The 69,632-nt window shown below is 39.9% G+C and overlaps 3 pseudogenes; all 3 read right to left on the bottom strand.

The window, feature by feature from the left end:
• Window positions 1-29,667: 29,667 nt before the first annotated feature.
• LOC112301855 (poly(rC)-binding protein 2 pseudogene) lies at window positions 29,668-43,368 on the bottom strand (annotated as a pseudogene).
• A 1,467-nt stretch (window positions 43,369-44,835) lies between these two features.
• Window positions 44,836-45,460, bottom strand: LOC112302333 (large ribosomal subunit protein uL11 pseudogene; annotated as a pseudogene).
• Window positions 45,461-58,279: 12,819 nt separating this feature from the next.
• LOC128781262 (protein SYS1 homolog) lies at window positions 58,280-59,800 on the bottom strand (annotated as a pseudogene).
• Between the last annotated feature and the right edge of the window lie 9,832 nt (window positions 59,801-69,632).

Here is a 69,632-nt window from a genome sequence, read left to right as displayed (position 1 = left end):
ATTGGGAATATGTAGGTTGGAAGTAAGGCTAGTTAAATGTGATTTTGAAATGCTTTCTAGATTATGAAGTTTCATGGGGATTGGGAATATTTTTGCTGTGGGAACGCATAACAAACATGATTGTTAATAGATTCTGAAGTATTTCAGGATGTTTGAAATTTCTTTAAGCAGTTCAGGTGATACCCTCCAATTTTCTCTCTTCTCTACACAATGCAGAATTACTCCTTAATGCAGCCTCTACTTAGATTTTAAATTCTAAATTCATGGAATATACATTGAGGTTTCAAGGATGAGAATGAGGATTGTGCGGCTGGTCGACACACAAAGCTGGGTGGTAAGGTGACAAAGCAGGGCTGAGGTTTTTGTCTTATTTGTTTTTGTTTTTATTAATAGCTTTGTTGAGATATAATTCACATATCATACAATTAACTCATTTACAGTGTGTAATTGAAAGGTTTTCAGTATTAAGCATAGAGTTGTGCCACGATCAACACAATCAATTTTATATTTTGATCACCTCAAAAAAGAAACCCCATTCTCATCAGTAGTCACTTCCCATCCCCAGCCCAGACTGGCTCCTGGCAACCACTTGCTTCCCTGGCAAGAACTACTTTTAGTCTCTGTAGATTTGCCTATTCTGGTCATTCATATAAACAAAATTTTACAATGTGTGGTCTTTTATGACTGACTTTTTACACTTAGCATAAGGTTTCCAAGTTGCATGTGGTAGTACTTCATTCCTTTTTATAGCTAAATGATATTCCAAGTGTGAATATACCATATTTTGTTTATACATTCATTAGTAGATGGACGTTTGGGTTGTTTCCACTTGTTGGCTATCAGGAACAATGCTGCTGTAAACATTTTTGCCCACAGCTTTATGGAAATATGTTTTCATTTATCTTGGGTATATAGCTAGGATTTGAATTGCCAGGTCATATGGTAATTTTGTGTTTAATCCTTTGAAGAACCACCAGACTGTTTTCCAAATCTACTACCCCAGTTTTCATTTCTACCAGAAGCATATGAGGATTCCAATTCTTCACATTGTCACCAACAGTTGTTGTCTCTTTGATCATAGCCATCCTAGCAGTTGCTAAGTTGCATCTTATAGGTTTCTTTAACTTTTATATTATTTTTAATTGTAGTTGACATACTCTTTGTGGTTTTGATTTGCATTTTTCTTTATGACTAATTGTTTTGAAGATCTTTTTTTGTGTACATATTGGCCATTTTTCTGTGTTCTTTTGAGATACATCTATTCATATCCTGGGCCCACTTTTAAATCAGGTTGTTTTTTTGTTGTTGAGTTGCAAGAGTGCCTTATATTTTCTAGATACATTTTCAGATATATGATTGGCAAAATTTTTCTTCCATTCCATGGGTTCTTTTCACTTTTTTAAGGGCTGAGTTTTAAAGGCTGCAGGAGATATTCTTCTTGCCCTGGCTGGTGTGGCTCAGTGGATTATGTGCCAGCCTGCAAACCAAAGGGTCGCCAGTTTGATTTCCAGTCAGGGCACATGCCTGGGTTGTGGGCCAGGTCATCAGTTGGGGATGCAGAAGAGGCAACCACACATTAATGTTTCTCTCCTTCTTTCTCTCTCCCTTCCCCTTTGTCTAAAAATAAACAAATACAATCTTTTTTAAAAAAAGATATTCTGTTAAAATAAAAAAATAAAGGCTACAGGAGTTGAGGTTTTGTTTATGAGCTAGGTGTCCAAATGTGGAGAGCAGGACTCAACTAAGATGGCATCAGTCCTGTCGACTAAGAAGCCATGTTTAGCCCTGGCTGGTGTGGCTCTGTGGATTGAGTGACAGCCTGTGAACCAAGGTGTCGCCTGTTTGATTCCCATTCAGGGCACATGCCTAGGTTGTGGGCCAGGTGCCCAGTGTGGGGCGTGTGAGAGGCAACCACACATTTGTGTTTCTCTCCCTTTCTTTCTCCTTTCCTCTCTCTCTAATAATAAATAAAAATCTTTTAAAAATAAAATAAAAGAAGCCATGTTTAGAACATGTGTGATAGAGCAATGACACAGAGGGATGACGCAACCCCTCAAGCCCATGCAACACAACATGGTAGACAACATGACTATCTGAACCGTAACACCACCCTCTCAGAGTATGCGCAATAGAGACACAGACAACCTGTACTTATCTGAAGGGTAACACTACCCTCTCAGAGCATGAGCAGTAGAGCAACATAACCAACACGTGCTTATCAAGATGGCAAAAAATAGCATGTGTTAATCAAAGGCTGACACTGCATCATACAAGAGTATGAATGCAAAAGCCTGTGAACTGATGGCTGAGACAGCCAAGAGGATCTGAGACTGTGGAGAGACACTCCCCTGTTCTGATAGACCCCGCTCTACCTCACTCTGAAGCCACTGTAGACTATGCCTTGCAAGATGCTGACTGGCTGTCTCCTGGTCCCAGACTTAATCTGAACTCTTGGGACTAAGGTTTGTTATCTCCTAACTCTCTTGTGTGATGGTACTGCTATTGTTTCTGAGTGGTTATTATTGTTATTGGGTTATTATAGAGTTGGATTGAATCTGCACTAATAAATGCTGTGTGAATAGCATAGTTACCTGCGTTCACTCACTTTTATTCCTCAGTGCTTGTGTTGCCTATAGGGCTGGTGGCTCTATAGGCGCCTCCAGTCTGTGACAAAGGCTGGAGACTGGCTTATAAGAAAGACTATAGAGTTGATACTCGTGAGGTTAGAGTATTGCTGGTGACAAGAAGATAACCCCTAAGTGGATTTTCATGAGGGGGATAGCTCAAGGTTAAGGGCAAGAATTCCTCAACCTTAACTTTCCATAATGAAAGGCACTTAGGAGCACTTGAGAACACTTTTGTTTCAACTCAGAACAACTCCATCCTTGTCCTGTGAGAATTGTTTATACAAATAACAAATAACACACACCCTGTTGCTCGCAGACCCCACCCATGGCTGCTCTTTACTGGTCACAGTCATCCTGTTTCTACATTCCTCTCTTGCTGTTTACAAAAATAATTTTCCCCAGATCAGACCTTATTACCTGTTTTTTTTCTTTACATTTTTAAATATATTTATTGATTATGCTATTACAGTTGTCCCATTTCCCCCCCACACTCCACTCCATCCTGCCCACCCCCTCCTTCCCAAATTCCCCCCCTATAGTTCATGTCCATGGGTCATACTTATAAGTTCTTTGGCTTCTACATTTCCTACGCAATTCTTACCCTCCCCCTGTCTATTTTCCACCTATCATCTATGCTACTTATTCTCTGTACCTTCCCCCCCCTCCCCCTCCCACTCCCCTATTGACAACCCTCCATGTGATCTCCATCTCTATGGTTCTGTTCCTGTTCTAGTTGTTTGCCTAGTTTACTCTTGTTTTTGTTTTAGGTGTGGTCATTAATAACTGTGAGTTTGCTGTCATTTTTACTGTTCCTATTTTTGATCTTCTTTTTCTTAGGTAACTCCCTTTAACATTTCACATAATAAGGGCTTGGTGATGATGAACTTCTTTAACTTGACCTTATCTGAGAAGCACTTTATCTTCCCTTCCATTCTAAATGATAGCTTTGCTGGATACAGTAATCTTGGATGTAGGTCCTTGCGTTTAATCTTGGGTAATGTAATTATGATGTGCCTCGGTGTGTTCCTCCTTGGGTCCAGCTTCTTTGGGACTCTCTGAGCTTCCTGGACTTCCTGGAAGTCTATTTCCTTTGCCAGATGAGGGAAGTTCTCCTTCATTATTTGTTCAAATAAGTTTTCAATTTTTTGTTCTTCCTCTTCTCCTTCTGGCACCCCTATAATTCGGATGTTGGAACGTTTCAAGGTGTCCTGGAGGTTCCTAAGCCTCTCCTCATTTTTCCAAGTTCTTGTTTCTTCCTTCTTTTCTGGTTGGATGTTTCTTTCTTCCTTCTGGTCCACACTGTTGATTTGAGTCCCAGTTTCCTTCGCATCACTATTGGTTCCCTGTACATTTTCCTTTGTTCCTCTTAGCATAGGCTTCATTTTTTCATCTGGTTTTCGAACAGATTCAACCAATTCTATGAGCATTTTGATAACCAGTGTTTTGAACTGTGCATCCAATAGGTTGGCTACCTCTTCCTCGCTTAGTTGTATTTTTTCTGGAGCTTTGAAGTGTTCTGTCATTTGGGCCATTTTTTTTGTTTGTTTGTCTTGGCGCATCTGTTACTTTAAGGGGCGGAGCCTTAGGTGTTCACCGGGGCGGGGTAAGGCTGGTTGCTGTGCTGTGATGCTGTACGTGGGGGAGGGGCCCAGAGGGAGCAATGGCGCCCACTACACTCTCCTCCAGACCTCAATCTTGCACTCCACTACCCACAATCAAACCGGGCCCCTCTGGTGCTGGTTCCCGAGTGGGTGGGCTTGTGCACACTCCAGGCCCCTGTGGGTCTCTCCAACTACCTCTCCTGCGAGGCTGGGAGTCTCTCCCGCTGCCGCCCCAACCCCCATTGGCGTTTTCAGTCAGAGGTTTGAGGCTTTATTTCCCGAGCTGGAGCCCTGGGTTGCTCGGTCTGCTTCACTCCCCGCCGTTTGTCCGGTTTATCTGTGTGCGAATGTGGGGCCGCAGTGTCTGCTAGTGGTCAGACTGCCTGCCCCGTTCATCCCATACTCTGCCAGTCTCGGTCCGTGAGTCCTCTCCACCCTGGTTGACCATCTCTGCCCCTCCTACCGGTCTGGATGAATGTTTATTTTTTATTTCCTTGGTGTCGGACTTCCTTGCCGTTCGATTTTCTGTCAGTTCTGGTTGTGCGAGGAGGTGCAGTGTGTCTACCTACGCCGCCATCTTGGTTCTCCTTATTACCTGTTTTGACCAAGACAAAAATGTTTCACTACCAAGAACCTTTGACTACAGGACACAGAGCTGCTTCATTTAGCAAAGAAGCTACCTTTCATTCTATTCACTTACCTGTTTGGAAAGATGATAGTGTCTTAATTGATCCTAATTTTTTCTGTCTAAATAAAGTGGAGCTAAAAGTCTATGTGATTCTTTCCTGGGCCATCTGGCTTCTTACAGTCAACCCCCTGTACATTAATTAGGAGGAAGTCAAAGGTTAACTCCAAAAATTGAAAGTCCAAAATTAGGTTTGGCTTTTTTTCTAGGAAAAAAATCATGCATCACTCACTCTATAAATGTTTATTGTATTCCAGGTATATGGAAAACACTGTGTTGATGTCCTCAAGTAGATCTTGCCCTCAGGGAGCTCCTGAAATCAGTTTGTCCAGTGCTTCCTTCCTGTGTGTGTACCAACTGATGGCTGGAGAAAAACAATCCGAAGGAATGCTAGAAAAGGGAAGCCCAGCAGCATAATAAAACTCTGGAAAATAAATCAGAAAATAGAAAATTTGTTAAGTGGATAGTCAAGAGTGGAGATAGTTTTCACAAACCTTTGAATGAAAAGTTTGTAACACTTAAGATATTAAGAAGATACTTCTTCTTAGACATGTAATTTTAGGCTTAGCAAAGACATAGTTATAAAGATGTAACTACACTGACCAGCTATACTTATAAAGCCAGAAAATATCCATTTATGGTCCAATAAAATCTTAATGGAAAAACTAAATATTAATGCAGAAAACTGCAAATTATTTTTACTTATAACTCATCTTATATTGCTTTCTAAAAGATTTCCTAATTTTTTTTAAATCCTCATCTGAGATTATGCTTATTGACTTTATAGAGAGAGGAAGGGAGAAAGAGAGAAACAGTGATACACTCCCAGACTAGAGATCAAACCTGCAACCTAAGTATGTGCCCTGACTGGGGATTGAACCCACAGCCTTTTTGGTAAATAGGACAACACTTCAACCAAATAAGCCACCTGGTCAGGGATATGGATTTTTTCTGAAAATCCTAACCCGAGGATATATTTCTTGATCGTAGAGAGAAAAGCAGACAGAGAGAGAGGGGGGGAAAATCCATCAGTTGCCTCCAGTACATGCCCTGAGATTGAATCCACAACCTAGGTATGTGCCCTCACTAGGAATCAAACCTGTAACCTTCTGGTGTACAGAATGGTGCTCCAATCAACTGAGCCACCCACCCAGGGCTTTTAATATATACTTTTTTGCAAAATCACCAAAGCTAATGTTTAAGCATTCACAATGTGTTGTTTTCAAACAATCAGCTTTTTTTCATTATTTTTATTATGTTTTATTGATTATGCTATTACAGTTGTCCCAATTTTCCCTTTTGTCCTCCTCCTCCCAGCACCCCTCTCTCCCTCAGGCAATCTCCACACAATTGTTCATATCCATGGGTCATTCATATGTAAATTCCTTGACTACTCCATTTCTTATACTGTATTTTACATCCCCATGGCTATTGTTACTTTCTATTTGTACTTCTTAATCTCCTCACCTCTTCACCCATTCCCCCACATACTCCTGCCATCTGGCAATCATCAAAAAGCTCTCTGTATGTGTCTCTGTTCTTCTTGTTTGCTTGGCTTGTTTTTTAGATTCAATTATTGATGGATATGTATTTCTGCCATTTTATTGTTTATAGTTTGTTTTATTTTATTTATTTATTTTTAGAAAGAGGGGAAAGGAGGGAGAAAAAGAGGGAGAGAAGTATGAATGTGTGGTTGCCTCTCATGTGGCCCCCACTGGGGACATGGCCCACAACCCAGGCATGTGCCCTGACTGGAAATCGAACCAGTGACCCTTTGGTTCATAGGATGGCACTCAATTCACTGAGCTACGCCAGCCAGGGCTATTGTTTATAGTTTTGATCTTCCTTTTCTTAAATAAATCTCTTTAACATTTCATATAATAATGGTTTGGTCCTGGCTAGTGTGGTTCAGTGAATTGAGTGCCCACCTGCAAACCAAAGGATCACCGGTTCATTTCCCAGTCACAGCAGAGTCTAGGTTGTGGGCCAAGAGGCAACCCATCAATGTTTCTCTCACACACTGGTGTTTCTCCATCTTTCTTTCTCCCTTCTACTCTCTCTAAAAATAAATCAATAAAAATTTTTTTTAAATAATGGTTTTGTGATGATGAATTCCTTCAGTTTTTTCTTCTCTGGGAAGCTCTTTATTGGCCCTTCAATTCTAAATGATATCTTTGCTGGGTAGAGCAGTCTTGGCTGTAGATTCCTGCTTTTCATGACTTTATTTCTTGCTAGTCCCATCCAGCCTGAACTTTCCTTTGAGAAATCAGCTGACAGTCTTATGGGAACTCCTCTGTAGTAATTTTAATTATGATGTGTCTTGGATGTGTCTTGGAGTGTGCCTCTTTGCATCCATTTTGTTTGGGACTCTCTGTGCTTCCTAAACTTGTATGTCTATTTCCTTCACCAAATTAGTGAAGTTTTCTTTCATTACTTTTTCAAATAGATTTCCAACTTCTTGCTCTTTCTCTCTCCTTCTGTCACCCCTATGATGCATATGTTGGAGTGCCCGAAGTTTTCCCAGAGGCTGCTTATACCACCCTTGCTCTTTTTTATTCTTGTTTTCTTCTTGTTGTTCTGATTGTTCTTTGCTTCTTTGTGTGTCAAATCATGGATCTGATTCTCAACTTTAGTCACTCTACTGTTGTTTCCCTGTAAATTGTTCTTTATTTCAATTAGTGTATCCTTCATTTCTGACTGAATCTTTTTTATGCTGCTGAGATCCTCCCTAAATTCCTTGAGCATCCTTATGAACAGTGTCTTGAACTCTGCATCTATTAGATTGCTTATCTCAACTTCATTTAGCTCTTTTTCTGGAGTTTTGATCTGTTCTTTTATTTGGGCCATGTTTCTTTGTCTCCTTGTTTTGTCAGCTTCTCTGTGTTTGTTTCTATGTATTAGGTAGAGTTGCTATGACTCCCTGTATTGGTAGTGTGGTCTAATGTAGTAAGTATTCTGTAGGGTCCAGTGGCACAGCCTAAGCTTTCACCCAAGCTGGGTACTTGAGGTGGGCCCTTCGTGTGGGCTGAGTACACCTTCCTCTTGTAGTTGCCTTGGTTTCTGTTGGCAGGTCTATGTGAGGGATTTACCCAGGCCAGTCAGTTGCAAGGATTGGCTGTGACCACTGACCACCAACCTCACTCCTCTGTGGAGGATCAGTTGTGCAGGGGCAGGGTGATGGTGCTATGATGTGGTCTATAGCTGTCAACTGAGTTCACTGGCTCTGGGGTATCCTGGGTGGTGTAGGCCAATGTCAGCCCCCACATGTGTTTTGCCTGGGATCACCCTACCTCAGTTATAAAGCAATCTGAGATGGCTGGTACTTGTTCTGGCTTTGGAGATTCCCAGGGGAAGCCACACTGTGAATCTAGGCTGGCTGCTGCTAGTGCCATGCCTGGGTCCACTAATCAAGAGATATGGAGGCTAAGGGCTCACTGAGGCCAGCTGTTCCTTGTTTGAAAGGATTTAGGAAGTCGAGAAGCATGAGCCAAGACCAGCCATTCATAGGGAAAAGCTACTGTTAACAACTGTAAGTTGGGCAAGACGGAGCCTCCGGGCATCACCAGGTTGATGGAGTCTCAGATATGGCACACCCCTGCCAGCTCTGTGGCTCTGCCTGCCTTTCAGTCTGGGAGAAAGCTGTCCCCCACCTCTTACCTTGATGCTAGACTCTCCAGTTCCTCCCTGTATGCCACTAGTGCCTTTCAAGCTGCTATCCCAGTGCTGGAGCTTAGAGGGAGTGAGTCTAGTAAGTTCATGTAAGGGTTCTTTAAAAGGATCTGACTGGGATTCCAGAAGTTTCTTCCATTGACTCAATCACTGCTGGTTTTTATAGCCAGCAGCTATGGGGACTTATCTTCCTAGCACTGATACCCTGGGCTGGGGGACCTGGTGTGGGACTGGTACTTCTCACTCCCAAATACCCCTCCTGAATTTTTATCTACCACACACGGACATGGGACCAGTCTGTCTGGCATCTCCACCCCTCCCACCAGTCTGAATGGATGTGGTTTCTTTAATTCTGTAGTAGTTGGAGTTCCATTCACCTCGATTTCTGCTGGTTCCAAGTCATGGTTTTTCTATAATTTAGTTGTAATTTTGATGTGGTTGTGCAAGGAGATGAGCCATGTTTATCTTATGCCACCATCTTGATGAGAAGTCCCCTATCATTTTCCTCAAAACAATCAGATTTTACATTCATTGCTTTTTCCCTGTTTTCTATTTCACTGAATTCTCCTCTATTTTTTTTACTATTTCTTTTCTTTGCTTGCTTTAGACATAAATTGCTTTTCTTTCTCTAGTTTCTTGATATGGAAGCTTAGATTATTGATTGTAGTACTTCTTTCCTAAAATAAATGTTTAATATTGTAAATTTTCTGCTAAACACTGTTTTGCTGTACTGCACAAATTTTGATAAGTTGTTTTTCACTTTCATTTAGTTCAAAGTATTTTTACACTTTTCTTGTAACTTCTTCTTTAACCAATATGTTATTTAGCTTTGTTTAATCTCCAAATATTTTGGGAATTCCAGCTTTCTTTTTGTTGCTGATTTCTATTGATTTTATTGTGGTCTAAGAACATACTTTATCTGATTTCTTTTTTTTTTTTTAATTCTGTCAAGTTGGTTTTTTGGCCCAGAATGTGAGTTATCTTGGTGAGTGTTCCATGTGAGTTTGAGAAGAATGTGTGTTCCGCTGTTTTTGGATGAAATATTCTATAAAAGTCAGACCAAGTTGACTGATGGTGCTGTTCAGGTCAACTATAACTTTACTTATTTTCTGCCTTCTGGATCTATTCATTACTAAAGAGGCGGGTTGAAGTCTTTAAAAATAATAGTGGGTTTTCTTTTTCTCCTCACATTTCCATCAGTTTCATCTCACATATTTTGACACACTGTTGTTAGGTGCATAGATGTTGAACACTGTTATGTCTTCTTGAAGAATTGACCCCTTATAACTACATGATGTCCCTCCTTATCTCTGATAATTTTTCTTTCTCTGATCTCTGCTTTGTCTGAAATTAATATAGCTACTCCAGTTTTTAAAAATTTAATGTTAGCGTGGTATATCTTTTGTCATCCCTTTATTTTAACCTATGTCTTTATATTTAACATGGTTTTCTTTTGGACAACATAGAGTTAGGTCTTGTTTTTGAGATCCAGTATGACAATATCTGGTTTTTAATTGGTATATTAGATAGTTCACATTTAAATTGAATATTGATATAGTAGAATTAATACTATTTTTTTCAATTTGTTGTACTTGTTCTTCATTCCTTTTTCTTCCCTTTTTCAGCCTTCTGTGGTTCTAATTAAGCATTGTATATGATTTTTTTTATTTGCTAATTTTCCTAAAATTTACAATACACATGTGTAATTAATCTAAGTCCACTTTCAAATGACACTATACTGCTTCATGGGTAGTGAAGGTACTTCATGGATAGTACAGATACTGTAAAATACTGTTTTCCCAATATATTTATATTGTCCCTTTTAACATTGCCTTTATTCATTTCACTTTCTTTTTTATAAAGGCTTAAAATTTTTTTATTTATTGATTTGAGAGAGAGAGAGGAAAGAGAAGAGAGAGAGAGACAGAAACATTGATTTGTTGTTCTACTTATTTACACACTCAGTTGATTCTTGTATGTGCCCTGACCAGTAACTGAACCCACAACCTCGGAATATGAGGATGATGCTCTAACCAACTGAGCTACCTGGCCAGAACCATTTCACTTTTCCATATGCTATAATCACCCAATCTACTGTTACTATTATTATTTTAAATGGAGTTATTTATTAGATTAAGAATAAGAAACATAAAAGATTATACTTCATGTTTATTTATTCCTTCTCCAATGCTCTTTCTTTCTTTATGTACATTCAGGTTTCTGACCTGTGTATTTTTTCTTCTTTCTAAATAACTTCTTTTAACATTTCTTGTAAGACAAGTCTGCTGGTGATGAATTCTGTTTGTTTGTTTGTTTGTTTGTTTTGCCTAAGAAAGTCTTTATTTAACCTTCACTTTTGCTGGATGATTTCACTGCACATAAAATTCTAAGGTGGTAGATTTTTCTTCAACATGTGAAATATTTCATTCTACCTTCTTCTTACTTTCATTAATTCTGATGAGAAGGCCAATGTAATTATTATTCTTGTTCCTCTATAGGTAAGGTTTTCTTGTTCTGTGGCTTCTTTCATGATTTTCTCTTTGTCCTTGGTTTTCTGAAGTTTGAAAATGAGAAGCTTAGGTGTAGCTTTTATGTTATTTATTCTGTTTGGTGTTCTCTGCTTGGTTTCCTGAGACTGTAGTTTGGTGTCAGTCATTAATTTTGGGAGAGTCTTGGCCATTTTAACTTCAAATATTTCTTCTGCTCTGTTCTCTCTTTCTTCTCCTGGTATTCTAATTATATATATGTTACATATTTTGAAATTGTCCCACAATTCTTAGATATTCTATTCTGGGTTTTATTGTTTTGTCTTTTTCATTATTTTTTCTTTGCATTTCAGTTTGGGAAATTTCTATTAACTATCTCCAAGCTCACTGATTCTTTTTTTGATTGCATCCAGGTGATTGATGACCCCATCAAAGGCAGTCTTCATTTTTATTACAGTGGGGTTTTTTGATTTCTAGCATTTCTTTTTTATTCTTTCTTAATGTTTTCATCTCTCTGCTTACATTAACTGTCTGTTCTTGCATGTTATGTACTTTTTCCATTAGAACCTTTAACAGTAACTGTAGTTATTTTTTTAAATCCTCACCTGAAGATATGTTTTTATTGGTTTTAGAGAGACTGGGAAGGGGAAAGAGAGAAAGAGAGAGAGAGAGACATCAATGTGAGAGAGAAACATTGATTGGCTGCCGCCCACATGCATCCTGACCACGAATCGAACCCACAACCTAGATATGTGCCTACCCTGTCTGGGGATCAAACCCGCAACCTTTTGGTGCCAAGGACAACCAACCAACTAAGTCAGTCAACCAGAGCAATCATAGTTATTTTAAATTCCAAACTCTGTGCCATATCTGAATCTGGTTCTGATGCTTTCTTTTGCCTCTTCAGACTGTTTTTTTATTTTTTATTTTTTTTTTGCCTTAAAAGTTAGTATGTCTTATAAATTTTTGTTGAAAGCCAGACATCATGTATCAGGTAAAGGAACTAAGATAAGTAGGTGTTCAGTGGGAGGTTTTATGTTAATCTGGCTAGGAATCGGTGTGTGTTTCACATTTTCAGTAGCTATAGGCTTCAGAGGATTTCATTCCTTCTAGCGTTCTTCTTTTTGTCTCTCCTGTCTTCATGATTCCCTGAAAACTCCTTAAATAGAAACTACATCTTGCAGATCTTTCAGCTGAAATTCACACTGTAGCTCTCTTGATGTGGTAAGGGGTTGGGGAAATGTTCTATAATCCTGTGGTTAAATCTCAGTCTTTCAGTGTGCCTGTGTCCTTGAGCTGTGATTTTCACATGTGTTTTTCAGCACTTTTTCCCCTTAGATGAGCAAGGAAGGCTAGAGAGGGCTTGATTTAGGTAATCTCCCCACCCCGTGTCCCATCAGATAAGGCTCTGGTAAAGTATTTTTCCCTTGCTGTACAGGCCTTTGTTATGGAGAACACTCTGGGTATACTTCAGAAGAGTTACTTTTCCTCTCCCCCTGCCAGCAACCCAAGTGTTTCTTCTTGGCTCTTCATAAGAAAATCCTAGCGAGCTTCCTGGATGTTCAGACTATAATGTCTGAGGAGGCCTCACTCTAACGCTGGTCCATACCTAGCCTCTAGCAATTCATCAAAGTTACCATTTTAATTTTCCTGCTAGTTCATGGCTCCAGCAGCTTGTGCTTCATTTTAGGTGATCTAGCCTGTGATTCTCTGTGTTCTGTCTCTCCAGATTCTGAGGTGACACTTTTTCTTGCAGCCTAATTCCTCTCATGGCTCCAAGAATAGTCATTAAAGTGATCGATTTTCAGTTCAGCTTTTTGTGCGTAAAGACATGAGTGATAACTTCCAAAATGTTTACATATCAGAAGTGAACTGAAAGTCCCCCAGTATGTAGTTGTTCAAGTTAGACATATGTTATGTATAATTAGTCCCTCATACTCAGAATAAATTTTATGATGCTAGTGCTTCTTGATCACCATTGCACGCTCCTCACCCACACATCTTTTAATGAGGCATGATGGAAAGCAAGCTGAAAGACAGAGAAGATCACTCCTTAAAATAAAGGCAAAAATAAAGATCTTCTCAGAAATGTGGATATCCAAAAAGTCTGTCTCCCTATCTGATAAATTTTTTGATGAGATTTTCCAGCAAAATCAAAATAAATCCAAAAAGGAAGATGGCATGGCAGTAGCAGTTGGAAATTAAAGTACAATAAAATACAGTTAATGATAGAAATAAAAGATGATATATTAGAAATTGATATTTGGAAGATTCTCCTTTGATTACCAAAATGTTAATTACATAGTGTTATATTTTTCTTTTTTATTCATTCCAGTATACTGTTTGTCTCTATAAGGATGACACTTGCATGTTTACAGGGGAATGGGTGAGAAGAGGGGAGAAAAGGGTACAGAGAATAAGTAGCAAAAATGGTAGGTAGAAAATAGACAGGAGGAGGGCAAGAATAGTATAGGAAATGTAGAAGCCAAAGAACTTATACTTATGACCCACGGACATGAACTAAAGGGGGGGAATGTGGGTGGGAGGTGGTGTGCAGGGCAGAGGGGAATAAAGGGGGGGAAATGGGACAACTATAATAGCATAATCAATAAAATATATATAAAAAGTATTAAGTGGGTACTATATTAAATTTTTGTGATTCTATTAAAAGCATAGGCAAAAGATCTTTAACTCATTTCCCAGTATTTTTAGCAAGTTTTCAATTAACTTATATCATTATTTTCCTAATTTCCAAATAAAATATCACTAATAAGTAGAAAAATCTGTACTAAATTTTATAATTTCTACCTTATGAAGACTTAACAAATGTTTTTAAACTCCAATATTTTAGTAGCTATACTTTCAGATATACTTCTGGTTTAATATGGCAGACTGAGCACATGCATCTATCTTCTTTCTCTCCCAAGGTCTCACTGAATTGTAGAATTATACGGGAGAGTGAGCCGGTGGGATCACGTTGAAAGAGAAGAAGAAGAAGAGGAAATTGCACTTAGCCCAACACACCATATGTAATAAAGGAAATCCTGGCAATTAGCAAGCTTGAAGTCAATGAATATAAAGATGAGGTGGTGAACACACAGTACAATATACAGATGATGTATTATAGAATTATACACCTGACACCTATATGATTTTATTAACCAATGTCACCTCAACAAATTCAATACAAAAATACAAAAAGCAGGGCTGGCCAGGAAGCCATCTTCAGGGTAACTCATTAAATAAGCATGCTCGAAATTGCAGGGGCAGTTGGTCTCCTCCCCAACTGTGCTCCGTCGTTTGTTTGTTCAACAAATATTTGTTGAACACTTTCTAAAGCATTAGGCCCTGTTCCAAGTACTTTTGCTCTTTGTATAAAACCAGTGAACAGCTCTCTAAAGAATGTGGGGAGGTGGCCTAAGGAGGACACCCGTGAAGTGTTCTTCATGCTTGGGTGGAAGAGAGCAGAGCCGGAGCTGACTTCAGAACTCCGTGGAAATCAAGATGTGGGTGGGGAGGAGGGAAAACCTGCTCTGCCTGGAAGAGAAACACACTAAACCCGCTCCATCCAAAGTACAGCCCTTTTTAATTTGGAGACTGTGGGATTCCCCAGCCTGCCTGCTGGCTCCTCACCCACACATCTTTTAATGAGGCATGCTGGAAGGCAAGCTGAAAGACAGAGATCACTCCTTAAAAAACCTACACCCATTGCAACCTAGACTAATTAATGGAGGCCTTTGTTACTGCATCTCAGTGAATGTCAGAGATCACTGGATAGGAGGAAAGGCAGCAGCAGCATGAAGAAGGGACCAAGCTGAACAAACTGAATAACAGACCCCATATGAGACACAGATTACTCTAGAAACAAAAGAATTTGACGCTGTCCTAATTCGTATGCAGCAGTACCCCCTTGTCCTTTCCTTGGTTTCAGTTACTCATGGTCAGTCATCATGGTTTAATGATCCAGGACCACACAAAGCAGATGATCCTCCTGATACATAGTCAGAAAGTCAGTAGGAGCCTAATGTTACACCACGATGCCCATGTCATTCATGTCACAACATCTCATCACATAGGCATTTTATCATCCCTCATCATCACAAAAAGAAGTGTGGATACAATACAATATTTTGAGAGAGACCACATTCACATAACTTTTATTGCAGTAATTGTTATAATTGCCCTATTTTGTTTTAGATATTGTTATTAATCTCTTACTCTGCTTATTATATAAATTAAATTTTATCATAGGTATGTATGTTTCAGGCGTCTACCAAGGGTCTTGGAATATATCCCCCAAGGAGAAGGCGGGACAACTGTCGTCAGAGGACAGTGCATCTGTCAAACAAAAAGTCTGCAGTGAAAGATTAATTGGACAACTGAAAGGGCAATTGCCAACAAAATGTAATAGAGTAGAGAATGATAAAGTGGATTAGCTGAAGGCTGACTAATTGGGAGGACAAAGCCGAGGAAGCCTCTCTGAACAGAAATCAAAAAGATGGTAGGTAGAGTATCATCAACATAAAGAAGGAGAGAATGAAGAGTGGGGAAATACGTAATAGAAAATCTCCTCTAACAAGAAAAATACGACTCTTTCAGTACCAAGCAGGACTAATTAGAAAGGTTCATACATTCTGACAAAATTTCAGAAATCCAAAAGTCTTCCAGAGACGGCAGTGAAAATCCAGGGCACTTGCAGAGTATTCCTATCGGACGGACTTCCAGTTCCCATCACCAAACACTGGCACACACTGGGGCAGTGTCTGCAAAGCTTGAGAAGAGAAGCGTTAGAACCTAAAATTCTATACTTACTAGGGCATAAATCAAATACGAGGGCAAAATAAAGATCTTCTTGGAAATATGGATATCCAAAAAGTCTGTCTCGCTACCTGATAAATTTTTTGATGAGATTTTCCAGCAAAATCAAAATAAATCTGAAAAGGAAGATGGCACAGAAGTAGTAGTTGGAAATTAAAGTACAATAAAACACAGCTAATGATAGTAGAAATAAAAGATGATATATTAGAAATTGATATTTGGAAGATTCTCCTTTGATTACCAAAATTACAGTGTTATATTTTTCTTTTTCATTTGTTCCAGTACACTGTTTGTCTCTATAGTGACGACGCTCCATGTTTACAGGTTTTATGACACTACTTCTGTGCTTTTCCTCTTTTAGGACTGACTCACTCAATCAACAAATGTTTACTGAGCACCTACCTGTTGGCCAGGGACTGCTCTTGGCACTGGGAATGTTGAGTGAACACAACAAAACTCCCCACACGGACTCACTTTCTGGTGAGGAAACACACAGTAAATGCTTAAATATAGAATGTTAAATCATGATAAGTGCTATGAATTAAATACAGTAAGAGAATAGAGTGAAAGGAGTAGAGGGGAAGGGTTGCCCTTTTTTTAAAGATTTTGTTTATTTATTTTTAGAGAGAGGGGAAGGGAGGGAGAAAGAGAGGGAGAGAAACATCCATCGATGTACAGGAACCCACAACCCAGGCAAGTGCCCTTGACTGGGAATTGAACTGGCAACCTTTTGCTTTGCAGGACAATACCCAATAAACTGAGCCACACTGGCAGCAAAGGTTGCTCTTTTAGATTAGTTGGTCAGGAAAGACACCTTTGAGGAGGTGGCATCTGACCTGAGATCCGAATCATGTGAGAGACTGAGCCATTGAGAGCAAATGAAAAGGCACTGAGGCAAAACATACGTGGCTTGCCCTAGAAAAGAGGAAATTTAACTTTAGATTTAAGTAGATAAACATTGTATTAATATTATGTCTTGACAAAGGAAGATAATGCTATAGCAAAAAATGGAAATAGATAAAAAATAAATGCATTAATTTACTGAGTTTTCATAGATGGAAGTTGATAGATGTAATCTGACATTTATATTTTAAGAAATAGATGACCTCACATAATATTTACAGACTAGGAGAAATAGAAATACCCTCGTAAAAGCCAACTAGAACCACTGGGAGGTAAATGGGCAGAGGCAGGAGGATGTATTATAATATAACTCATTTATAAAAAAAATCAGGCTAGCCCTGACCGGTGTGGCTCAGTTGGTCGGGTGTCATCCCACCAAGCAAAAAGTCACTGGTTTGATTCCCGGTCAGATCACGTGCCTGGGTTGTGGGTTCGGTTCCAGTTGGGGTGGGCCCATGTAAGAGGCAGCCAATTGATATTTCTCTCTCACATCAGTGTTTCTCTCCCTCTCTTTCTCAAATAAAATATTTTTGAAAATAGTCTAAAGTTGGTAAGTCAGAATAAAAAAATGAAAGGGTTTTATTTCATGCTATAACGGTAATGAACTAAAGAATTAAAACCAGAAACTATGAACAGAGACTGTCTCTGTATGTGGACCTGGGAGTGAAGGAGAGGCTTTCATTTTTCATTTTCTACCCTTCAGCAGTACTTCAGTTCTTTTTCCCTTTTTTTTTAACTTGCATGCATAACTATAATTTCAAAATAGTTGTAAAATAACATAGAAACTGTTCCAAAAGCATTTAAAGTAACTTATAAAAATACAAACAATCATGATAATAGTAATAATGAGATGAAATTGTGAAGGAGGGAAGATTATCACAGAAAGTTTGAAGTCCAAATTTAATTTAGACACAAAAAATTAGATGTTGTGATATCCATATGACATGTGATAAGTTGGTCACATATATATATATATATATATATATACATATATATATATATACACACACACACACACATATATGTATATATATATATGACATGGGAAAATGAAGACGGTAACCAACATTTGAAACACAGGCTGTCTACTTTTTTTAATTGGTCAACATTTTGTGTGTGGTTTATAAATTCTAAAAGGTGACAACTGCTACACTGTAAAGATCAGAATCTTTTGTTGACGTTTAAGTTATTATATCCGCCAGCAGAGGGAGACATGGCTATAGCTCTAAGCAGCTATACTTTCTCAACCAGCAAGACTACACCATTTCCCAGGTAAGGTAATGAAACCCAGACAAGCAAGTTGACTTGAGCCAGAGGGAGCACAGCTCCGGTCTCCCACTCCTAGTTCAGTGTTCTTTCCTCTACACCTGGGTTCTCAAAGAGGGCAGTACTGCCCTCTCAGAGATTTGAACATGTGTAAGGATGTTGTCATTTCTCACAGTGATTAGACTGCATGTTAATGCACGGAGACCAGGGACATTCAGGCCAAATGAAGTCTTGTTCTTCACCCCACACAATTTTCAAATGTCCTCTCAGATGTGGGTACAAAACCCATTCATATATGTGAGCCCAGAAAAAAAAAGGTTATTATACAAATAAACACAAGTATTTTTACATGTTTTTAATATACTCTGAGTTTTCCAAGAATATAATTATCATGTATATGAAAGGAAGATTTGATTGCTACATTCTGAACTTCAGCAAGAATTTTTCACCATTTCAGAAAACCATATCACTGATGTCAACACCATGCTGGATGTTCAACTCACCACACAACACACCTGTATTACTCTTGTGTTTGTAGCTGTCCCATGTACTGTGATTCTACGTTAAGGTGCAAGTATCTGATTATTTCATTAAGCCTTCTTGTATAGCCACATCTGGCTAGTCCTTTATCTCTGCTTTATAATACTTGGAGCATTATCTTGATCCTATATGAAATTATATTTGAGGAGAAATTAAATAATCAATGAATTTCATTTATGGGTAGAATAATAAAGCAGACATAATGCAATATTTGTAATAATAACCAAGTTTAACTTTTGACAATAATCATCAAGTAGATTTACAGGTTCAATGTAGTCCCTATCAAAATTCTGATTTCCTTTTTTGTAGAATGATAAGTTGTTCCTAAAATGCCTATAGAAATGTAAAGAACCCCAAATAGCCAAAACAATATTGAAAAATTAAAATCAAAGTTGGAGGACTCATACTTCCTGATTTCAAAACCTACTACAAAACTACAGTAAAATACCACACAAACAAGTGTGGTATTGGAGTAAGGACACACATTTATTTTTTTTTTAACTTTTTAAAAAGATTTTCTTTATTTGTTTTTAGAGAGAGGTGAAGAGAAGGAGAATGAGAGGGAGAGGATTATCAATGTGTGGTTGCCTCTCACATGCCCTGTACCAGGGACCTGGCCTGCAACCCAGGCATGTGCCCTGACTGGGAATCGAACTGGCAACCCCTTGATTCGAACCCGTGCTCAATACACTGAGCTACACCAGCCAGGGCAAGGACACACATTTAGATCAATGGAATGAAATTGAGAATCCAGAAATAAATCCATACATCTACGATCAATTGATTTGGGGCAGTGTTCCAAGCTCACTTAATGAGGAAATGAGGATATTTTTAACACGTGGTGCTGAGACAACTCAGTGTTGACGATCCTCTTCTCAACCTAACTCAGGCTGCTCTGAGCCGCAAAGCCTCAACTTTCAGTGTCCATTTTTGTTGGGCCTGCATTGCCCAGTTTTAACAGGAATCTTTTAATTCAACCTAGAAAGAGCCCCCACACACTCCATCAAATTCCTTATTCTCTATCATTCCACAGGTAATATCTTATCATCCTGGACTGGCTTTAGCAAGAATCTCCTCCTTTCCCCTGCAGTTTCCTTTTTGTAATTTTCTTCTCATTTTTTAAAATATATTTTCATTTTTCAAGTACAGTTGACATGCAATATTATATTAGTTTCAGGGGTACAGTACAGTTAGACTTTTATATAACTTACAAAGTGATATTATCACCCCAGTAAGTCTAGTACCCATCTGGCACCATACATAGTTATTATAATATTATTGACTATATTCACTATGCTACACTTTCCATCCCATGATTACTCTGTAACTACCAATCTGTACTTCTTAATCCCTTCATCTTTCTCACCCAGCCTTCCAAACCCCCTACCATTTGGCAACTATCACTCTGTTGTCTGCATCTACATTCATTTATTTGATTTTTTAGATTCCACATGTAAGAAATTATATTGATATTTGTCTTTCTCTGCCTGATGTGTTTCACTCAGCATAATACCCTCTAGGTTCATCCATGTTGTTACAGATGGCAAGATTTCATTCTTTTTTTTTTCATTGTTCTACTTATTTATGCATTCATTTGTTGATTCTTGTACGTGCCCTGACCAGGGGTCAAACCCGCAACCTTGGCATATCAAAATGATTCTCTAACAAGGTGAGATACCTGGCCAGGGTGATTTCATTCTTTTTTATGGCTGAGTAAAATTCCATTGTGTGTGTATATATATATATATATCTTCTTTATCTATTTATCTATTGATGAACACTTAGGTTGCTTCTATATCTTGGCTATTGTCAGTAAAGCTGCTATGAACATATGGATGCATATGTCTTTATAATTAGTATTTGGGTTTCTTTGGATTTTTTATAGTTTTATTTATTTATTTAATATATTTTATTGATTATGTTATTACTGTTGTCCCATTTTTTTTCTCCTCTTTATTCCCCTCTGCCCTGCACACTCCTCCCACCTGCACCCTCCCACTTTAGTTCATGCCCATGAGACATATATGTAAGTTCTTTAGCTTCTCCATTTCCCATACTATTCTTAACCTCCCCCTGTTGATTTTTTTTTTTTATTTTATTTATTTATTTTTAGACAGAGGACAAGGGAGGGAGAAGGAGAGGGAGAGAAACATCAATGCACTGCTGCCTCTTGTATGCCCCATACCAGGGAACCTGGCCTGCAACCCAGGCATGTGCCCTGACTGGGAATCGAACCAGCAACCCTTTGGTTAGCAGGCCGGTGCTCAATCCACTGAGCCACACTAGCCAGAGTGCCCCATCTATTTTGAACCTACCATTTATGCTTCTTATTCCCTGTACATTTCCCCCCATTCTCTCTCCTCCGCCTCCCAGCTTATAACCCTCCATGTGATCTCCATTTCTGTGATTCAGTTCCTGTTCTAGTTGTTTGCTTAGGTTGTTTTAGTTTTTAGGTTCAGTTGTTCATAGTTGTGAGTTTGTTGTCATTTTACTGTTCATAATTTTTATCTTCTTCTTTTTCTTAGATAGGTCCCTTTAACATTTCGTATAATAAGGGCTGGGTGATGATGAATTCCTTTAACTTGACATTATCTGGTAAACTCTTTATCTGCCCTCCCATTCTAAATGATAGCTTTGCTGGATAGAGCAATCTTGCATGTAGGTCCTTGCCTTTTATGACTTGGAACACTTCTTTCCAGCCCCTTCTTGTCTGTAAGGTTTCTTTGGAGAAATCAGCTGATAATATTATGGAACTCCTTTGTAGGTAACTGTATCCTTATCTTGTGCTGCTTTTAAGATTCTCTCCTTATCTTTAATCTTGGCTAATGTAATGATGATGTGCCTTGGTGTGTTCCTCCTTTGGTCCAACTTCTTTGGGACTCTCTGAGCTTCCTAGACTTCCTGAAAGTCTATCTCCTTTGCCAGATTGGGGAAGTTGTCCTTTATTATGTTTTCAAATAAGTTCTCAATTTCTTGTTCCTCCTATTCTCCCTCTGGTAACCCTATGATTCAGATGTTGTAACATTTAAAGTTGTTCTGGAGGTTTCTCAGCCTCTCCTTATTTTTTTGAATTCTTCTTTCTTCAGTTTGTTCTGGTTGAATGTTAATTTCTTCCTTCTGGTCCAAATAATTGATTTGAGTCCCAGTTTCCTTCCCTTCACTGCTGGTTCCCTGTACATTTTCCTTTATTTCACTTTGCATAACCTTCACTTCTTCCTCTATTTTGCGACCATACCCAACCATTTCTGTGAGCACCCTGATTACCAGTGTTTTGAACCCTGCATCTGATAGGTTGGCTATCTGTTCATTGCTTAGCTCTATTTTTGGAGCTTAAATATTTTCTTTCACTTGGGCTATATTGTTTTGCTCAGTGTGCCTGTTGTAGCAAGGGGCAGAGCCTTAGGTATTCACCAGGGCGGGGCAACCCACATTGCTGTGTTGTGGGGCTGTCTGTGGGGGAGGGGTCTGAGAGGGAAGAATGCTGCTCGTTAGGCTTTCTGCTGGCTTTCAGTCACTTCCCTCGCTACCCACAAGCAAATTGGGCCCTTCTGGTGCTTATTCCTGGATTGGTGGGGTTTTGTACGTTCTAGGATCCTGTGGGTCTCTCCAATGAACTCTCATGTGACGCTCAGAGTTTCTCCTGCTGCCTCCACAGGTTTTTTCAGTCAGATGTTTTGAGGCTTTATTTCCCCACACTAGAAACCTGGTTGCATGGTCTGTCCTCACTGCCCAGTTGTTCCTTCCGGTTTATCTGCATGCAAATTTGGAACCACCGGGCCCACCAATCACCACCTCATCTCATCTGGTCTGACAACCGTCACCTTGTTTCATGTCTTCTCTGCCACGGCTGTCCATCTCCATCCCTCCTACAGGTCTGGATGAATGTTTCTTCTTTAACTCCTTGGCTGTTGGACTTCCATACAGGTTGATTTTCTGGCAGTTGTGGTTATTTTTTTGTTTTTAAATATGTTCTTGTCCTTCCTTTGGTTGTGCGAGGAGGCAAAGTATAACTACGTATGCCTCCATCTTGGCTGGAAGTCCTTTTGGGTTTCTTTGGATAAATAGCCAGAAGTGAAGTTACTGGGTCCTTATTTGTCTGTTGTTATAGCATTTGTTTTAATGTGTATTTTGTCTGGTATAAGTATTGCTGCAACAGCTTTTTGGGGTTTTTTGGTTGCCATTTTCATGAAATATCTTTTCTATCCCTTTACTTTCAATCTGTGTGTGTCTTTAGATACGAAGTGAGTCTCTAGTAAGCAACATGTGTAAGGGTCTTCTTGTTTTCTTATCCATTCAGCCACCCTTTGTGTTTTGACTAAAGCATTTAATTCATTTCCATTTAAAGTTATTGTTGATAGATATGTATTTATGGCTATTTTATTATTCACATTTTTTATCTTCCTCTTAGAAATCCCTTGAACATTTCCTCTTATACTTATTTGATGGTGATAAGCTCTTTTAGCTTTTTCTTGTATGGGAAGCTCTTAATATGTTCTTCAATTCTAAATGATAGCTGTGCTTGGTAGAGTAATCTTGGTTGTACATCCTTGCATTTCATTACTTTGAACATTTTTTGTTAGTCCCTTCTGGCTTGCAAAGTTTCTGTTGAGAAAACAGCTTAGAGTCATATAGGAGCTCTCTTGTAGGTGACTAACTGCTTTCCTATGGCTGCTTTTAAGATTTTCTCTTTGTCTTTAACCTTTTGCACTTTGTGATGTGTCTTGGTGTGGGCCTCTTTGGGTTCATCTTGTTTGGGACTCTCTGTACTTCCTAGACTTGTATGTCTATTTTCTTCACCAGTTTAGGAAAGTTTCAGGTCATTATTTCTTCATATAGGTTTTCAATTCCTTGCTCTCTCTCTTCTCCTTCTAGTTCTCCTATGATGTGAATGCTGGTATGCTTGATGTTATCCCAGAAGCCCCTTAAAGTATTAGCATTTTTTGGGGGGGGGGGGAATCTTTTGTTGTTGTTGTTCTGATTGGGTGTTTTCTTCAACCTATCTTCTAAATTGCTGATTTGATCTTCTGCTTCATCTAAGATACTGTTGATTCCCTCTAATGTTTTCTTCACTTCAGTTATTGTATTATTAATTTCTGACTGTTTTTTTAAATGTTTCTATCCCCATTTTAATGTTTCCTATCTCTGTATTGAACTTCTCATTGAAATCATTGAGCACCTTATAACCAGTGTTTTGAACTCTGCATTTGGTAGATTGCTTGTCTCCATTTTGTTTAGTTGTTTTTCTGGGGGTTTGTTTTTTTCTTTCATTTGGGACAGGTTTCTTTGTCTCCTCATTTTGGCTGCCTTCCTGTGTTTGTTTCTATGTATTAGGCAGAGCTGCTACATCTCCCAGGCTCGGTAGAGTGGCCATATGTAGTAGGTGTCCCTGGTCACCTGAGCTGAGTGCTCCAAGTTTGTCCTTTGTGTGGGTTGTGTGTGCTTCATGTTGCAGTTGAGCCTTGATTACTCTTTGCACATAAACAGGAGGTATTAAACCCCAGATTGATTGGTTGTAAATACTGGCCCTGACAATAGGGGAGAAGCTATTGTGCAGGGGCTGACCCTATGCAGCAGAATTTACTTTAGCAGGGTTCTGGTACATGCTGAGTTTGCCCTTTGGGTGAGTAGTTTGTGGAGGTGGTTGGATGGCACTCTGGTGTGGTACGAAGCTGGCTACCAGGTATTGGTTTGGGGGCCTCTTGCAAGGGGCTTCCGTGTAGGCCAAGGTCAACTACTGCTTGTGCCCTTACCCCGGGCCACTTGCTATAAGCTACAAAGTGATCTGTAGATGGTTGCCACTTGTCCTGGACTTGGAGGTGCCTGGAGGAGGCTAAGCTGTGAACTGAGGCCAGTTGCCACTAGTTCTAGGCTTGAGGCTTCTTAACAAGAGGTATGGGTATGCAGATGCCAGATGATGCTTATTTGAGGTTTGCGAACCTTTGAGGGATTTTACAAAAATCCATAGCATGAGCTAAGACAGTCCATTTGCATGCAAAAGCCCCTGGAAGCAGCTTGGGTAAGTCTGATAATCAGGTTGGGTAGGATCTCAGGGAATCACCAGGGTGGGGCAAATGATGTTAGCTAGACTGATAGAGAATTAGATTTGGTGCCTCCCTGCACAAGCAGGCTGGGTAAACTTGTGATCCACAAGGGAACAATGGCCTCTGACAGCACTTCTGTCTGGAAAAAACTGCCCCTCCAGTCCTTGCCCTGAAGCCAGAAAATTCAGTTCCTCCCCAGTGTATTTCCCTGGTGTTTTTTGAGCTGGATCCCCAGTGCGAGAGCTCACAGCCAGTGACTCCATTAGCCAGTAAGTCTCTGCTTGGACCCTTTAAAAGGAATGTGTGGGACTCCAGAAGTCCTCCATCTCGCCAAACCCCAATCTCCACTGGTTTTTACAGCCAGAAGTTATGGGGACTTCTCTTCCCTGTGGGACCTCTCACTCCTCAGGGAGAACCTCTGCAGCTGAGATCTCTCTACTGATTTTTAAGTACCGCACATGGGTGTAGGGCCAGACCAGTCTGAGTTTCACCCCTCTTATCAGCCTTGATGTGCCTTCTTCTTTATATCCTTATTTATAGAACATCTGTTCAGATAGACTTTAGGTGGTTGTTTTACTTTAGTTGTAATTTTGATGTGGTCATGGGAGGAGGTAAGCACAATGTTTACCTACTTCACCATCTTAACCAGAAGCTTTCTTTTAGTAATTTTCTATCTCCTGACTCCCTCCTTCCTGCTCCTTGGTTATAAATCCCCAACTATTCCATATTGTATTTAGAGTTGAGTTCAATCTCTTTCTCCTATTGCAAAACCTTATTGCAGTAGTCTTTTGGATGAAGTCTTTATTATTGTCTTTAACAAGTATCAGGATAATTTTTTCTTTGACAATATTCTCATGCAAAAGCCCAAAGTTGGACCCCTACCTCATACCTATACAAAAATTCACTCAAAATGGATTAAATATATAAATGTAAGAGTTGAAATTGTAAAACTCTTAGAAGAGAGCATAGGTGTACATCTTTATTATCTTGGATTAAGCAACAGTTTCTTAGATATGACACTAAAAGCATAAGAATAAAAGAAAAAGTAGACAAATTGGACTTCATCAAAAATGTAAAACATTTGTGCATCATACCAAGACTACCAAGTGTCCTTTCTTGGACACTACCAAGAAAGTGAAAAGACAACTCACAGAATGCAAGAAAAATATTTGCAAATCACATATCTGATAAAAGTTTAGTACCCAGAACATAAAAATAACTCTTACAACTCAACAATAGAAGACAAACAGCCTAATTTAAAAATGGGCAAAGGGTTTGAACAGACATTTTTCCAAAGAAGAAGTACAAATTGCCAATTTGCACAGGAAAAGATGCTCAACATGATTAGCAATCAGGAAAAATCAAAGCAAAAGCACAATGTGATACCACTTCATACCCTCTAGGATAGCTATCATTAAAAATATATAATAATAATAATGATGATGTGGCCCTGACCAGTGTGGCTCAGTGGTTTGGGTGTCCTCCTGCAAAGCAAAAAGTTACTGGTTCTATTCCTGGTCAGGGCACATCCTACCCTTGCTTCCATCACTGGAACATATGAAAGGTGGCCGATCAATGTTTCTCTCTCACATCGCTGTTGCTCTCCCTCTCTTTATCCCCCCATTCCTTCTCTCTAAAAATAAATAAATGAAATCTTAAAAATAATAATAACAACGTACTGGCACAGATGTGAAGAAATTGGAACACTCATACTTTGCTGGAGGTGGGGAAATGTAAAATGGTACAACTTCTGTGGAAAACAGTTTGGCAATTCCTCAAAGACTTAAACACAAGGTCAACAATGAACTCAACAATTCCACTCCTAGTTATACACCTAAGAGAAATGAAAACATATGTTCACACAAACAGACATAAATGTCAACAGAAGCATTATTTAAACAACCCAAACGTGGAACCAATCTAAATGTCTATCAACTCATGAATGAATAAATATAATGTAATATATTATACATGAAATATTATCCAGCCATAAAAAGGAGTGAAGTACTGTACATGCTACAATATGGATAAACCTTGAACACATAATGCTAAGTCAGAGAAGCCAAACACAAAGGCCTCATATTGTACTATTCCATTTAAATGAAATGTCCAGAATAGGTAAATCCATAGAGGCAGAAAGTACATTGGTGGTTGGCAGAAACGAGTGAAGTGAAAATTGGAAGTTATAGGGTTTCTTTTTGGGGTGATAGAAATGTTCTGCAATTAAATGGCAGTGATAGTTGCACAAGATTTTGAATATAATAAAAACCACTGAATTGTTCACTTCAAAATGGTAAGAATGGTAAATTTTATTTTGTGTGAATTTTATCTTAAATTAGAAAATAATAATCCCATTACATATTATACTTTCATAGTAACAACTATATTTTCCAAGACCAAAATAATTAGAAGAATGGCATAGTTTACATTTTTTCAAGTCTCTTTGATGTCTGAGCTAATAGAAAATAGCTGCATTCTCATATCTGCTTTTTAGTCCATCTTCTAACTTTTTTTTTGAAAAATTACTGATATTAGAGAACTAGAATATGGTAGAGACTTCTGGCCAAGATTGAGGTGTAGGTAGACACACTGTGCCTCCTCTCACAACCAAAAGAAGGACAACAACAAATTTAAAAACAAAAAACAACCAGAACTGACAGATAATAGAACTGTATGGAAGTCTGACAACTAAGGAGTTAAAGAAGAAACATTCATCTAGACTGGTGGGAGGGGCGGAGATGGGCAGCTGTGTGGAGAGGACTCATGGCAAGGCAGCAGCTGGTGGACCAGGTGAGGCAGTGGCTTGTGGACTGGGCGGTACCACATTTATGTGCAAATAAACTGGGAGGAACAACTAGGGAGCAAGACAGACTGCACAACCCAGGCTTCCAGTATGGGGAAATAAAGACTCAAAGCCTCTGACTGAAAACTCCTGTTGGGGTTGAGGTGGCAGAAGGAGAAACTTCTGGCCTCACAGGAGAGTTCATTGGAGAGACCCACAGGGTCCTAGAACGTACACAAACCCACCCACCCAGGAATCAGCACCAGAAGGGCCCAATTTGCTTGTGGGTAGCAAGGGAAGTGACTGAAAACCTGCAGAAAGCAGAGCAAGCAGCACTGTTCCCTCTTGGACCCCTCCCCCACACACAGCATCACAACACAGCAATGTGGGTTGCCCCGCCCTGGTGAACACCTAAGGCTCCACCCCTTACTACAAAACAGGCATGCTGAGACCAAAAAAAAAAAAAAGGCCCAAATGAAAGAACAGTTCAAAGCTCCAGAAAAAATACAACTAAGCAACAAAGAGATAGCCAAACTATCGGATGCACAGTTCAAAACACTTGTTATTAAGATGCTCCAGGAACTCACTGGGTACTTCAACAGCATAAAAAAGACCCAGGCAGCAATGAAGTTTGCATTATGTGAAATACAGAAAAATCTACAGGGAACCAATAGTAACAGGAAGGAAACCAGGACTCAAATCAATGGTTTGGAGGAGAAGGAAGAAAGAACATTCAACCAGAACAGAATGAAGAAACAAGAATTCAAGAATATGAGGAGAGGATTAGGAACCTCCAAGACATCTTAAAATGTTCCAACATCCAAATGATAGGGGTGCCAGGAGAAGAGGAAGAGCAAGAAATTGAAAACTTACTTGAAAACATAATGAAGGATGACTTCCCCAATCTGGCAAAGGAAATAGACTTTCAGGAAGTTCAGGAAGCTCAGAGAGTCCCAAAGAAGTTGGACCAAAGGAGGAACACACCAGGGCACATCATCATTACATTAGCCAAGATTAAAGAGAAGGAGGGAATCTTAAGAGCAGCAAGAGAAAAGGAGACAGTTACCTACAAAGGAGTTCCCATAAGACTATCAGCTGCTTTCTCACAAGAGACCTTACAGGCAAGAAGGGGCTGGAAAGAAGTATTCCAAGTCATGAAAGGCAAAGACCTACATGCAAGATTACTCTAACCAGCAAAGCTATCATTTAGAATGAAAGGGCAGATAATGTGCTTCCCAGATAAGGTCAAGTTAAAGGAGTTCATCATCACCAAGCCCTTATTATATGAAATGTTAAAGGGACTTATCTAAGAAAAAGGAGATAAAAAATATAAACAGTAAAAATGACAGCAAACTCACAGTTATTAACAACCACACCTAAAACAAAAACAAAAACTAAGCAAACAACTAGAACAGGAACAGAATCACAGAAATGGAGATCACATGGAGGGTTCTCAGCAGGGGAATGGGTGGGGACAGAGCAGGAAAGGGTACAGAGAATAAATAGATAAATGGTAGGTAGAAGATAGACAGGGGGAGGTTAAGAATAGGATAGAAAATGGAGAAGCAAAAGAACTTATATGTATGACCCACGGAACTAAGGGGGGGCAGGAATGCAGGTGGGAGGGGGTGTGTAGCACAGAGGGGAATAAAGGGGGGAAAATGGGACAACTGTAGTGGCATAATTAATATATTAAAAAATAAGAGAAATAACCCAAAATGTATTAATATTCTACTTTTATATTTACATGACAAAGAAAAAAATTCATGAGCTGAAAAAGAAATCCCAACAGGGAAAAGCTTATAAAAATACATATGGATCTCAGCATTAACAGCTGAACAGATAAATTAAAATGGTTTAATTAAAAAATCACAACTGAGCTGTCACTGGTGTGGCTCAGTGAGTTGGGTGTGGTCCTGCAAACTGAAAGGTCACCCATTAGATTTCTGGTCAGGGCACATGCCTGGGTTACTGGCCAGACCTCTGGTTGGGGGCAAGCAAGAAGCAACTGATTGATGTTTCTATCATCCGATATTTCCCTGTCACATCAATGTTTCTCTCCCTCCTCCTCTCTCTAAAAATAAATAAAGTCTCTTTCAAAGTAATCATGAGTGGGTGATAAAGTGTGTATAAACTTAACATTTAATAACTGTATATAACCTGGAATTGCTGACTGTTCAGAAACTACACAGCTGGATCATGGGTGGTGGTGAATAGCAGAAAGGGATTAGGGATGAATCTGCATTGTTCTAGCTGCTCCCATGCCACCTTTCCCCTGAAGAATGCCTGACATTGACTAGGTAGTGAGTCAGGCTAATGCAGGCAGCAGATCCAGTGATGGTAGCCTGCCTATCAGTACATCCCTTCCAGTGGGTTGCAATTTTGATCTGCGACCCAGACATCTGATGGATCTCATTGATTGTGGTGCCTTGACATGGATTATGCAGCCAATCAAATCATTTGGAATGGTGAGTTCATGAGAAGTAGTCTGAGCTGATGCATCCAAACTCCAATAGCTTTTCACCTCTAGAGAACTGGATTCAATGCCACTGAATCTGGTGTTGCCATGCATCATGAGAAAATGAGACTGTTGTATCGCCAACTGGTGCAGTTTGGTCAAATCTGGTTGTGGAATAGCATACTGTCCTTGAATGGTATAGGCCTTTAGAGGTGGTCCTTTCAGATCAGGGTTGAGGCACAGGGACAGGGTGGTACAGGGAAAGCTCACACTGTCATTGCCTGTGCTGCATCTGTCCTGACCACCTGCAAAGATGACCAGAGAACTGGTGGCTTGGCCCAGTATAGGATGGTCATACAATAGTGATGGCCCACTCAGTTGATGTGTGGAGCACATCACTACCACCTGGACCTGAGCCCCTGTACTCGCTATGTACCTGGCAACCACCTTTGTCAATGAAAGAGCCACACTGACTAGCAGGGACCACGAGCCTCAGAGTGACTGGGGATCTTCTGGCAGTTGCACTATTGGTTATAGAACTGCTGAGGTCCTTTTCATTTGTCAGTGACCATAGCAAAGGCTTGAAAGATGGCATTAGAGGGTCCAGTCAAGGTGATGATTCTTTCAGGACAATTCCCTTAAGAGATGTTGCACCACTTTACTTGGGCATCTTCTTAAATGACTCTCCTTTCTTTCTGATGATACCGCCAACTTCTTTTCCATGCATAAGTAGCCAGATGGTGAGAATGATGTTTAATCCACCTTCAATCACACTGGTGTCTTTGAGGAGCAGTGTTCTGGGGAGCTGGACTTAGAGTGGTTAAGTCTTTGGTTACTGGTTGAGGGGGGAGGGATGAAAGCCAAAAGCTACATGCGGGTGGGGTCGGGAGGAGGGGATGGGGTGAGGGTGGGGCAAACAATAGGAGCAGGAAGGGAGGCGAGGGAGCCCCGTGGGTTGGTGGAGGAAGGGGAAGGTGGAAGAGGAGGAGGATGCAGGAGAGGGCTCTCTACCCCTCACCATGGGGTGGGTGGCTGGAGAGGGCATAGGCTGCAGCTCTTCCCACTGCTGCCTTTGTTGGCGTGGGCTCATATCTACTTTTGCATTCAATCTATTGCTGTATGCTGTTTTTTTAATTTATATTTTATTTTTTAATTTATTTTTAAAGTGTATTTTATTGATTATGCTGTTACAGTCATCCCAATCTTTTTCCTTTTACCTCCTTTGTACGGTACCTCCCTTCCCTCCAGCAATGCCCTCTTCACCCTTCCCTGCCTTAGTTCATGTCCATGGATCACATGTATGTTTTGGCTTCTCCCTTTCCTATATGATTCTTAACATTGCCCTATTTTGTTCCTACCAATTATGCTTCTTGATCCATACAGGATTTCCCCCTCTCTCCCCCTTCCCTTCCCTAGCTGTTAATCCTCCAAATGATCCCCATAACTATGACTCTGTACTTGTTCTGTTTTTTTGCTTAGTTTGGTTTTTTTGTTGTGTTTTGTTTTTATTTCTTAGATTCAGTTGTTGATAGTTGTGAATTTGTTGTCATTTGAATGTTCATAGTTTTGCCCTTCTCCCTTTTCATAAATAAGTCCCTTTATATTTAATGTAATAATGGCTTGGTGATGATGAACTCCTTGAGTTTAACCTTGTCAGGAAGCACTTTATCTGTCCTTCCATTCTAAATGATAGCTGGGTAGAGTAATATAGGCTGTAGGTCCCTGCTTTTCATGACTTTGAATACTTCTTTCCAGCCCCTTCTTGCCTGCAAGGTTTCTTTTGAGAAATCAGTTGATAGTCCTATGGGAACTCCATTATAGGTAACTCTCCACTTTTCTCTTGCTGCTTTCAAGATTCTCTGTTTATCTTTAACCTTTGGCATTTTAATTATGATGTGTCTTGGTGTGGTCCTCTTTGGGTCCAACTTGATTGGGACTCTCTGTGCTTCCTGGACTTGCATATCTATTTCCTTCATCAAATTAGGGAAGTTTTCTTTCATTTTTTTTCAAATAGATTTCCAATTTCTTCTCTTTCTGTTCTCCTCTGGCACCCCTATGATGTGAATGTTGGACCTCTTGCAGTTGTCCAAGAGGCTGTTTATACTACCCTCGTTGTTGTTTTCTTTTTCTTTTTTTCTTCTGTTCCAATTGGTTGTTTTTTGCTTCCTTATGTTCCTAATCATTGATTTGATTCTTGGCTTCATCCACTCTACTGTTGTTTCCCTTTAAATTGTTCTTTATTTCAATTAGTGTATGCTTCATTCTCACTAGATCTTTTTTATGCTGCTGAGGTCCTCACTAAGTTACTTGAGCATCCTTATAACCAATGTTTTGAACTCTGCATCTGAGACATTGCTTATCTCCATTTCATTTAGTTCTTTTTCTGGAATTTTGATCTGTTCTTTCATTTGGACCATGTTTCTTTGTCTCCTCATTTTGGCAACCTCCCTGTTTGTTTCTATGTGTTAGGCAGAGCTGCTTTGATTCTGTGTCTTGGTAGTGTGCCCTAATTTACTAAATGTCCTGTAGGGTTCAGTGGCACAGCCTCCCCTATCACTTAAACTAGGTATTCATGGTGCACTCTTCATGTGGGCTGAGTACGCCCTCCTACTTGTACCAGTTGCCAAACAACAGTCTTGGTTGCTTTGGGTAGATCAATGGGAATGATGTACCCAGGCCAGTCAGCTGCAACAATTGGCTGTGACCACTGACCACCAACCTCCACCCACCTTGGAGGATCACCTGTGCAGGGGCAGGATGGTTGTCCTCCGATGTGGTCTGTAACTGTCAACTGGGTACACTGGCCCTAGGGTTTCCCAGGTGGTGCAGACCAAGGTCATCCCCCACCTGTGTTTTGCCTGTGAGTTATAAAACAATCTGAGATGGCTGCTAATTGTGCTGGGCTTGGAGATCCCCAGTCAGGCCAAGCTGTGAAACTAATCAGGCTGCTCCTAGTGCCTGGCCTGGAGCTCACTGAGCCCGGCTATTGCTTGTTTAACAGGATTTAGGAAGTTGTGAAGCATGAGCCAAGACCAGCCATTCATATGAAAGAGCAACTTGGGTGGGCCCATAGATGGGTGAGGTGGAGTATCTGTGGACCTCCAAGGCAGGTCAAGCAGTATTAGACAGGTTGATGGAGTCTTAATAATGGCATCAGCCTGCCGGCTCTGTGGTTCTGTGGGGGGATGGCTCAGAAAAGGTACAATGGCATCTGCTCACCTTGATGCCAGACATTTCAGCCTCTCCCAGAATGCCACTGGTGCCTTTCAAGATGATGGAGTTCAGAGGGAGTGAGTCTGAGTAGGTGAGTCCATTTGTGGATTTTTCAAGAGGAACTGCTCGGGGCTGTACAAGTTTCCTCCACCAACTCAGTCCCTGCTGTTTTTTCCAGACAGAAGTTGTGGGAACTTATATGACTGGCATTGGAACCCTGGGTGGGTGGCCTGGTGTGGGGCTGGGACTCCTCACTCCTGAGATTTCCCTCCTGAATTTTTATCCACCACATGTGGGTGAGACCAGCTGGTTCCACGTCTGTACCTCTCCTACTGGTCTCGATGGTTGTGGTTTCTTTAGTTCTGTAGTTGTCAGACTTCCATTGGACTCAATTTCTGATGGTTCTGAGAGATAGTTGTTCTGCTTTAGTTGTAATTTTGATGTGGTTGTGTAAAGATGCAAGCCATGTTTGCTTAAGCTGTCATCTTAACTGGTAGCCCCACTGTATGCTGTTTCATTTGAAGATTAGAAAAACTATCTGGCCTTAAATAAATGTGGTTGGAAAATAGAACTTCACCTATTAGAATATATAAAACTGTATTTTTTTAAAAATACTGCTCTTTTAGAATAGATTATTTTTATCTACATGAATGTATTTAAATTTTTTTCATTTATTGATTTTTTTTTGAGAGAGAGAAACGAACATTGACTTGTCGTTCCACTTATTTATGCATTCATCGGTTGATTCTTGTATGTGCCCTTACTGAAACTGAACCCCTAACCCTGGCATATCAGAACAATGCTCTAATCAACTGAGCTACCTAGCCAGGGCCTATACGCATGTATGTTTAAAAGTCAAGGTTGCTCATGTACTCACATGTACTCACACCAACTAAAAATCTTTCTTTGACCTCTGTCAAAAAAGCCTAGTCTTTTTTAGTGTTGTTTTGTTGTTTTCTTAAGGAGGCAATTCCTCTGGTTCACTATCTTTTTTTCCCCCTATCCTTCCACAGCCCGTCCCTTTGGCACATATTGCCTTATTGTCTGTATCCATGGGTCTGTTTCTGTTTTGTTTACTTACTAGTTTTGTTTTTTAATATATAAGTGAATACATATAAGTGAAATTTGACTATGTAAAATGTAAAAGACTGAACATAGAAAATGTTGGTGAAAATGTGGAGCTTCATAGCTCTCATACTCTTTCTGGAGAGACTGTGAATTGGTACAACCACTTTGGAAAACAAGTTGGTAATCTATTTTTATTTATTGATTTTTTTGAGACAGGGAGGAAGGGAGAGAGAGAGAAAGATGGATTTGGTCAATTCTTGCATGTGCCCTGATGAGTGATCAAACCTATAACCTTGCTATATAGGATCATGCTCTAACCAATTGAGCTATATAGCCAGGGCTGTGATAGTGTTTTAAAAGTTGAACCCATACCTACCGTATAACCCAGTGATTGTACCATGTATTTACCAACGAGAAATACTATTACACGTACATATAAAGTCTTTTACATAGCTATACAAAACAGCTTTATTTGTAATAGCCCCAAACTGGAAACAACCCAAGTATCCATCTAGAAGTGAATCAATATAAAAATTATGAATACATCCTTACAGTGTAATTCTATTGTGCAATAAAAAGGAATCTCAAAAACAACAAGAGCTAGCAAGGTTGTGGAAACAAGGGAATCCTAGTACACTGTTGGTGGGAATGCAAACTGGTGCAGCTACTGTGGAAAACTATGAAATTTCCTCAGAAAACTAAAAACAGAATTGCCTTTTGATCCAGCAATTCCATTGCCAGGATTATATTTTAAGAATCCTGAAACACCAATCCAAAAGAACCTATGCACCCCACTGTTCATAGCAGCACAATTTACAATAGCCAAGTACTGGAAACAGCCTAAGTGCCCATCAGTAAATGAGTGGATCAAAAAACTGTGGTGCATTTACACAATGGAATACTATGCAGCAGAAAGAAAGAAGGAACTCCTATCCTTCGTGACAGCATGGATGGAACTGGAGAGTATTATGCTAAGTAAAATAAGCCAGGCAGTGAAAGACAAATACCATATGATCTCACCTATAAGTGGAACCTAACCAACAGAACAAACAAGCTAGTAAAATAGAACCAGAAATATGGAAATAAAGAACAGACTGACAGTGACCAGAGGGGAGTGGGGAGTTAGATAACAGGGAAAGAAAGGGAAGGGTCAAGAAACATGTATAAAGGACCCTTCGACAAGGACAAGGGGAGGGGAGAATTGAATGTAGGAGAGTTGGGGAGCGCAGTTGAGCAGAAGAGAGGGGAATGGGGGGAAATGGGAACAACTGTAATTGAACAACAGTAAAAAAGTTTTTTAAAAAGGGAATCTCAAAATAATTATGCTGAGGGAATGAAGCCAGATCAAAAAAGAATACATACTCTATGATTTTATTTTTAAGACATTTTAGAAAACGCAAACTAATCTATAGAAAGTAGATCAGTGTGGTTGCTTAGGGATGAGAATGTGCAGAAAGATTGGGAAGGAGGGATTATCAAAGGGCAGGAGGAAACTTTGGGGGGTGATGGGTATGTTTATCATCCTCGTTGTGATAATATGTCAAACCTTATCAAATTATTCACTTTAATATGTAAAGTTTATTGTATATCAATTTTACCCTTATAAAACTGTTACAAAATAAATAAGTAAATAAGTCACATTAAAAATCAAACAAATATACACAGAGATTTTGTTTAGATCCTATTTCCAATCATTGGGGAAAAAAAGAAGCTTAAGACAATAGGGAACAATTGAATACAAACTGGATATTGGATAATATTAAGGAATTATTACTATTTTTCTTTGTAATGATGGGACTGTTATATTTAAAAGGGTCAAAACTCTTACAGATACATACTGAAATATTTATAGATGAAATTAAACAGGATTTGCTGAATTGGGGGAAGTGATGGGTATGTTTAAAACAAGATTGGCCAAATATTACTAACAGTGAGTTTAAATGATGGCTATTTGGGGGTTAGTTATACTATTCTTTCTTATGTGTAAATTTTTGTTGTTTGGTTTTTTTAAAAGGAGATTTATATTAGTAATGCTCCAAAAGAATGCAGTGGACTAAATGGCTTCTAATCTTCCTAAGAAAACATACCTTTTCTATTAAGTGATGATCTCTACCATAAACTACTTGCTTCTCACTAGAAGCAAAAAATTGAAGTTGAAAGACACATGGGGCTTTTTGACCAATTACTCATAAGTCTCTCTTTTTTAAAAAACATTGTTTATTGTTGTTCAAGTACAGTTTTCTGCCTTTTACCCCCACCCCTCCCCAGCACCCCAGCCCTCCCTCCCTCCCTGTTTACACCTCCCCCCTTGTTATTGTCCATGTGTCCTTTACAGTTGTTCCTGCAAACCCTTCACTGTTTTCCCCTATAATCCCCTCCCTTCTTCCCTCTGGTCACTGTCAGCCTGTCCTTATAAGTCTCCCTTTTGATATACTGTTGGAAGCTTTGCTTAACAAATAAGAATAAAAAAGAACCAGTGGCATAGGATAAAAGTGTTATTTAAAAAACTTCTTTCCTTTTAACTGACCCCAAAAACCTCACAGAAATGACCTGTCACTGGAGAAAGACCATGTTTCTTATCATTACTTTGAAATTCAAACAAAGCAAATTATGTATTTATTCTGACTGAAGGATAGAAAGGTGATGTGATCTTTTCTGACTATATACACATTTTCAAAAAGAAAAAGAAAAAAACTGAGCCAAGTGGGAACTGTCTTCTGGGGGCAAACACAGGATAAGTAATTATGTCAAAGTATTATTTTCAAAAAGTTAAATAGAGAACTCATACAAAGAGAGAATGAACACACAATCAAGTTTTTTTTTTTTCCAACTCATTAGTGAGGGGACAAATAGAATAGTAAGGCTGACTCAAAGAGCACTTGAGGAACTGATTATTAATGGGCCCCTCAAGAAGGAATTTTAAGTAAGAGTGTTCACCTTTCACCTGGATGAATCTCTGTAAAATTACAGTGTGAAAAAGCCAGTCCTAAAAGGTTACACAGTATATGATTCTTTTATATGTAATATAAAATATAATATACTTAAAGATATACAGAAATGGAGAACAAATTAATGGCTGGCAGGGGTTAAGAAGTAGGTGAGGTCTTGAGAAAAGTGGGTGTGGCTGTAAAATGGCTACACAAGAGACCCTAGTGGTGATGGAAATTCTCTGTATTTTGACTCTACCAATCAATATCCTGGCTGTGATATCGTACTATAGTCTTGCAAGATGTATTGTGGTAGGTAGTTAGGCATGAGCAGAGCAAAGACAATGGGGCAGGTACAGAAAGCCCAGGGGCCTAACAAGGGGCAAAGCTGGGAAAACAAGGACCCCACCTTCATGGTAACCTTTTCTCCCTTAGCACATCACTGGTCATGTGGTTTAGACCCCCTGAACTTTCATATCACTGGTCATGCTGTTAAGACCCTCCCCTGACCTTTCTTTCCCTGGCATGTTGCTAATCATGTGGGTTAGACTCCTTAAAGGGGAGCTGACAAGGGGTCTGGAGAATAGCCCTTAAGTATTAAGCCCCCAGGACAATGAGGTTCTGACCCACGCCAAATACATCTAGGCCTCAGCAGTGTTTCAGCTCCAGGTCCAGGAAAGCAGCAAAACCAGACAAGCCCTGCCATGGCTGACATCAGGGCCGGCTGTGTTGACTAGCGACCTTCTGCCCTGGCACCAACCATTCAGTGGGGACTACAACCCTGAAAGGACACACTTGGAAAGCTGATGGATATTCTGTAGAGCTCCTCCCCCTGGGACCTCTCCTAAAATTCCCACCCTTAAAAGCCTTTAGGACAGAGGACCCAGTGTGCTGTCCCTCTCCAGAGCATGCAGGAGCCTTTTCCAACCCCCTCATCTTCCCTTCATGTGCATTACCTTTACCCTTACCCCTTTTTCACCTAAGCCCCAAGGGTCTCTTCTTTTACCTCTGAGCTGTTGCCTGAGCCCATTTGTTTTACAACTCACTTCTTCTACCTCTGTGACTTTCTAAATAAACTTTCTTGTATAGTTTGAGTCTTGACTCTGAATTCTTTCTTAGCCAGAACTCAAGTGCCAAAGTTGCTAAATGAAGGTCTAGTCTGACTCCACTAGTCTAATGACTCCACTTGGTACCGTTATCACCACCACTGGGTAAAGACTACAGCATCTCTCTGTTTTATTTCTTAAAACTAAATGTAAATCTATAATAATCTCAAAATTAAACATTTAATTTAAAAGAAAAAGATTGTTCTGTTAGATACAAAGCTAGTTAATATCATATTACAATAAAACCATAACTTTCAGTGTTATATTTCTGCCAGAAAAGTTATTTTTATCTTTACTGGAGAAAAAAAACTCTACAAGTTAATGTGAATTTATAAACTGTAGGTTTTTCTCAATATTGAGACAATCAAAGGTACATCCCCTAGAGTGAGGTCAGCAAACTGGGTGTCAGCAGGCCAAATTTAGCTACTGGCCATTATGGTGTAGCTCATAAGTTAAAAATGGCTTTTAAATTTTTAAATAATTGTAATTAAATAAAAATCTGATACTTACTACTTGGTTCTTTACAGAAAAAAGTGAGCTGATCCCTGGATCCTAAATTATTAAATAATACTTTGATGGGCCTATTAAACAGTGCTTCAGGGGGACATGCGGCTGTCTCTTTGCCTTATTTCTGTGTTTTGGGTGATATTTTTAAACAATTAGAACTGAAGTCCTGGCCACTTGATTGGAGCATCATCTCCTAACCAAAAAGTTGTGGGCTTGATTCTGGGCATATTCCTAGGTTGCAGATTTGATTCCCACCAGAGTCCAGGAGTGTACAATCCTTGTTCCAGGCATATTTGGGAGGCAACCAACTGATGCTTCTCTCTCACGTCAATGTTTCATTCTCTCCATTCCTCTTTCCCTTCCTCTCTTTATAAAAGCAATGAAAAACAAAATGGTTTTGGGTGAGGATAAAAAAAAATATGTATTAAAAAATTAGAAATAAAAATATAAGACTTCTAGTCAAGATGGCAGCACAGATATTATTCATCTTTTCACATAACCACATCAAAATTACAACTAAAATATACAAAAACCATCACTCAGAACTGTCAGAAATTGAGTTCAATGGAAGTCTGACAACTATGGAATTAAAGAAACCACATCCATCCAGAGTGGTAAGAGGAGAGCAAACATAGAATGGACTGGTCTCTCACTCATGTATGGTGGATATAAATTTGGGAGGTATATCTCAGAAGCAAGGAGTCCCAGCCCCACACCAGGACATCTAGCCCAGGATTCCAGTGCCAGGAGTATAAGTTCCCACAGTTTCTGGCTGCAAAAACCGGCAGGGATTGAGTCAGTGGAAGAAACTAGCCCTGGCTGGTGTGGCTCAGTGAATTGAGCATCAGACTGTGAACAAAAGGGTTGCCAGTTCAATTCCCAGTCAGGGAACATGCCTGGGTTGTGGGCCAAGTCCTCAGTATGGGGTATGTGAAAGGCAACCACACATTGATGTTTCTCTCCCTCTCTTTCTCCTTCCCTTCCCCTCTCTCTAAAAATAAATAAATAAAATCCGTTAAAAAAGGAAAAAGAAAGAAATTTTGGTGCCCCAAGCAGTTCCTCTTAAAGAACCCACACAGGGACTTACCTACTCAGACTCAATCCCTTTGAACTTCAGCACTAGGATAGCAGCTTGAAAGGCACCAGTGGCATGCAAGGAGAAACTGATGTGTCTGGCATCAAGGCAAGCAGAGGCCATTGTCTGTTTCCTAAGCCCTTCCCCCACAGAGCTGGCAAGCTGGTGCCATATCTGAGACTCCATCAATCTAGCTAACACTGTTTGACTTGCCTTGGAGATCCCCAGAGACTCCAGATGAAACTGAGAATCAAATCAATGATTTGGAACAGAAGAAAGCAAATAATAACCAATCAGAGCAAGAAGAAGAAAAAATCCAAAAAAAATCTTTAAATGCGGATGGTATAAGCAGCCTCTGGGACAACTTTGGCATTCAAACATATGCATCCTAGGGGGTTCCAGAAATAGAAAAGAAAGAGTAAGAAATTGGAAATCTATTAGAAAAACCAATGAAAGAAAACTTCCCAATTTGGTGAACAAAATAGACATTCAAGTTCAGGAAGTACAGGGTCCCAAACAAGATGGACACAAAGAGGCCCACTCCAAAACACATCATAATTAAAATGTCAAAGGTTAAAGATAGAGAATCTTAAAAGCAGCAAGAGAAAAGAAGTTAGTTACCTACAGGGGAATGCCCATAAGACTGTCAGCTGATTCTCAAAGGAAATATTGCAGGCTAGAGGGACTAGCAAGAAATATTCAAAGTCATGAAAAGCAGGGACCTACAACCAAGATTGCTCTACCCAGCAAAGGTATCATTTAGAATGGAAGGGCAGATAAAGGGCTTCCCAGACAAGAAAAAACTAAAGAAGTTCATTATCACCAAACCATTATTATATGAAATACTAAAGGGACTTATTTAACAAAAAGAAGAAGATCAAAACTATGAACAATAAAATGGCAAATACATAGCTATCAACAATTGAATCTAAAAAATAAACTAAGCAAACAAGAAGAACACAGAGAGAATCATGGATATGGAGAACGTTTTGATGGTTGCCAGATGGGAGATGGGTATGAGGGAATAGATAAAGAGGTGAGGGAATTAAGAGGTACAAATAGGTAGTAACAGAATGGCAATGGGGATGTAAAGTACAGTACATATAATAGAGTAGCCCACACATGACCCATGGACATGAACAAGGGCATGGGGATTGTCTGAGGGAGTGGAGGGTGCTGGTTGGAGGGGAGTAAAGGAGGAAATATCAGGAACTGTAATAGCATAATCAATAACATATAATTTTAAAAATTTAAAAAGAAGTGAAAATATAATAAACCAAGTTGCATTACTCCTTCACAGTGATATTGTGATTTCTAAGAAGTATATTGATTATATATATTTTTGGTCATGTTAAAGAATGACCACAGACCCAAAATGGTATTACTTGTGCCAAAAGCTCATGACAGCAAACCTAGATTTAATAACTGATCTAAGTGCAGTTTCAACCGCTCTCATAAACACAAATCTTAATTAACCAGTTTGGGATATTCTGCTCCAGACCCAGTAAGGTAATCTGTCACATAGGCCCTCTCTATCACCCATGGAAAAAGAGGCAATCTATACCCTTTCTCCACTTTCCCCCTAAAGAATAAATGTCCCAATAGGGATTTCTTTTGTTAATGGTTCCCTTGCCCCACCCTTCTTCATATAAAAAAACCCCAAAACAAAAAAACCCTTCTATTTTGGACAACTCAGAGTGCCCTTCTAGTTGTTACATGGGATGCTTTCTGATTCATGAACTGCTTAAGAAAGCCAATTAGGTCTTCAAAGTTACTCAATTAAAATTTGTGTTTTGGATATGATTCAGATGATCAAAAATATATTTACATTTGGTCTTCTTCCACAGTTCCTGACCCAAGGCTCTCAAACTTTGAATTTCCTGTGTTGAGAGCAATAAAGTCTTTTATTATGTGAATTAGGTGACTGGGAAGCACCGGAGTATTAGGATGGATGGTGACACTGTTAAAAGCTGTTAAAGAATTCACAAGGAGCTCCAGCCAAGTGGAGGTGTACGTAGATATGCTTCACCTCCTTGCACAACCAAAAGAAGGAAACAACCAATTTAAAAACAAAAAACAAGCAGAACTTCCAGAAAATGGAACGGTATGAAAGTCTGACAACCAAGCAGTTGAAGAAACATTCATCCAGACTGGTAGGAAGGTCAGAGACAGGCAGCTGTGGTGGAGAAGACATGTGGCAAGGCGGTGGCTGGCAGACTGGGTGGTCCCACAATTTCATGTGGAAAAACTGGGAGGAAAAATGGGAATGAGACAGACTGCACAAACCAGGGTTCCAGTGTGAGCAAATACAGCCTCAGAACCTGTGGCTTAAAAACCTGGGGGGGGGGTGTGGTGGTGTAAGAAACTGCCAGTCTCTTGAAATTGGGGCAAGAGCTGAGCAAGTGGCATTATTCCCTCTCTGACCCCTTCCCCACAAACAGTGCCACAACGCAGCTGAAGTGGGTTACCTTGCCCAGGTTAATACCTAAGGCTCCACCCCTCACCATGTAATAGCTCCACCAAGACAAAAAATATGGCCAAAATGAAAGAACAGATCGAAACTCCAGAAAAAGAACTAAGCGATGAAGAGATAGCCAACCCATCAGATGCAGAGTTCAAAACACTGGTAATCAAGATGCTCACAGAAAGATGTTACACAGGCATTGTAACACAGAAGGTTTCAGTTGGTTTTTTAGATAAGCTGCAGTTTGCTCCAATGTTATCTTTTGCCTGCTGTTGTAGGGGGTGGTTACTCACATTTTGTCCTTATTTTCCAGTAGTTTACTAATTTTGGAGACATAAGCTCACAAGAGTAAAATGGCAGACATGTTTAACAAGGTCATAGGCCTGCTCAGCAAATGGTGCCATGATAGCAAATGACACCAGCTTTGTCCTTTCACTCCCCTCTCTGGTTTTAACATGAATTTGTTCTTAATGATCTGGCCCAGTTTTAGTTCTGGAGAGTAGGGACTAAAGGTCCCATCTTCTTATGGCTACTTCCTCCTCGTTAAGGATGTAGAATTGTCCTTATCTGAGGGTCTTAAGTATGGGTCATTAAGGGGAAGAGGACAGCCCCAAAATCGAGAGCAGTGGCTGGAGAGTTATTTGTGGAGGGAGACCCCCAGAGCCTGGATGCCCACTGAATGAAGGATATGAGATATTTGAGGAGATAATACCTAAAAAGAAGAAGAAAGAAAAAGGCTACTGTAGGTCCTAGGAAGGGAATAAACCAGGAAAACCAGGACAATATTGGCCTTAAAATTCCACCAGTTAAATCCTCCTGATGCAGCAGCTGATGGGTGGTGTGAAATGGTAGCATCGAGGATGCCCCTTTACCCCATAATCAAACAGGTTTTGGAAGAAATAGGTCCTAGTGAGTGGGTCAGAGTAAAGCAAGAAGCCTCCATGTCTTATAAACTATAATGGGCTTACCTGCCACATCAAGGGTCACCTGAGTCTCCTCTAGTGTGATGATGAGATGGTCAGTGGGAGTTGTGAGAGGCCTGGGACACCATCTACTTTTGGAGGCACTAGGTTCCCTTCAGAGCCTAGGACACTCACCTTTCTGATGGCTTTCCCTCTTGCAGAGGGGGCATGGTTCTGGAGGTATTTGAACTCAATTTGCTGTAGTCACTCCCATTCCAGTGTCCTCCTTGCCTGAAGGAATAGCCTTGTGCATTGCACTCTGGGGGCTGGGTGACCTTGAATTGGCATAGAGTTTAAAGCTAGGGCTCACAAGTGAGCCTTTTGTTTCTATCTGTTGGCTTTGTGCTCTCCTTCTGCCCTGTCTTGATTGTTAAAGACATTGAAAGGTGTTTCTACCAGTCAATCACTGGGGGTCTGGGGTCCCAAGGCTAGTTTTTGTAGCTTTTTCCTGATGTCTGGAGTTGCCTGCTAGAAAAAATTCATCCCCAGAAGTGTGTGGCCCTTAAAAGACTCAGGGTCAATGTGTATATACTTCTGTAGAGTTTCAGTTAATTGCCTCTAAGAAAAGGTAGAATTTTTATTCTCTCCCTCTTTTATCTGTCCCAGTTTGATAGACCCAGTTAAGATCCTGATTTGAGACTGCATTACCCCTGGTTAATATATGCCTTGGAAGAAAACTGGAAAAAGTAGGACTTAATTCAGCTTAAATCACAACTGAGCATTGTGATTTCCAATGAAATACAATTTCTATCTCTAAAATTTAACCCTCATTTTTTATCAAAGAGCCTGCATTAAGTCCAGTTTCAATTTGGCCTGATTATTTGAATGAACACAGCAAGAATGGTAATTGATCATATAGGCTCGTTCATATCTGATTTGCTGGAATTTCACAAGGATCCTCCAGACTGAACTTTAGTCAGCCCTTCAGGGCACAGTTGCCATCTGGCTTTGCTTGCAGTACTATAGGTTTGGGTGGATTTCTCAAGTTTTTGAGGTCCCCAAAATGTCTTCAATTTACTTCCTTGCCATCTTTCAGGAAAGAAACATTTCTTCCTTAGCTGGAAAGACTGCCATGAATCACGTGACAAAGCAAGGTATCAGGCCATTTCTCCAAGCGGCTCTGTATTGGCCTCAAAAGTCAATCTTAATTCCTCAAAGCTTTCTGGCAACATCCAGAGTCCAGGCATAACTCTTTCCATCATGACATTCCAAAGACTGGATTATTAAAGCCACATTTGGAAACTGGTGTTACTATAAACATAACAGATTCTTATTGGATCTATGCAAACAAATATATTGCCATGAAAATAATACTCACTCATTAAGAGTTGTTGAATTCCGGAGGGATTAGGTAGGGTAAAATAAAAAATTTTTTAATATTGTTTATGAAGGTATAACCTATCAAGTTGCTTTAGGGAAAACACAAGTTTCCTTATAGCTGGAAAACAAAATGATTCAAAATTAGCAATATTTTGAAAAAAGTCATAAGAATAATAATTATCTTCAGTAAGTTCACTTAGTCCCATATAACCAATTTTGTTTGTCTTGGTTATTTGCCATATTTCCATGAATCCGGTTATTTTTTTCTTTTTTTGGTTGTCAAATGATCTTTAATTGAAAATTTTCCTTTGTAGTTCTTAACCAGCGGGGCATTCCACCGCACCAATGTTCATGTCATCTATGATGTCATAAGGGTGGTGGCCATTGACATTGCAGCCCACAGACTGGGCAGTCCCCAGGATCTCTTTAATGGTTCCAGAGAGTTCTCTGACTAAAGATTGGTGCCACACCTGTTGGGCAGTGTTGATGATCTCATGAAAAGTGACATTTCCATTGTGCTCAATGTTTTCTTTGCTTCTTTCTGTCTCACGGTGGTTCTTTGAGGGCTTTGATGATCAGAGCAGAGGCGGAAGGCACTATCTCAGTCTGGGCCTGTCCACTCTGAATGGTCAGTTTCACTGCAATATTCCAACCCTTCCAGTCACCGGTTGCTTTGATGATGTCATCACCAACCTTTTTTGGAGACAGGCCCAGGGGGCTGAACTTGGGGGCCAGGGCAGAGTTGGCACTGACTTCCCCACCAGTGCACCTCAGGTAAACAACTTTGATCTCGTTGGGGTTGAACTTCGGGTTGGCATGGTGGAGACGGCTGGTACTGGATGAGCCCGGATTCAGGAGGACTAAAGAAGTTGCACCTTCACCTCCTCTGAGCCGAAAGCTGAAAGAAATCCAGTTATTCTTTAGGGTTCTATAAATCTTCATTTACTTCAAAGATATGACCTACTTAGATACCTGTAATTTAGAGTAAGTCAGATTTTTTTTACGAACTTTTCCAATATATTTGCAAATGCATTAGATTAAAACAATAAATAATAAATAAAATGACATGGTTATAGATTTGATTGAAATACAATCGATAAAGAACTTTGTTTCTTTGTAAAATATAATATTTCAAGATAACAATTTATTGGTAAGTAATAATTACTATGAAATGATGTAAAAGAACAATATAGAGCCTGTATTTTTAGATTTAACACACAATCTCAATATATAAAAAAACCAAGCTGTATGCAAGGTTTTAAACCGCTTGCTGTACATGACTTATCGGAAGTGTGTACTGAGCACTTAAACAATTCATAAATGCCCAATTTGTGGCTCACAAATACCCAGAGTACTACTGCTTGATGTCCCCCCAGGGAATCATCATTTTTAGCTTGCCAGGTGTCACTGACAGAGGACACCTGATACCCATGAGAGTTTACTGTGTACACTTATCATTGAATTTTTGTGATTCTTCCTAGTGCAGTTTTAAATTTCTAGCATATCTTATTGGTAAAAATATATGTATATAAGTACAACAAATTATTTCTATTTGGCAAAACTTTCCATGTAATTTCAAGCATATTAAATAGGCTTAATTAGTTCAGAAACTTCTCTTTTAACATGGAGGAATTTTAGGGCCCAATCGAACAACCCGAAATCATTTCTCAGTTCAAAGGTCTCTTAAAATTTAAACTTTGGGAAGGTTGTCAAACAAGTTAAATGAAAAGATCATAACATAACCTTATGGTAAAACAAACATATATTTTTGGTAATAACTCTAAAAACTTAACCAAATTTAAAACCAGTTTTGATATTAGTTTGTCCAACCACAGAATCCTGTGTAATTTATATCAGTACTTAATTTCTTTAGGCCAATAAAACATTACACCCTGGTTAAGCCATCCAGAGGCAGAAAGTGCACTACATGTAATAAACAAACACACACTGCATACAAGACCATACACATAATTTGAATTACTAATTTTTGTAGAGAAAGCACAGATTTTTCTCATTTGCTTTTCAAATTTAATCTTTATTGTATTTTTTCCATTACCACTGAGTCCCCTTATACTCCCTCCCCCCAGCAACCACCACACTGTTGTCATTGTAAGTCCTTTTTCCTTTCTGCTCTCTCATTTGCTTTTGACAACTTTTAAGAACTGGAAAAGGGGATGGAAGGTCCTAAATACCATGCAGGAAGACCTGCTGACTCTGAACAAAAGCTTCAAGGACTGTACTCGAGTGGTGGAAATAAAGAATGTCTTGGCTTCGATCCAAGGAATCAAGTAGCAGAGAAGAGCCTGGGCGGGGCTGCTCTGGGCCCCTGAAAGGTCAGAAACCCAGGAACAGAAGACAAATGCTCTAGAAGGAGGACTCGGAGTTATAGTCCACACCAGCAGAGACATACAAAAAGATGGATGTGTTTACCCTGTGCCTGAGGATGACCTTACCAATGGCAAGAGTACCAGCCAGATGCCCTGGGAATGGATTTAACCCACTCAGACAGGGGACTCAATAGAAAGCCTGTTTGAGACAGCCATTGTGGCAGGCAGAGAGAGAAAACACATTTGAGAATGAAAACATCTCAGGTACCACCAGAGGCATCAAATAATATCCACCAGAGGTGGAGGAAGGGGTATTGGAGTCTGACTGAGGTTTCTTTCTTTACAACCTTCTACAACCTTCTATAAACCTTTTTATAACTTTCACAAACATTCTTATCTATTCAGAAATAACCATCTTTGGAATAACTTACTTCCTATCCTTATCCTTCAAAATTGCATCTCCATGCCTTACGCCTTCTATTACTAAAACCATACAATTTCTTTCCAATTTAATTTGAAATTTTAACTCTTAGAAACCTCAATTTCCAATGATAAACAAAAAGTAAGGAGCCAGTATTCCTTATATTGACTTTTATAAACACATTTCATGGTAGAGAAAGGAGGGAGAAAAATTTATGAGTGAGGCAAATTTGAATGAAGAAGCATAGTTAGGGGAAAGAGGTCTGGAATTCCTGCTGAAGTTAAAATGTTGTCTCCTCCTCTCAAGAACTAAACTTAAGTAGGGGATCAAGATGGTGACTGTAAAAGCCAAGCTGGAGGATACTATTATAGTTAAGAGATCTGTCTGTGGGCCAAACCTCCTGGTTACCCAGTTTATATTGAGACAGGCCATATTGCAATAGAGAATCAAACACTTGGGCTTGAGGTTGGTAAGTCCCAGAGCCTTGAAGTTCTTAAGTAGACATCCCAATGGGGTGTTCTTGGGTGGGACTGATTGAGTATTGCCCATGGTGAAAAAGAAAAGAGAAGGATACCTCAGAGATGTGAACAAAGGCGGGTAGAGGAAGGATCGAAAAGGGCATCCCCAATTCAAATTACCTAGAGATCTGCCATCAGAGTTGAGCATCCTCGAGCCTGAGGGCAGAGTGAGCAAAGATCTGTCCCAGAGTCAGCTGTCCCTGAGTCTGAGAGCAGACTGAACCCAGCAGGGAAATGATTGGAGGCTTCCCTTGCAGCCAACACCCTGGGAAAGCGACAGACATGGTGCCAGGATTTATAACATCCAGGGGGGGAGAAGGGGTACTAAGCTATCATTTTCAACAAAGCTAATGTTTTCATCCCAAGATTCAGAGAGACTTACTGATTCCTGGCCATGTAGGGGGTGTAGGAGGAGGGGGTTCACAGAGTCCAGAGAGACGGAAAAGGATTAAAATCCTCTCTCCAAACCTCAGGGAGATGGAGTTAGAGAGTAAGCCTGGGATGAGCTCCCACTGCTCACTGCTCCTCTAGTTGCAAGTCTTAGGAAGCAAAGGAGAGGGAGAAATAGAGAATGTTTCCATAGGGGCCACCAAAATATTAGGGTGGCCAGAGACACAGGCTGTGAAAGAATTCACAAAGAGAAGAAAATTCAGAGAGCAAAGTTTTATTCACTTTCCAAGAGAGTAAAGGAGCGTAAGTGTGGAGAGATACACCAGCAGTGAGATGTAGGGGCTTTGAGTTTTAATTGGATTATAAAAGGGGGCAGGGGTTGCTATTGTGTGGCTGCTGGGCTGTTAGGGGCATTGTAACACAGGAGGTTTCCACTGATTTTGCAGAACCTGCAGTTTGCTCCAATGTTATCTTTTGCTTGCAGCTGTGGGGGGTGTTAGTCATGTTCTGTTCTTGTTTTTCAACTTGTTTTCCAGTCCCAGGGAAATAAGTTCAGAAGAGTAAAATGGCAGACATGTTTAACATGGTCATAGGCCTGCTCAGCAAATGGTGCCATGATAGCAGATGGCACTGGATTTGTCCTTTCACTGAGGGTGGAGACTGGTTGCCTGGAGAACCCACCATGCAATTACAGAATTGAAACTTTCAGCCCCATTCCCACCCTCCAAAGAGGGAAGAGAGGCTGGAGGTTGAATTAATTGACAATGGCCAATGATTTAACCAATCATGACTATGGAATGAGGCCTCCAAAAAAATCCTAAAGGACGGGGTGGGGTTTGAAGAGCTTCTATGCTGGTGAACACATGGAGGTGCTGGGGGAATGTAGTGCCCAGAGAGGGCTTGGAAGCTCCACACTTCTCCCCCATACCTTGTCCTATGTATCTTTTCCATCTGCCTGTGCCTGGGTTATTTCCTTTTAGAATAACCAGTGATCTTGAAAGTACATGTTTCTCTGAGTTCTGTTGAAACCAGAAAGTTGGCATGCATGCTGCCTGTTGCTACCAGATCCAATAAGTAGACAAAGATCGAATTGTTATAGACGCTTTATTCAGATGGCTGGCAATCTGAGAAGATACAGATTATGTATCCTAAAAGACCACCTTACATTTTATTTCAAACCAACCTTTTTTATAAGAAAAAAAGTTTAGCTAAGGGGGTTGGAATTCAGGAAAAAAGAAAGTAATAGGTTTGGAATTCAGGGAAAATTGTAATCAGATAAAAGTTGCAGTCTGATAATTTCCCAACCATCCTTTTATCTCTTGACTTGTGATTCTTTATCTGTATCCTGGGCCGCAGGTGTCTCTGCCTGGAGCACAAAGGCCCAGATACCATCTTTATTGCTTGTAGTTCTCCTGGGGCACAAAGGTCAAATTGCTTGTGGTCTCTTGGAGTCAGGGCAGGTCATACCTTCAGTTCCTGGGGTAATAGTTTTGTACATGCATTAATTACTAAGCATATTAACTCTAACTTAAAACTAAAAATTTTGTAACTCTTGAGTTCCCCCATCGCTATAAACCATTTTAGCAAATGAATCAAACCCAAGGATCAGGGGTTTGTGGGAACCTCTGATTTACAGCCAGTAGATCAAAACTACAGGTTGCAACCTAAACTTTTGATTGCATCCTGAGTTGTGGGGATCATAGGAACTTCCAATCTTTAGCCAGTTGGTCAGAGAACAGATAGCCTGGGTTTGCAGCTCATGTCTGAAGTGTATGGGGGGTGGGGAGTCTTGTAGGGCTGAATCCTTAGCCTGTGGAATCTCCAAGGAGATAGAATCAAAATTAAGTTGAACTCTTTTTTTAAAATGTATTTTATTGATTATGCTATTACAGTTGTTCCAATTTTTCCCTTTGTCCCCTTCCACCTAGTACTCCCATTCCCGACAGTAATACACCTCCCTACCCCAGTTCATGTCCATGGATTGTGCATGTAAGTTCTTTGGCATCTCCATTTCCTATGCTATTCTTAACATCCCCTGTCTATTTTATGCCTACCAATTTATGCTTCTTATTCCCTGCACCTTTTCCCCTATTCTCACCCTTCCCCCTCCCAGCTGATAACCTGCCAATTGATCTCCATATCAATGATTCTGTTCCTCTTCTGGTTGTTTGCACATTTTGTGTTTTAGATTCAGTTGTTGATAGTTGTGAATTTGTTGCCATTTTAATGGTCATAGTTTTGTTCTTTTTTTTTAAACAAGTCCCTTTAACATTTCATGTAATAATGGCTTGGTGATGATGAACTCCTTCAGCTTTACCTTGTCTGGGAAGCACTTTATCTGCCCTTCAATTCTAAATGATAGCTGGATAGAGTAATCTATGTTGTAGCTCCTTGCTTTTCATCACTGTGAATACTTCTTGCAGTCCCTGATAGCCTGCAAAGTTTCTTTTGAGAAATCAGCTGACAGTCTTATGGGAACTCCTTTATAAGTAACCCTCTGCTTTTCTCTTGTTGTGTTTAAGATTCTCTGTTTATTGCCCAGGCTGGTGTGGCTCAGTGGTTGAGTGCTGGCCTGTGAATCAAAGGGTTGCTGGTTTGATTCCCACTCTAGGGCACATGCCTGGGTTACAGGCCAGTTCCTCAGTCGGGGACACACGAGAGGCAACCACACACTGATGTTTCTCTTCCTCTCTTTCTCCTTCCCTTCCCCTCTAAAAATTAAAAAGAAAAATTCAGAAAACATGATTTATCTTTAACCTTTGACATTTTAATTATGATGTGCCTTGGTGTGGTCCTCTTTGGATCCAAATTGTTTGGCCTTTCTGTGCTTCCTGGACTTGTATGTCTATTTCCTTCACCAAATTAGGGAAGTTTTCTTTCATTATTCTTTTAAATAAATTTTCAATTTCTTACTCTTCCTCCTCTCCTTCTGGCATCCATATGATTCAGATATTGGTACATTTGGAGATGTCTCAGAGGCTCAAAACTATCCTCATTTTTTAAATTCTTTTTTCTTCTTGCTGTTCTGCTTGAATGCTTATTTCTTCCTTATGTTCCCAAATCGTTGATTTTAATGTTGGCTTCAGCCCTTCCACTGTTGGTTCCCTGTAGAGTTTTCTTTATTTCACTTCATGTAACCTTCATTTCTGCCTGGGTCTTTTTTATGTTGTTCACATATTCAATGTGGTCTTTGAGCACCCTGATAACCAGTGTTTCGAACACTGCATCTGATAGCTTGATTATCTCCATTTCATTTCTTTCTTTTTCAAAATTATTTTATTGTTGTTCAAGTACAGTTGTCTGCATTTACCCCTTACCACTCCCCCTACACCCCAGTCATCCCCACCTCCATCCCCTGCTTCCACCCCCCACCTTGGTTTTGTCCATATATCCTTTATAGTTGTTCCTTCATTTATTTCTTTTTGTGGGGTTTTCTTCTGTTTTTTCATTTGGGCCATATTTCTTTGTCTCCTCAATTTGGCAGCCTCCTTGTTTGTTTCTGAATATTAAGTAGAGCTGTTTTGACTCTCTGTCTCAGTAGTGTGGCCTATTGTAGAAAAGGCACCTGTAAAGTGTGTGCAGTTCAGCCTTAGGTAATCACTAGGGCAGGGCAACCCACTTCACTGTATTGTGGCTCTGTGTGTGGGGAGGGCTCAGAGAGGGGACAATGCTGCTGCCTGGCTTCTGGAGGTTTGCCCCACACTCACCTTGTTTCCAGTCACTTCACTTTCTCCCAGTATGTGACTGGTGCCATTATAGCTATTTCTCTGGTGCTAAATCCCAGAAGGGATGAATCTGTGTAGGTTCTAAGCCTGTGTGGGCCCTGTAAGAGGAATCTCCTGAAAATCTAGCAATTTCTTCCACTACCCCAACCCCCACTGGTTTTTACAGCCAGAAATTATGGGGATTTATCTTCCTGGTGCTGGAACCCTGGGCTGAGTCATCTGGCCTGGGTCTAGGATCCCTCATTCCCAATGTATCCCTCCCAATTTTTATCCACTACACATGAATGTGGGACCACCCATTCTGCCACCTCTCTGTGCCACACCAGGTCTCTGCCCTTCCTACCTGTCTGGATGAATGTGTCTTCTTAAATCCTTCATTGTCAGACTTCCATAAAGCTTGATGTTCTGATAGTTCTGTGTGATATTTGTTTTGAGGTCTAATTGTAATTTTTTCTGTAGGTGTGCAAGGAGGTGAAGTGCATTTACCTATGCCTCCATCTTGACCAGGAGTCTTAAGTTGAATTCTTGGATAACTTGCTGGTGTTCTGAGAATTGTTGGTGTAGGGGAACTTATCCCCTTATACCTCCATGTTGGAATTGGGTCTGGGAACACCAGAGACTCGCTAACCACCAGATTTTCAAAATAATTTCATGCTATCTTCTTTAAGTAATTCCTCATATGAATAATATTGGTATTCAGGCAGCTTCTCAATTTAGAACTCAGTGTAGAATATAGCCCTATTATATAGTCATTTAATTTTTAAATGTTTACAACCTTTACCTCAAACTACCTGCTGTTGATGTAAGAACATGCAAACCTATAGAGAATTTTTATAAGAATTTAGTTGAGCCAAACTGATGACAGTTTTGCAGCTTTTTTAAATGCAAGGAAGATTTCAGGAAGGTGGGAGAAAGCAAGGATAGTTAACAATACTGTGTGCCCCTTTGAGGGATATGGAAAAGAGGATTGGTTCTGACATTTCAAAGGTGTGTTAACCTAGATGCACAAAAACAATGGACAGGGCTTGTTTAAGTCAAAGATATCCTTTTACTATAAAAGTTATATGCCTGGGGCATATAATTTTACCACCTATCATCACCTGCCCAGTTAGGAATTTATGATTGTATCACCCTGTGAGGCCACTTTCCATCACTGGACTTGTCTGGTTTTGGGGAGCTTTTTACAGGACACTTTTCTTGTCCACACAGCTAAATGTTTTTTTGGTTAAAGAATAGCAGCTAATTTTTAGATATTTTACATAATATTACCATTGTTAAAGTAATAAAACAAGGAGACCATTATACTGAGCTGACTCAAATGGCTTGGTAGCCTACCTAAGCAATCTGAAACCCAGCCAGAGTCAATTTCTGTAACTGCCTCAAGGTTAAAAAATCGAAACCTAAGAACTTCCAGTCACAAAGCCGATTAGGCTTTCACAGATAAGGCAACCTAACCTATAGTTAATCAAATAATTTCCTTGCTCTTCTTCTTCCTGTTCTATAAAAACTGCTCTCCCAGCCATTCTCGATTTGGCACTGCCCAATTGAATTGTTGTTGGCTCAAATAAGCTGTTCAAAATCTTAATGGACCTCAGTTTATTTTTCATCATCATTCAGATATTCTCAATTTATAGATATTTTTTTCATGAGTAAAGAAAGACCAACACTTCATCTCTGGTTAAAATGTTTTATGCCACTAGGAATTACATAAGCATGTGTGCATTATTTATTTGTGCCACAAAATAGGTACATTTATGGAACATATTACTAGTAGGGATAGTATAATGATCAAAACTCCACATATTTTTAAGAAGAATTCAGGGAAATTAACTAATAAGAAATCCTAAACTTTAATTCTGTAAATGTGGTCAACCCTTTGAGGTAAAGTCATGGCAAATGCTTTATGTAAAGTCTTTGCTACCACTGTTAAGATGAATATTCTAACTAGCCAAATGAATCATTGTTGACTTATATGGCACTTTAGGAGTTTCATATCTTATCTTTAGACTTTGCATCTGGTTGAATAACTACTGCTATTAATAACTTATCCCCTAGCCAGGTAGCTCAGTTGGGTAGAGCATCCTCCCAATACACTAATGTTGTGGGTTCAAATCACAGTCAGGATACATAGAAGAATCAGCCAATGAATGCATAAATAAGAGCAACAACAAATTGATCTCTCTCTCCCCCTTCCCCTCTCACTCTAAATAATAATAATGACAATAACAACAACAACAATAATTTCTATCATTGACACTGTATTTTAAGCACTGTGCTAGGTGCCTGTCACAAATTATCTTTATTCTTTACAAAACAACAAAAACCCCATGAGGCAAGTATTGCCAGTTTCATGTTACAGAGGAGACTGAGACCTAGAAAGATTAAATTACTTGTTTGCAGTCACTGCTAGGGAGTGGCAGAGCTGAGTTGGGAAATCAGTTGGCCTTCTACACAGACCAGGTTTCTGACACAGTGTTGAATTCAACATAATTTAAATGACACTTTCATCCTAATTTTAATTTCACTATAGTTTTATGATAAATATACTTATGCTATTAACTTATTAAACAAATAGGTAATGCAATACAGACTTAAAAATGAACAGTGCCACAACAATTTACAGAAACTTGTCTGAATTTATTTACCCTTTTCAACAAAAAATTTAAGCTTAACTGCACACAAAAATGTTATCAGAGAGTTGGCACTTTTTTCTTAAAGACTTCCTTTGAGCAAATAATGTCTTCACATCTCACATATAAAAGTAGGGGGGAAAGGAGAAGTCTGGGTTTTTTAGATCTAATATTGATGAAATTTCTTTAAAAGTTTTATTTCATTTAAAATGACACAGGTACGATATATTCTAAATTATGAAGTCACTTAAACCATTTAAGCCATTCTGAAATACCCTAAAGGAAAAAAAGTAATAGGCAAAAGTTCTTATCAATTGAAAGTGTTTCTACTCAATTTTATTGATTAAAAAAAACATTAAAGTCTATACATGCTCAACATAAAAAACAACTTTAAAAAATATTTTATTTATTTTTAGAGAGAAGGGAAGGGAGGAATAAAGAAAGGGAGAGAAACATTAATCAGTTGCCTGCACACAACCCAGGCATGTGCCCCGAGTGGGAATCAAACCAGTGAACTTTTTCTTTGTGGTATGACACCCAACCATCTGTGCCACACCAGTCAGAGCAAAGAACTTCTTTAAGTGGATTCTCTAAGCTGTAGAAATGTAAGGCTCTCTGTGATATGGATTCTTTAGAAGACCTTTCTTATCTCATACATTAATTAGTAAACAAATATTTACTGAGGCTGCACAGTTGCAGTGTCACAACTAATATATGTGAAATACACAATAAAGAATAGGATTTTTGCTTTGATTGTTAAAGAGCTGACAAATAGAAGCAGAATAAAGAAAGTAAATAATTAGTAAATAAATTATTAGTAGAGTAAAAAAGTGCCACTTTAAAATGGAGTTGGAGTTTCCATCCCAAAGGAACTACCTTGCATGTCTTATGCCTCAAACTTTTGAAATGTTAAAACAGTGCAAAATAATCTTTGGACTGGGTCAACATTGTATCCCAGAGAACTGCTTACAGAGACTATGAGAAAGCAGGTATTATTACTATCTGATAACTATCTGACTGAAAATTAAAAACATTCTCTAGAATGAACATTACTATGTTATGTTACCTGCACCAATAGAAATGCCTTTCTTCTATTGATGTAATCATTCCCTTTTCCTTTCTCATAAATACCCCTTGCCTTTGACTCCTAATTGGAACATGCTATCTGGTATTCTGCCTGAATAAGTGCTTCCTGAATAGCTATTCTCTTCTCCCTCTCTCTGATCTCAAATAAATGTTTGTTACCCCTCACTTAAAAAATATTTTTATTGATTTTAGAGAGAGAGTGGGAGGGTGGGAAAGAGAGAGAGAGAGAGGGAAACACCGATTTGTTGTTCTACCTATCTATTGGTTGATTCTTGAATGTACCCTGACCATAGATAGAACCTGCAACCTTGGTGTATTGCGGCCATGCTCTAACCATCTGAGCTACCTGTCCAGGGCTGTTGCCTCTCACTTTGAAAAGCACCTTATTTTTATTTATTTATTTTTAAAAAAGATTATCTATTTATTTATTTTTAGGCAGAGGGGAAGGGAGAGAGAGAGAGGGAGAGAAACATCAGTGTGTGGTTGCCTCTCACATGCCCCCCACTGAGGACCTGGCCTGCAACTCAGGCATGTGCCCTGACTGGGAATCGAACCGGTGACCCTTCGGTTCACAGGCCAGCACTCAATCCACTGAGCCACACCAGCCAGGGCTGAAAGGCCTTTTATTTTTAGGATAAAAATAAGGATAAAGGAGAAAGGAAACATAAAAATAAATTATTAATATAAATTGCTCAGAATGTAACATAGAATTACAAGTTATGCTAGTAGTAAATGTTGAAAGGCAAACCTGAAGAGCAGTGCCTGAAATTTGTCTTTCCCTCTCTGTTCTCAGATCTTTTCCTCAAAGACCCAGAAGACCTCTTCAACCATGGGCCCTTCATTAGTTTCCTAGGGCTGCTATAACAAACTGGGTGGCTTAAAACATCGGAAATGTATTTCCTCACAGGTCTGAAGGCTAAAAGTCCAAAATCAAGTGTCAGCAGGGCCATGCTCCCTGTGAAGGCACCAAGGAAAGGATCTTTCCTTTCTTACCTTCTTGTTGCTGCCCACAAGCCTTGGCATTTCTTGGCTTGTTATCTTTGTCTTCACTGTCACATGGCTGTCTTCCTAATAAAATATTGGTCCCATAATTTATATACTAGTTGTATAAAAAGTAAAGGTCATGAAATTAATTTGTTCAAATGTTGCTTATTGATGGGGAGCAATATCAGAAAATGTTTGACCATCAGGTTGTATGTTAAAATGCACATTCCCCAAATTGAACCCACTGAACAAGGTTGTGTTGGGACCTAATAAACTGCATTTGAAGCTAAATAATATGTGTTTCTAATTAAAGTTTGAGAGTCTGAGCCAGGGATGGTAAACTCAAATTCTCACAGAAGCCAAGAAAATGATACTGATGATGATAACACTGATTACAAACATACACAAATATATAGCCTTACTATGTGCTCAGCAATCTTCTAGGTACTTGAGTTATTGTGACTCATTTAATCCTCTCAGTAACTCATTGTCATAGATACTATTACAATTCCCATTTTACAGATGAGGAAATTGTGGCACAGAGAGAATACATTACTTGTCCAAGAGCACAAAGTAGTGTACACAAGGTTCAAACTGAGAGCAGCCTGGCTATATTACTTATCCTGAATGTCATTGTGTGAGGTTTCTGGCAAACCAGAGAATGTATGCTGCTTGTGGGAATGAGGTTCCAATGTGGTTAGATCTTGTGCTTTTTATTATTTATTTTTAAAAATTTATTGATTTTTAGAGAGAGAAAGGAAAGGAGCGAAACACTCATTTGTTGTTCTATATACTAATGCATTCATTGGTTGTTTCTTTTTTTTCTTTTTCATGGAAAATACTGTATTTATGAACACAGGAAGGACAGCTGCAAGACCCTCCCAGAACACACCCATGAAAAATCTTAACAGAAAATTCCTGTCTTCCTCACCACTATCAGTATGCTATGTTGAAACCTGGCAGGAGGGTGGGGACCCACTAGAGAAACCTGGAAGTAAGTTAGTCATGAGTTCATGAGTGCATACGCATGCATATAGCAGGACAGAGGTTGTACATTTTCTTTGTGTGTGACTGCCTCCATCTGCCATCCTCACCCTGACAGCAGCCTAATACTTTGCACCTACACCTTTTTCTGTGGCTGTGAATCCAGACATAACGTGTTTCTCCCATTACAGTAGCTGCGGTTTGGCAACATGGCAAAGATAACAGCTATACTGGGGAGATAAGGTAGATGATTAGAGAGTGGCTTGCCCCAATCAGATATCCTTGATTTTTTTTTTCTTTGTTAAAGTAACAGGCTGGTGACAGCTATTATGGCTCAAAAGTGATGTGATTATGCCCTGGCCTGTGTGGCTCCGTTGGTTGCAGCGTTGTCCTGTACACCAAGAGGCTGAGGGTTAAATTCTAGGTCAGGGGACATACCTAGGTTATGGGTGCAGGTTTCATCCCAACTCCCGCGGCATGTATAGGAGGCAACCAGTAGTTGTTTCTCTCTATCTCATGCTCTCTCTTTCTTTCTGTTTCCCTTCCTCCATTCATTCCTCTCTCTCTCTAAAATCAAAAAACAGAAAAACCATTGGACATGGTTCCAATTCTGTTAGTACCTTGAAAGAAGTCCTGTTGCTGACCTCCCAGATACCAAGTTCAGATCCCTTGGTTGACTTCCCAGATACCAAAGCTTCAACAGACGGAGGTCATTCTTGCAGCTGTGATCCTGCCTTCTTGACAGGGCCTCACTATCTCTCCCACACTAGCAGACTTCACACTTCCAGAGTTCCTCTCAGACCTGGGCTGGACCTCATCTAGAGGGTCTGAGCAGCCCAAAGTGTTGGGCAGGCCAACTTGCCAGCAGGGTGTCCAAAGGACCCAATTGTACACATTGGATTTAGGGATTGAGTTGAGGGAGATCTCCTTGAGCCCTGTCCACAGGCACAGGTACTCACCAATGACCACCATGAGTGCAATGCTTAAACCGGCCAGCAGGTCAGCGCCCAACCAAAATGAGAGCTGTAGAACCAGCAGCCCAGAAGGTGAAAGAAAGACAGTGAATTCCAGACACTGCCTTCTCTCGCCCAATGAAGTGCAGCAAGCCCAGGGCACAGGTGAAGGCCTTGAGGATGAAGGACAGCTTGGAGACCCTACCTGAAGGGGTGGAACATCTGGTCCTGTGAGCAGCTGCTGCACATCACTCTGACCACCAGCGCTAGCCACAGGCCCAGAGAGTAGGTAATAGACAGTCTGCATAAGGATGATCTGCGAGAGGATCAGCAACGCATCCCACACATAGCTACAGAATTGGCCCGCCACGCGGGGTCCATCGTGGCCCAGCCTCCGTGCAGGGCCTGAGCCAGGCGGGCTAGCACCTCCTGCTCTCAGAAGTTCATTGATTGATTCTTGTTTGTGCCCTAACCAGGATCTGGATCCAACCACAATCTTGGCTTATGGGGAGGATGCTCTAACCAACTGAGCTTCACAGCCAGGGCTTAGATCCTATGCTTTTAATGGAAGATGAATGTCTGAATTCATTTCCATAAAATCTTTGCATGTAGATAACAGAATAACTTTATGGATATTGGTTCGCTCAGTATACATTTTACTGTCCTCTATTTAGAAAGCTAAACCCATATTTTCCAGATTCCTTGGCAGCTAGAATTCTGGCTGAGAATTAGGTCTTGCCAACTAGATGCAGTAGAGACAGATAAAAGGTAGAAATGAGATGGAACCATTTTCTTGCCCTGAGAAGGCGGAGGTGGTGAGTGTTTACAATGGAGTCTCAAGTCTAATCATCAGTTTCCCGAGTGAGAGGCAGTTGTGACAGCTTTTTAATCTTTGAATTGAAGCTACAGTGATGTGGTATTGAACCAAGTTCAGTGGAACCCTCTGATGTCTAATCTTTCAGCCCTTTCAAGGGCTTTCTAAGCATCTCATATTCTATATTAGATCCCCTTTTGTTTGGTATATTTAGAGTGGTTTCTATTCTTAAACCAATCACTGACTGATAAGCCTCTCTCTCTCTTCATCTTTCTCTTTCTCTCTCTCTCTCTCTCTCTCAAGGGCAAAGAAACCTTTCCCAAAAGCTCTCTAGAAGAGGTCCCTTTATGTCTCATTAAGAACTGGGTCACATACTTTCCCTAAGGGACCATCATGATTGGGAAGCTCTGGAGATCGTTTTAGATAGTCTAGACTATTTTCATTTTTCATATTTTCCTTTTCATTCTCATTCTCTCAGGAGTGGACATTGGAGTCTTCCAGAGGCTACATGACATGGGATAGCAATGAATTGAATGTAGATGCAGATATGAGATTCTGTCTTCTATTAAGGCAGACATCAGAGAGATTTGCAAAAAATGTAAAACAGTGCCGTTCTTTCAACTAAATATTTTATTTTGGAGAATAGAGCGGTTTTCTTCATTAAAATACATTATTTAAATTAACATATAGTGGGTATACTACTGTTATTTTTAAATAAATTAATAAATATTTTATGGTTTCTATTTCTAATATGAGTAGTGATATATAGCACAAAAGTTCTTTGAAGTTCTCAACCATTTTTAGAGTGTCAAGAGATCCTGATACCAAAAAGTTTGAAAACCACTCATTTAGAGCAATTAAAATGTACTCATGGAGGGATGATGGACACAGAAACTAACAAACGAAAAGCTCTGCCAGCGTGGAGGAAAAGAAGATGGTTTCCAGAGAGGTGTCCCAAGATGTCGGCTGCTGGAGGGAGTTGGTACAGGACAAAGAAGTGTAAGGGTGTCTCAAGGGAAATAAGAACAAACTTTTTCTTCCATTAGGGCTATGGAACACAAGTTTCTAGAAGGCTATGATTAGCACTGAGAAGTCTGAAGCAGGGCATGAGGAAAGTCTGGCTGTGGGGTTAGTAGCACAGGGTAATTGTAGTGAGGAAGACTGGGTATTAGGAGACTAGTTAATCACTGAAAGACAGTAATCTTGTAACTTAAAGGTGAAACTGTTTTTACCTGTCTTTTCTGGCTTATACATTTACAGTTTTAAAAGTCTCAAGTTTATGTAGTTAAACAATCAAGGGGAAAAACTACTTAGAAGACAGTTTTACTTTAATATTTAACATGAACAAGTGAAGGAACATGTTCTTAAATCACATAGGGTCTAAGAGAATCCTAAACAAGACTCTGGAAAGCTGCTGAGACTAATGGAAAAACAAAACAAAACAAAAAATAAAAATCTGAACTTCTATCCAAGGTGCTGCAAGTGAGAAGGGCTCCAAAGTGCATTGGAAAGTGAACGTGCAGGGTGATATTCTGTTATTGTAGCTTGTCATTGTAGAGCTGCCTTGTTTGTACTTTTACAGAACATTGGTCAGTTTTTCAGACCTTATCCCACTAGAAATATTCATAGTAAAATGTTTTTATATATCTCAGCATAACTCATTTTCTGGATCCTTCCAGCATCATTATCTCCTCTAAATTGTTTTTAATGCTTGTCAGGAACTATTAGCAGATAAGTTTGCTCTCAAAATACTTAATTTATTTGTTTTTAGACAGTTTAGATATCTAATTTCTGTAACAATATATGTGTATATATAGTATGGATGTATAAGTGTCAACTCAGTTTTTTCCTTGGAACTCTGGATCGGGTTATAAGAGATTTGATTCTCTCCAGAAATTGTTGCTGCAGCTGAAAAGTCTGCCTACTGACGTGGCTACAGTGAGAACTCTTACTCTTCATTTTTTTTCTCTTTTGGTTTTAGGTTTAATGGTCTCTAGTTCTTTTACACCTACAAAGAGGGCATAGGCAATGTCTTATGATTCATAAAATAATGTTTTGCTTTTTAAATAGGAAGAACCAATGTGGAAAAAGAAGTTTACATTGAGTCAAAGGATTTAGTGTGTCCTAGCTCTCCTTCCCACTCCAAAATGGGGATTCTGGGTTGATTTTCATACTAACAACCAATTCCCTGGTCCTCAGGACACCAACTGAATTGCTATTCAGCTCAATTCTGAGACTACTTGCAGTTAGTGCAGACCCCACAGCGTACACGCTCAGTTTCACAAGACTGTGCCCCCACCCTCCAGCTTCAGGTACCAGTTGCAAGTCCTGGAGAGATCACCCATGCTTCTGACTGGCTATAAAACAGGGGTTTCCACAACCACCTCCTCAGGTTCGATAATTTGCTAGGAAAGCTCATATAAGTCAGGAAGGCATTTTACTGTTATAAACTACACAACTCAAAAACAGCCTAAGAGAATAGATGCACAGGACAATGTATTGGGTGGTGAGGCACACAGAGCTTCTATCCCCTTTCTGGGCACCTCCTTCCAGCACCTTCAAGTTTTTACAGGGCTCAATCTCCAGCTATTCTCCCTTCTGGCAGGTCAAGGGTAGGATTGCAAGTTCCAACATTCTCATCACATGGTCTTTCTAGTGACCAACCTTATCTTGATGTTATACAGGAGCCCTACTCTAAATTGGCCAGGTGTGATCTAAAAGGGCTTATTATGAATAACAAAGATACTCCTGTTACTCAGGCAATTCCAAAGGTTTTAGAAACTCTGTGCCAAGAACCAGAAGCAAAGGTCAAATAGATATCTAATTATACCACAGGGACATACACCCTTACCTGTTTCACAGGGTGGTTTAAAAAAAAAAACATTTTAAACGATTTGAGCCTTGGCCAGGTGGCTCAGTTTATTGGAGCATCATCCCATACACCAAAAGTTTGCAGATTTGATTCCTGATCAGGGCGCATACCTAGGCTGGGGTGATCTGTGACTGGGGATGTTTCTCTCTCACATGGATGTTCCTCTCTCTCTCTCTTCCCCCCTTCCTCTCTCTCTAAAATCAATAGACATATCTTTGAGTGAAGATAAAAAAAATAGATTTATCCTGAACAGTGTGGCTTAGTTGGTTGGGCATCATCCCGCAAAAGCAAAGTGTCACCTGTTTGGTCCCTTGTCAGGGCATATGCGAGAGGCAGCCAATTGGTGCTTCCTTTTCACATCGATGTTTCTCTACCTCTCTTTCTTCCTCCCTTCCCCTCTGTAAAAAATAAATAAATAAATAAATAATCTTAACACAAATAGATTTTAAAGCATTCTTATAGCCAGAAATTGCAAAATAAATATAACATATATTCCTAGCCTATTGTTTTTTCCCTTGTTGTTCCTCAAAATAAACTGTTGACCAACTGATCTTGCAGTCTTAGGTATATTGGCAAACATACCTCAAATGAAGTCCAATAGGATATACATATATATTAAATTGTTATACAATGAACTCAATGAATCACATTTCCTTGTATTTACACCCTATGTGGTTGCCTCTCATAATGAATCTGACCTTAGCATTTGCTTAAACCAATAGAATATTTTAGAAATGACATTGTGTGAGTTCTGGAGCCTACACAGTTGGGACTTGCCATGAAAAGAAGTCCATATAGATTAGTTAATGATGAAAGGCCACATGTAGGGAGGTCCCAACCTTCCAGTTGCTTCAAGGCCCAACATATATGGATTGGGGTGCATCTTGGACTCTCCAGCTCCAGCTGACCCACTAGATAGATGCAGCAGCATGAGGGAGCCCAGATGAAACCAGAAAAGGAACCACCCAGGGAACCCACAAAATTGTGAGAAATAATAAATCATTGTTGTTTTAAGCTACTAAATAGGTTATGTGGCAACAGATACTGAGGCAAACCAAACTTGTGATGATTAGATTCTTTAGCTGTTAGGTGACTGAATCTAGCATTAGATGGGAAAGGGAAAGAGTGAAAACTGAAGAAATGTTTGAGGAGTCAGAAATAGTAGTAGGCACTTCTGTCACCTTGCACAATGACACCAGAACATGATAGCTTTCTCTCTGATGACAAATAGTGCATGTGAAGAGACATCCCTTTGCTATAATTCACTGCCTGGAATGAGTCCCCAAAACATGTCTTACATACTCGGAGATTCAAAAATACAGTTGTCTGTCATTAATGGTTAGGTATAGCTATTCCTTATCATTATGTCAGTAAAAAATCTCCAATTTATTAATTGTTTTGAGTACTCTGTTAATGGAACATCAATAAAGTTATATTACTGTAAAAAGAACATCACTCCAACAATCAGTATTATGTAAAAATAGGTTTATGCAATTTAAAACTGTTTTCTAGACAGCATAAAGATTATTCAACAAATAAATCTATATGTTGGCTTTACTTTCCTCAGTTTTCCCTCTGCCCTAATTTTTTTCAAGTGGATTTAAGATTGCTAGATGGTGCCCTGATCAGTGTGGGTCAGTAGGTTGGGCATTGTCCTGCAAAGCAAAAAATCACTGGTTTGATTCCCTGTCAGGACACATACCTAGGTTGCAGGTTTGGTCCCTGGTTGGGGCATGTGTGAGAGGCAACAGATCGATGTTTCTCTCTCACATTGATGTTTCTCTCCCTTTCTTCCTCCCTCCCTTCCCCTCTCGCTGGAAAAGAAAATACTGTTTAAAATTAAAAAAGATTGCTAGATGGTGGTCAACCCCCTATATTCACATCTTTTAGCAAGCTGCTACTGTTTTCCCATGGTTGGCTCAAGTTAGGAACCCTGAGTACTAGGAAGTCCGAGAGACCTGCTGGTTCTTGGGTGTTCATCTTGTGAAGGTTTCAGGTGGGGTCTGCCCATGTGGGCTGTTTGCCTTGGGACTTGCATAGGTAATTCTTAAAACATCACAGAGGTTTGAAGGGAGCAACCTGAAGTCTGAGTTACTCTAAGCATAAATCTCAAGGTGGTTCAATTCATTTTGGGATCTCCAATAGGTTTTTGAGAGTGGGTTTGAATGATGGGGTAGATATGCCAGACACAAGACTGCCCCAGTCCATGAGCAGAGCCCCTGCCATCATTGTGTTGGATCTGCTCTTGCATCAATTCATGTAAGTGGACTAGGAGAAGAGAAATCATTCTTGCAGGGCAGTAGAAGCAACCTATGGACATTGAGGCCTGTTCATGAACAGCTGCCCAGTGGATGTACTCTGGGTTACTAACTATTTCCTAGGTAGGACAGACCCAATTTATATTACCATGTTATATTAGTTCAAAAGTACAAAAGAAGCAATTTAAACATCCACTTATTATTTATTCAACATCATCTATTATGTGAGGTATTAAAGATACAAAGTGGTGAAAAAAGAGAGACTTCTGATCAAGATGGCAGCATAGGTAAACATGGCCCACCTCCTTACAAAACCACATCAAAATTCAAACAAAAATATAGAACAACCATCACTCAGAACCATCAGAAATCAAGTTGAATAAAAGTCAGACAACTACAGAATTAAAGAAACCACATCCATGCAGACTTGTAGGAGAAGTAGAGACATGGAATGGACTGGTCCCACATCCACATGTGGTGGATAAAATTTGGGAAGGATATCTCAGGAGGGAGGAGTCCCAGCACCACATCAGGGCTCCAGCCCAGGGTTCTAATTCCAGGAAGACTACCCCCATAACTTATGGCTTCAAAAACCAGCATGGACAGAATTAATGAAGAAACTTCTGGAATCCCAAGCAGTTCCTCTTAGAGAACCTACATATGGACTTACACAGACTTACTCTCTTTGAGCTCCAGCACTGGGGTATCAGCTTGAAAGGCACCAGTGGCATACAGGGAGGAACTGAAGTATGTGGTATCAAGATGAAAGCTGGGGGACAGACTACTCCAAGGCAGAAAGGAGGACCATTGTCCCTTTTCTGAACACTACCCCCACAGAGCCACAGAACTGGCAGGTTACTGCCATATCCATCAACCTGGCTAATGCTGTTTGCTCAGTCCTGGAGATCCTCAGAGACTTTGGCCCACCAACTTAGGGGCCCACCCAAGCTGCTTTCCCATATGAATGGCTGGTCTTGGGTCATGCTTCACAACTTCCTAAATCCTCCCAAGCAAGCAACAGCCACTCAGGGAGCCCCCATCCCACCAGACCACTTGCTAAGTGGCCACAGGCCTGGCACTAGCAGCAGCCAGCCTAGATTCACAGCTTGGCTTCAACCTGGGAATCTCCAAGCCCCCCACAACTAACAGCCATCTCAGATTGCTTTACAGATCAGGCAGGGTGGCCCCAGGCAAAACACAGGTGGAGGATGACCTTGGCCTGCACTACCCAGGAAAACCCAGACCTGTGTACCCAGTTGACAACTACAGACCACGCCAGAGCAACACCACCCTGCCCCTGCACAGCTGATCCTCAATGGAAGACAGAGGTTGAAGGTCAGTGGTCACCACCAGACCTTGCAACTAACTGGCCTGGATAAATCCTTCCCACAGACATGCCAACAGAAATCAAGGATCAACTACAGGATGATGGTGTACTCAGCCCACACAAAGGGCACACCTCAAGTAACCAGCTTGGGTTGTAAGGGAGGCTGTGCCACTGGACCCTACTACACCTACTACAACAGGCCATGCTACCAAGACAGGGAGTTATAGCAGCTCTCCCTAATACATAGAAACAAACACAGGGCAGATACCCAAATGAAAAGACAAAGAAATGTGGCCCAAATGAAAGAACAGATCAATACTTCAGAAATAGAACTAAACAAAATTGAGATAAGCAATCTATCAGATGCAGAGCTCAAAACATTGGTTATAAGGATGCTTAAGGGACTTAGTGAGGACCTCAACAGCCATAAAAAAGATCCAGTCAGAAATGAAGGATACACTAATTGAAATAAAGAATGATTTACAGGGAAACAACAATAGAGTGGATGAAGCTGAGAATCAAATCAATGATTTGGAACATAAGGAAGCAAAAAACAACCAATCAGGACAGAAGAAAAAAGAATAAAAAAAAAGTGAGGGTAGTATAAACAGCCTCTGGGATAACTTCAAGAGGTCCAACATTCACATCATAGGGGTGCCAGAAGGAGAAGAGAAAGAGCAAGAAATTGGAAATCTTTTTGAAAAAAAAATAACGAAAGAAAACTTCACTAATTTGGTGAAGAAAATAGACACAGAAGTCCAGGAAGCACAGAGAGTCCCAAACAAGATGGATGCAAAGAGGCCCACCCCAAGACACATAATTAAAATGTCAAAGGTTAAAGATAAAGAGAGAATCTTAAAAGCAGCAAGAGAAAAGAAGTTAGTTTCCTACAGGGGAACTCCTGTAAGACTGTCAGCTGATTTCTCAAAATAAACTTTTCAGGCTAGAAGGGATTGGCAAGAAATATTCAGTCATGAAAAGCAGGGACCTATAGCCAAGACTGCTCTACCCAGTAAAGATATCACTTAGAATTGAAAGGCAGATAAAGAGCTTCCCAGCCAAGAAAAAACTAAAGGAGTTCATCATCACCAAACCGTTATTATATGAAATGTTAAAGTGACTTATTTAAGAAAATCAAGATCAAAACTATGAATAATAAAATGGCAAAAAATACATATCTATAAACAATGGAATGTGAAAAGCAAACTAAGCAAACCAGAAGAACAGAGACAGAATTATGGATATAGAAAGAGTTTTTCATGGTGGCCAGATGGGGGGTAGAATGGGGGTATGGGTGAAGAAGTGAGGGGATTAAGAAGTACAAATAGGTAGTTACAGAATAGCCATAGGAATGTAAAATACAGTACAGGAAATGGATTGGCCAAAGAACCTATACATGACACTTGGACATGAACAATGGTGTGGGGATTGCCTAAGGGAGTGGTGGGTGCTGAGTGGAAAGGGGTAATGGGGGGAAAATTGGGACAACTGTAAGAGTATCATCAATAAAATATAATTTAAAAAATAAAAAAAAGTAAATTATGTAAAAGAGTAAAGAAAAAGTGGACACACCCTGGCTGGTGTAGCTCAGTGGATTGAGTATGGGCTTCGAACCAAAGGGTCGCCAGTTTGATTCCCAGTTAGGGCACATGCCTGGGTTGCAGGCCAGGTCCCCAGTGGGGGCCAGGTGAGAGGCAACCACACACTGATGTTTTTCTCCCTCTCTTTCTCCCTCCCTTCCCCTCTCTCTAAAAGTAAATAAATAAAATCTTTTTTTAAAAAAAAAGAAGAAAAGGACACAAAGTATGTCCTCAAGCAACACTGTCTTGTTTTCTTTAGCATTGCAATGTAAAAATTTGGAAGTAGAGATTTCCTTACAAGAGTGTAGAGTTTATTAGCTTTAACCTAAATTTTAAAAGTTCTGAGGATCAGGTGTGAGATTCTGGGAATGCCTTAAGATCAATGCAATTATTATTACAGCCACTCTGGGAAATTTTTTGAGAGTTTCTACAAAAAGTGAACACACATATACCCTATGACTTAGCAATTATTTCTTAAGGCAAATTGCATTCACCAAAGGATATATACAAGAACATTTTAGCAACAGTAGTCATAATAGTCCAGTCTGGAGACAACTCAATCACCCATTACTGGTAGAATCATGTATACATTACTGTCTAGAGAGAAAACAGATTTTTTTTTTACTTTTTTACTGCTGTTAGATCAGTTATGTAAACAAAACATAAATATGTATGTATGTGGTTTGGTTGACTAAGTACTGGAAAACTAACAGAGTGTCAATAGCATGCTGAGGTAACAGCAATAGTGTAGGAATCAGCACCGTCTCTAGGGCTGGGTAACAAAGTAAATAGCTGGGTTTATGAGACACCAGAAATATAGAGTAGGGAGCTGGGACCCAGACATCTGAGGAGGGGTACTAGTAGGCACTGATTATTCTTTCAAGGGAACACATGAGGCTAGTGTGAGCAGCACTATAAAACTTGAGACTGGGACAAACTGCTGTTATGAAGGGCCTGTGCTGGAATGATGGCAGTGCCAGGCAGCAGTAACAAGTCCCTTCTCACTTCTCCAGCCTTCCTGTCTCTGTCTAGTGTCCCCAACTGGCAGAACTAGTTGGAGCCCTTTGGCAAAGGAGCAATGTTAGCTTAGTCACACAGCTCCCTCATTACAAAGATGAGAACAGAAGTGTGAATTTGGGGTTAAGAGTGAATAGTTTAATAAATGGCATCAGTGCGTTAAGATAAAGTGGTATATTAATAAAATGGAATACTATACAAAAAATGAAAAATTACTACATTCAGCACCTGGCTCAGTCTCACTAATGTTGATCAAAATAAGCCAGATACAAATATGAGAAAGTGTATGATTCTATTTCCATAAAACTAAAAACCAGGAAGACTAATCAGCTGTGTTGGAATAAAGGTTACTTAATGGGAGTAGTAACTGAGTAGAAACAAGGGGGGCTTTTGAGATATTGGTAATTTTTAATATTTTTATTTAATTTATTTAATATATTTTTTTATTGATTATGCTATTACAGTTGTCCCATTTCCCCCCCTTCACTCCCCTCGACCCTGCACACCCCCTCCCACCCACATTCCCCGTCCTTTAGTTCATGTCCATGGGTCATACATATAAGTTCTTTGGCTTCTACATTTCCTATACTATTCTTACCCTCACCCTGTCAGTTTTCTAACTACCGTTTATCTACTTATTCTCTGTACCTTTCCTCCCCTCTGTCCCCCTCCCACTCCCCTGTTGATAATCCTCCATGTGATCTCCATTTCTGTGGTTCTGTTCCTGTTCTAGTTGTTTGCTTAGTTTGCTTTTGTTCTTGTTTTAGGTGTGGTTGTTAATAACTGTGAGTTTGCTGTCATTTTTACTGTTCCTATTTTTTATCTTCTTTTTCTTAGATAAGTCCCTTTGACATTTCATATAATAAGGGCGTGCTGATGATGAATCCCTTTAACTTGACCTTATCAGGGAAGAACTTTATCTACCCTTCCATTCTAAATGATAGCTTTGCTGGATAGAGTAATCTTGGATGTAGGTCCTTGCCTTTCATGACTTGGAATACTTCTTGCCAGCCCCTTCTTGCCTGTAAGGTCTCTTTGGAGAAATCAGCTGATAGTGTTATAGGAACTCCTTTGTAGGTAACTGTCTCCTTTTCTCTTGCTGCTTCTAAGATTCTCTCCTTCTGCTTAATCTTGAGTAATGTAATTATGATGTGCCTTGGTGTCCTCCTTGGGTCCAGCTTCTTTGGGACTCTCTGAGCTTCCTGGAGTTCCTGGAAGTCTATTTCCT

The sequence above is a fragment of the Desmodus rotundus genome, chromosome 6, assembly GCF_022682495.2.
Source record: "Desmodus rotundus isolate HL8 chromosome 6, HLdesRot8A.1, whole genome shotgun sequence".
Taxonomy (NCBI): Eukaryota; Metazoa; Chordata; class Mammalia; order Chiroptera; family Phyllostomidae; genus Desmodus; species Desmodus rotundus.
The sequence above is the reverse complement of the archived record's forward strand: the minus strand, read 5'-3'. Positions and strand labels throughout refer to the sequence as shown.